The sequence below is a fragment of the Felis catus genome, chromosome C1 (assembly GCF_018350175.1).
Source record: "Felis catus isolate Fca126 chromosome C1, F.catus_Fca126_mat1.0, whole genome shotgun sequence".
NCBI lineage: Eukaryota > Metazoa > Chordata > Mammalia > Carnivora > Felidae > Felis > Felis catus.
This window is the reverse complement of record NC_058375.1, coordinates 68,082,016-68,154,104: the sequence shown is the minus strand read 5'-3', so window position 1 is coordinate 68,154,104 and position 72,089 is coordinate 68,082,016. Positions and strand designations below refer to the sequence as shown.

The window sequence follows — 72,089 nt, the reverse complement described above, 5'->3', positions numbered from 1 at the left end:
TGCTAACAACAGGTAATGCAAGTTAAAATTGAGGGGCTTAAAGAAGGTTTGAAGGGAACAGGATCAAAAGGTGAATACTTATGTGAAGCAGTCTTGGGACGAGGGACAGAGAACATGTATCCTTTGCTGATTTTCTTTGATGGGATTTCAAAGAATTTAGGACATATTCTTACAGAACGGTAGTTTCTATGCATCAATTACATATATACTTGGTTGTATAAACACAGAAAGAGTTTGCACTAATCTTGCCTGTTCATGCTTCCTATATAGGGGACTATGAACTTAAATGCCAACATTTGAATTGTTATATATATAAATATGTATATATGTGTGTGTGTATATATATATGTGTGTGTATATACATATGTGTGTGTGTATATATGTGTGTATATATGTATATATGTGTGTATATATATACACACACATATATATTCAGTATTCCTTTCTTCAAAATGTATAGGAAAATATAAATAAAATGTCACATCTTTTGCACCATCTTGTCATCAGAGGAAGAAAAATGGAGAAGACAGAAGGTTCCAGAAGTTTCTGTTACCATACCTGTATTATCTTTCTTTAGTAATTTTGCTTTCTTTATGTAACTCTAGAGATGTTTGCATAGCAACAAAAACTGGGACAATACTTCTATCCTTTGAAAAACAATGGGGAGCTGAAATGAAAATATAAGCAATCAGCAGGAACGTAAATGAGAGGCTGTATTCCAGAAGTGGAATTAGTTCAACTAAACCAATGTCTAACATAGTCAAGGAGTTAACAATGTTGTGGTATTTTAATTAGGGCTGGAATTTGGGTTTGGTTCAGATAAAAATCCTCAACTGCTTATCCCTGGCATACCAGGACTGCCCAAACATCTTGGTCTGCAAAATTAGGCTGGGAATAGCGCCCAAATAGGATTTCTGAAAAGATTTTTGGGATTTTCTTCTTTGACTAAGGCTTGAAATTCTGCAAGGATTGCAAGAATAGTCTTTTTTTTTAATGTTTTGGCTAGAATCTGGGAGTGAAATAACACAAGAAAAATGTTTATATGTACTTGCAATGCAAAGTTACCTATGTTGCTTATATATATAAACAATGTTTGAGTGGAATTGTTTTATTTATTTTTATTTCGCTCAAGACATCAACAATAGAGAAGCAGACTTAACTATCTGCTTCACTTTGATGACAGACTAAATGGATATCTATTTAAATAAAAATTCCAGCAAATCTAGAAATTGGCCATATATGGGAATTATAGCATTTGAAAATGCCCTGCAATATTGTTTTCTAGTGCTTTGCAGTGAAAAGGGGTGGATGAGATGTTATCTTTTCCAAATCTTTTGCACCTAGTAAAAAGTGGTCAGAGGAAGGAATTTTTAGACTCCTAAGTTAAATAAGTTGGAAATATATGGAAATTAGTTATATAAATTCCAAGAAAAATGACCAAAAAAAGGAAAGTGTATCTCATTCTTTTAAACAATTTTTCATGTTTATTTATTTATTTTGAGAGACAGAATGCATGCAAGTGGGGGAGGGGCAGAGAGAGAGGGAGAGAGAATCCTAAGCCGCTACATGCTGTCAGCACAGAGCTGGATGTGGGGCTCGAACTCATGAATTGTGAAATCATGACCTGAGCCATAATCGCTGACGCTTAACCGATTGAGCCACCCAGATGCCCCAAGTGTATTTCATTCTTTCAACAAAAATTCATTGAGCACTTTGATGTAGAGGTTACAGTGGATGTAAGAGACCCCATGGAGGTTGCAGTGTAATGGTCTAATAGGGGAGACAAAGAATAAACAACTAAATAACAGCAACTTATCTGTCTACATTTTTGTCTATTTCCCTACCTACCTATCTATCATGTATCATCATCATTTATTTAATTACAGGCTGCAATATGTTTTATGAAGGATGCAAATTAGGCACTATGCTATAAATAAGTGGAGGACTCTTTGGCTGCTATAGAGAAGGGCCTGGAGCAAGACATAGTGGAGGTGGAAAAACCCAGGAGGAAATCATTGTCATAGTGAGTCTGTACCATGAAGGTGGCTTTGACTAAGGTGGGAGTAAAGGAAATAGGAATGGACAGATCCCAAATGCAACCTAGAGGTGGAAAAATTAAAGGACTTGCTGATGGGGGATAAGGAAAATGGAAGACTTGAGAATGGCTTCCAAGTGTCTGGAGTTAGCAGTGGGTAGGTGGTCACGTCACTCACTGTCAGAAATGGCAAAGATTAGGGGAGGGGCTAGATTAGAAAGAAATCAATATTGAATATTTTTTATTTGCAAGATTTGTGATACCTCTAAGGAGAGAAGTAAATAATATAGTCTGTTGGATATATGAATCAGATGCTCAGAGGAAAGTCCTGGTCTAGGGATACAAATGAGGGAATATAATTACAATCAAGTATCTCTTCTGCTTAAACATCCTCAGGGTATTCCCATTGCTATATAGCATGCAATTCAATGTCTTTAAGATGTCATCGAAGCCCATCTACTATCTTACCTTTACAACCTTATAGGATTTGTGATACATGAAATTATTTTTTCCTGGATGCTAGTATGAGTTAAAATGTAAAGTGACAAGTGAAAAGTGAGGTGCTCAATTCTGCATGGGATCTTCCTTCAGAAAGATAGTGTCCTCTGTGTATTCACAGTTTATTTTTACCTCAGTAATAACACCTAATAGACTACATCACTATATGCCTATTTATAGTTCTGTCTACTCTACTAGAACATGCATTCATCAAGGAAAGAATAGTTTTTATGAATCTTGTTATAACCAAGGCCTAATATCCAGAGCCCAGAGTGCTTGACACATAGTACATGCTTAATAAATCTAACTGGTAATGCATATTAAACGGGGCAAATAAAAATTAAATTTGCCTGGAAGATTTTATAGACCCTCTGAGCTCAATTCTAGAGTATTATTGAGCCAGTGCAAGGAATCTCATGAGGACAAACCAAATGTTAATAAGTGACATTTTGATCTTCCATGAAATGTTAAATTGGGGTGTATAGTGGATTCTGTGCATGGTAGTGAAAGTTCTGAACTCCACTGACATGCTTGGTACTCAAGAAGGAAGCTGAATGGAGGGAAACTTGTAAGAAAAAGAAACCTGAGGTTCTTTTCCCCACCAACTTGGCTCTTACAGATGTCATTATCAGAACAAAGAGTGTATAGTTTTCTTTCCACTTCTAAACATGCCTGGTCTGCTTCTGGGATATTTCTTTCCTTCTTCAAGTCTATATTGGAGGTGAATTTTCGGCTGTTTTTTCTATAGCAGTATGTTGTGGAGTAAATTTTAGGATACACTATGGCTGACCTCCTCATTCCCTGGGGATGACTTTGTCTACTTATGAGTCCTTTTCCAGTTTTGCCCAGATCTTCTTCAAGAGAAATTTAAAAGGTCTGGGGCACCTGGGTGGCTCAATCAGTTAAGCATCTGACTCTTAATTTTGGCTCAGGTCATGATCTCACATGGGATTGAGCCCCATGTTGACTCCGTGCTGACAGCACAGAACCTGTTTGGGTTTCTCTCTCTCTCCCTCTCTCTCTCTCTCTCTCTCTCTGACCCTCCCCTGCTTGTGTTCTGCCTCAAAATAAATAAATATGCTTTAAAAAAAAAGGAATTTAAAAGATCTTTAGAATCATTCTGGTCTCTAGTTGGCAATAAGCTCAAGATCTTCTGGTATGTCTAGTTTTTAGGCCTAAACTATTCTGAGTGACACAACAAATCCCAGAAGACTTGGAAGTTTTAGAACTATTTTACAATTCAGAATGTGAGCATGACAATGTCTGAGAAAAACTGATGCATTGAAAGAAAAAAAAATGAAACATAAAGGGTAGCAACTTGAGCTTGTGTATTTTTTTTTAATTATTAATGTTTATTTATTTTAGACAGTGAGAGAGAGAGAGGCAGAGAGAGAGAGGGGGACAGACGATCTAAAGCAGGCTCTGTGGTGATAGCAGAGAGCTGGATGCAGGGCTTGAACCCACGGACTATGAGATCATGACCTGAACTGAAGCCGGACACTTAACCAACTGAGCCACCCAGGCACCTTGAGCTTGGGTTTTAAGAATGGTTTCCTATTATGTGATTAAAGACAGAAACTGTCTGGAATAAGGGACACAATTTCAAATGCCAGCAGGGGCCAGATAGGTAGAGTGAATGATCAGGCAGAAAATCAATAAGGAGGAATGCCTGAATGGCTCAGTTGGTTGAGCATCTGACTCTTGATTTCAGCTCAGGTCATATTCTCACAATCATGAGATTGAATCCTAAGTTAGGCTCCACACAGAGCTTGAAGCCTGCTTGAGACTCTCTCTCTCTCTCTGCCGCTGCTCATCTCTCCCTTTCTCTCTCTCTCAAAAATAATTAAATAAACATTTAAAAAAAATCAATAAGGAAACATAGACTTTAAATGACACATGAACTAGACTGACTTGATAGATACACACAGAGCATTCCATCCAAAAGCAGCAGAATACACATTCTCCTCAAGAGCACATGGAATTATCTAAGGTAGATCACACATTACGACACAAAATAAGTCTCAATAAATTTAAGAGGATTGAAATCATATCAATCATCTTCTCTAATCACAATGGTATGAAGTTAGAAATCAATTAAGAAGGCAACTGGAAAAAAACGCAAATATGTGGAGACTAAACCGCATGCTACGGGATACACGATGAGTCAATGAAGAAATCAAAAGGGAAATTTAAAAAAAAGTTACAAACAAATTAAAATGGAAATGCAACTTATCTAAAATCTACGGGATACTGCAAAAACAAAAGAGGAAAGTCTCAGATGAATACAATTAGAAATGAAAGGGAAGTTAAAACGAATACCACAGAAATACAAAGGATCATAAAGGACCACTACGAACAATTATATGTCAAAAAATTGGACAACGTACAAAAAATGGATAAATTTCTAGAAACATACCATCTTCCAATACTAAATTACGAAGAAATAGAAAATCTGAACAGATCATTTATGAGTAAGAAGTTTCAATATTCAAAAACCTCCAAAAAACAAAAGTACAGAAGCAAATGGCTTCTCTGGTGAACTCTACCAAACATTCAAAGGAGATTTAATAGCTAGCCTTCCCAAACTCCTACAAAACATTGAAGAGGAGAAAATGCTTCCCAACTTATTTTATAAGACCATCCTTACCCTGACACCAAAACCAGACAAGGACACCCCCAAAAAAGAAAATTATAGGCCAGTATCTCTGAGGAACATAGATACAAAAATACTCAACAAAAATAATAGCAAATGAAATTAAATGATACGTTAAAAGGATCATACACCATGATCAAGTGGAATGTATTCCAGAGATGCAAGGATGGTTCAGCATCACACATCAATGTACATGATATGCCACATTAATAAAATAAAGGATAAAAATCATAGAATCATCTCAATAGATGCAGAAAATGAATTTACTGAAAGTTCAACATCAATTTGTGATTAAAAAACTCTCAAAAAAGTGGGTCTAGAAGAATGTACCTCAATATAATAAAAACCATATATGACAAAACCACACGAGCATCATTACTGCATGATGAAAACCTGAAAGCTTTCCCTTTAAGATCACGAACAAGACAAAGATGCTCACTCTCACCACTTTTATCCAACATTGTATTAAAAAGTCCTAGCTGCAGCAATTAGGCAAGACAAAGAAATAAAAGTCATCCAAATTGAAAAGGAAGAAATATTTACAGATGACATGATATTACATATAGAAAACCTTGCAGACTTTGCCAAAAAACCGTTAGCATTAATAAATGAGTTTAGGAAAGTTACAGTATTCAAAATTAATACAAAGAAGTTGCTTGCATTTCTACACACTAATAACAAACTAAAGAAAGAAAAATTCAGAAAGCAGTCCCATTTACAATTACATAAAAAAGAATAAGATACCTAGGAGTAAAATTAACCAAGGAGTTGAAAGACCTATACACTGAAAATTATAAAACACTGATAAAAAATTTGAAGAAGACACAAATAAATGAACAAGCTTTCTATGTTCATGGATTGGAAGAACTAAATTATTAAAATGTCCATATTACCCAAAGCAATCTACAGATTCAACCCCTATCAAAATTCCAATGACATTTTTCACAGAACTAGAACAAAGAATTATAAAATTTGTACAGAACCACGAAAGAGCCCAAGTTGCCAGAGTAATCTTGAGAAAGAACAAACTGGAGTTATTAAACTCTCAGCCTTCAAACTGTACAACAAAGGTATAGTAATCAAAATAGTATGGTATTGGCATAAAAACAGACACATAGATGAATAGAACAGAATAGAGATCTCAGAAATAAACCCACACATATACAGGCAATTAATTTATGACCAAAAAAAGCCAAGAATATACAATGGGGAGAAGGACAGTTCTTCGATAAATGGTGTTGAGAAAACTGGACAGCCACAGGCAAAAGAATGAAACTGGACCTCTATCTTACACTATACATAAAAATTAACTCAGAATGGATTAAAGACTTGAATGTGGAACCTGAAACCATAAAGCTCCTAGAAGAAAGCATGGCAGTAAGCTCCCTGATATCAGTCTTGGCATTGAATTTTTGGATCTGACCAAAACCAAAGGCAACAAAAGCGAAAATCAACAAGAGGGACTGTGTCAAACTAGAAAGTTTCTGCGCAATTAAGGAAACCATCAACAAAATGAAAAGACAACCTACTTCATGGGAGAAAATATTTGCAAATCACACATCTAATAAGGAGTAAATATACAAATTATATAAAGAACTCAAACAATTCAACAGCAACAACAAACAAACAAACACTGTGATTAAGGAATGGGCGGGGGATCTAAATGGTCATTTTTCCAAAGAAAGCATACAGAGAGGCAACAGGCACATGAAAAGATGTTCAATAGCAGTAATTATCAGGGAAATGCAAATCAAAACCACAATGAAATATCACCTCACACCTGTTAGAATGGATATTAGCAAAAGGACCAGAAGTAACAAGTATTGGAGAGGATTTGGAGAAAAGGGAACCCTTATACACCGTTGGTGGAAATAAAAATTGGTACAACCACTATGGGAAACAATATGGAAGTTTCTCAAAAAATTGAAATAGAACTACCGTTTGGTTCATCAATTCCAGTTTTAGATATTTATCTAAAGAAAATGAAAATATTAATTCAAGAAGAGAAATGCACCCTTATGTTAATTGAAACATTATTTACAGTAGCCAAGATATTAAAACAACTTAAGTGTACATTGATGGATGAATAGGTAAAGAAGAATATAATATACAATGGAATACTATTCCGCCATAAAAAAGAAGAAAATCTTGCCATTTGTGACAACACAGATGGACCTTATGCTGAGTGAAATAAATCAGACAGAGAAAGACAAATACCATATGATTTCACTTATATGTGAAATATAAAAACCTAAACAAACAAAACAAAGCTCTGATACAGAGAACCGATTGGTAGTTTTCAGAGGAGTGGGAGTGGGAGAAATGAGGGAAGGGGATCAATTATATGGTGTTGGATGGTAACTAGACTTATTGTGGTGATCACTTTGTAGTGGATACAAATATTGAATTATTATGTTGTACACCTGAAACTAATATAAACTTGTATACCAATTTTACCTCAATAAAATAAAAAAAGAAGGAAAGTGAATGAGTGAAGCATGCCTAGACATCATCATATACCACATCATCATATACCACAAGGATCATCATATACCATAGCCAATTGGACAGTGCATGCCCTGCCCAATCTCACAACACACATAGTAATTAAAAAACACGAACAAAAAAACAAATGTGAGTGGCACCTGGGTGGCTCAGTCGGTTAACCGTCTGACTCTTGATTTTGGCTCAGGTCATGATCTCACAGTTCATGAGTTCGAGCACTGCATGGGTCTCTGTGCTGACTGCAGAGCCTGCTTGGGATTCTCTCTCTCCCTCTCTCTGACCCTCCCTCCCTTAAAAATAAATAAATAAACATTTAAAAAAGAAAAAAAAACACCAAGTGTGAGAGAGTCAACATGAAAAATATGTGTCAGATCATGCTACTCTTCTGTTTAGAACTCTCCTATTATCCTCTTCCTTCTCTCCCTGAGTAGAACGCAAGGCCCTTCCATTGCCTCTGTGAGACACTACTTCTCCTGTACCTACCTCTCTGACAACAAGTCTTACCACCCTCTGCTCTTTCCAGCTATTCCAGCCCCTCGGCCCCCTCACTGATCCTGGAACACAACCAGCATGCCCAGGTCTCAGGCCTTTGTTGCATCCTCTGCCTGCATTGACCTTCCCCCAAACTGAAAATGCAGTCCATCAATTTGGCAGTTCTCTATTCAAATGGTGCCTTGGTATAGATGATCATGTGATAGCATGATGCCTCTGTCACTGTCTAGCACTCTTATTCTGTCATATCTTTATAATATTTATCACAAGCAGACCTTTTAATATTTCTTAAAACATTCGATGTGAACATACAATGTCACTTCAGTAGGCTCTTTTCACATATATATATATATATATATATATGCATGTGTGTATATATATGTGTTTATGTATATGTATATATGTATGTATACATAATATATATATTTACCAGCATATCGTGGTTTAATCCTGATTAGACATCTCAATGTATGTGTGTATTGAAGGGGCTGGATTTAGTTGGGTTTGAAGTAGCATACAGTTTTATTATTTTTCTCAATTTCTCTTTCAATATACTCTGTTGAATTATTTTTTCCTGCCCCAATATGAACTTGCCAGTGTAGCAAAAGCCCTACACCTCAAAGAAATGCAAAATGAGCCATTAATCCTCAAAAAATATGCTATAGAGATGAGTGGAATCATGTAAAATATTGATGTGTATATTTGAGCGATTTTTGTATTTTTTATTTATATGAATGCAACATATACATTTAATAGTTATTTATTGTGGAGGAAGATCGATGGCAATATCTGCTAATATATTTGAAATTCCATTATAGTGAGGACATTACTCTAAGAGAAAAATACAGCGGAATGAGTTTAAGAAAATTGAGACAAGATTATCTGCAAATCTTCTCAACAATTTGTCTGTAATGACACAGGATTTGTGAACAATATCAAAGAGAATAAAGGAATCTTTACGTTTTTGCAATAAATAACCTTTTATTCCCTCCCCCTTATAAAACAAAGAGAAACACTTTTAGGGAGAATGATGGTGAAGCATTATGAAAGTAATGGAAAATGCTAAGGAACTATTTCTGTGTCTCATTATACAGCTTGAATTGCTATTCCAGTATCCTACATTTGCTTAAACAGTTAACTACTGCCAAACATAGCAGTAGTCGACTCTCTGGAAAAGAGACCGTGATTGTACTGTCTGCCTGTGGAACATGGAACACACCGATGCCGATGGGCTTGCAGACAGTATGGAGGCCTGGCCCAGACTGAGCCACATGGCTGGTGTTGGAGCGCTTGCGGAATCTTGCCTTTGAACAGTCGAAATGTGAATTAACCCAACTTGGCAGTGAAGTGAAAACTCCCATCTTCAAACGAAGTGGAGGATAGTAAAATCAAGGGAACCGAAATGCACAAACAGTGCAAGCTATAAAATAGTACAGGATTTTTGTTCTCCTTTGAATGTCGCTCCTACATTAAAAAGCAGGCTTCTTCAGAAAGTTCAGGCTATCTGAATTATCGAGGCCTTCTTCTTTTCCAGACATTGAGAAAAAAACAAAAACAAAAACAAAAACAAAAACAAAAACAAAAACAAAAACAAAACATTGGGTATAAATCCCCCAGTGACTCATCTGGGGGAAGAGTAACGGTTTAACCAGTTGGTAAAAAGTGGAGAAAGGGAGGGGTTCTGCTCTTCCTGCATTGAGATTTTCTTTCCAGGATCAAAACACTGTAACAGGCTAAAACTATTAGTGACCTGTTCATTTGGAACAGATTTAATATATCACAATATGAAAGTGATTCTAGAGGGAAGGAGAAGCACATGTATATTTAGATCATATACATTATTAATAATAAATAAACTTTTTTCTGGCTCAGTCTTGGGCTTTCCTTATAAATTGAAAAGTAGGAAATTGCTGAAAAAACACAAATTTCACATTTCCTCACAGTCACTAGGTGGTTATCTTTCATTTCAGGCAAACACACAATACTAAGGTCAAATCTCTGAAATCAACGTGAATTACCAAACATTGAAATGAATATCTGAAGAAATGAAGACAAACTATGACCTTTGCTTTAATTATCTCAATAGCTCTACCCAAAGTATTGTGTACTGTACATGAATCTAGAGACACAGTGGGGGACATGGGAACATGTCTCTGAGGACAGAGATCAATGAATATTTACATCTATGAGAACTGCAGCTCAGAAGCTATACAAAAAGAAGACCACTATCTCAAGGCTATATAGTAAGGTTATTTCTCCTTATGGTGTTTTTTTTTTTCTCTCTCTCTCTCTTTCCACCCCCACCCTACAGATTCCCAGTTCTATAGCTGAATAATCAAGAGAAGTCTAGTAGAATTAAGCTTTGGATCTGTCTTTATTTTACATCTACATGACGGGGGAATTTAATTAATGTCTCCAAATTTCAGAATTTTCATCAGTTATACAAGGATATAAACAGCACCTATCAACAGGTTTAATAGGGATGTGAGGTCAAGGTTTAGAACAGATAGTGGGTGACAAACATTCATCAGAGTGTCTGACATAGGGTAAGTATTCGACATTTGTTAGCCGTTGTTACTCTTCCTTTCCTGCCACTAATGTTTGTCCTATGGCAGTTTACCGAAATTTAGAGATTATGTAGTTTTTGAGCGTAATTCTTCAGAGCTAACTACCTCAGGGTCTTTGATGTCCCATTCCAAATTCCCAAAAGAGGAATTTGATTAGCTTGGACCACAAAGTCACCACCATGCTTATGAACTGCCTGCCTTTTCATGGATGTCCATCCCTGGCCGAATCAGCTGTGCCAGGGGGACATAAGAGAAAAACTGAAATCAAGTGGACTACCCTTCATATAGCAGGAGTTATTCATAAAGATGTATTCTCTAAGATGCATGTGCAGGTTGAGGAGGCATGACAGAAATTCCTGGTAAACCATGGTTCCCCATTTTGCTGATATAATATACACCTCATCACACTATTGGCATGTCACGTAGCTCGTTTAGGTCTCCAAATCTGATTGAAGAATTTTCTGAATTTTCAGGTTTCCACCACTGACCAAGGATATTGGACGATTTTCATCTCTTCCCTTCCCTCCGATGACATGAGGTAGAGTCTGCATCTGAACATGAGAAATAACTGGTTGTCTATGTAGCTGAATTGGTCAGTATTGTTTGTCACAGCGGGTCCTCACAATCAGTCCAGAAGTGCCACGGTCCTGCCGCAATCAGGATTGATTATTATGAAAGCCAGCTGTGGCTCATCTATTTCACTGCAGATGGCCACAGCCTTTGATTCCATTGAGAAAAGTAATTTGTCACCAAAAACTCAAATGCCGCCTTCACAGTATTTTACTTTCAAAGACATAGGGAGGATAAATGACCATATGGACCTGAATGTGGATTTGTCAGACCTGTGACTGAGTCTTTTTCTGTGCTGCATCTGATGAAATGGGGGCTGTTGGTTCCCACTTCTAAAGTCCCTTTGCATAAACAAATTACAGCGGGTTCAACTGGACATAATTTTTGGTTCTGTGGCTTGCACAGACATGACATGTCTGGGTTCACCGCTTAAAAAAATCCATGTAACTCCCTGTGAAAAGACAAATGTATCACTCTAGTCATAATAATATAATATAATAATATATGAAGCTTCTAACAAATGGCTTTATTGTTGTACTTATTGCTTCCCAATTTTGATAAGCATTTAAGTTTCCATACAAAATTACTTTATTCATTTCAGTAATAAAGAAAGAAATAGATGAAATAGAAGTTTGATTTAAAAGTCTCTGTTTTGCTCAAGATAAGCTGGTAAAAAGACATTTGTTGAAGTTACTAAGGACCAATTTTCAAAAGCTCACTGCTAATTTGAACCCTATCAAAAGAACACACATATGTGCACCCATTTTTCAGTATAAATCAGGAAATATGAATAATTGAAGTGCTTTGTGCTCTAAATTTTCATTAAATATAACTCGGATGTTGGTCCCAGGACTCAGTCTTGTGTCAGGTTTACTTTAGCAAAATAAATTAAAGAAAAAAATGGACCAGATAAAGCTTTCTATTAAAAAATCCACACAAACTGAATTAAAAAAAAAATGTTTAGGAAAAGTAATGGATTTGTAATGAATTTCTTAGATTCCTGTAAATGTATTCTTTTATTTTTTTTAAGGGTGTATTGTTTTGGTCATTCAAAGAGCTGATCTTCACGACCTAGATGAAATCAGATTGCTATCCAGTGTAATGAATTCCCTAAAGAATGGAAAGACACTTTTCCAGGGGAGAAATCAGGATATCTTGCTTAATAAATTACTGCTAAAACTTGGAAAAAATACAAAAAGAAAATAAATGGCTGTAGATCTTTGTGAAACAGGCCAAGTATACTTTCAGTATGTTATTCGATAATTTATAAAGCATGTTAAATCACATGTCATATGCTGGGTAAAATAATGTGTATTATGTTATTGTACTCATTCTAGATTTGCATTGAAAAGAACATATTATCAGCATGAATGTTGCAAATAAGCTAAAACGTAAGCCTTCAGGATAGCTTGAGGAATTTATGTAGTTAGACAGCCTTGGATTCTGAATCTTTCTTTAGCCATGTCCAGTCATCAGATATCTAAAGGTTTGCTATTGTTTTGTCCTTCACCTACAAAAAAAGATGCGATGATGTTTATCTGCAACTCTTATAGCGGATGGAAGAGTAGCAAAGATCAATAGGTTAATACTTATAAACCACAATTCAGGTGACAAAAAGTCTGCAGATGCATAAAATAAACATTATGCTAATGATAGACTATTGATCATAAAAAAATTACTCTGCTCCAGGGTAACACCTTTCTTTTTCTTTTGTTCTGTGGGTTGTACGTGTGTTAGTCTTAGATAGATAGTAAGTAATAGTTATAATTATCATTTAATAACCCCAAGACTGATGTGAAGGCCAGAGGTCTCAATATTCTTTCTACAAGGATTTTTTTTATTACCAAAGTTGTATACCTGAGACATGAATAAATTAAAACCTTTCACACTTTGTCAGATAAAGCAAAACATATACTAAGATGACAATAAACTCTGTTGTTCTAGCTTTTTGCTTAGGAATCTACTAAATAAAATCATTTTGAAAATAATTTATATTTTGTGTAGTGTTTTTAACTTTTTCAAAGAATTTCCTATTTTTGTATATTTATGTTCATTTGCTGCATATGAGAATGTGGATATGTAGGAAGGTCAGAAAGGAATTACAATTCTTCATTCCAGTTGATGATGATTTTTCTAGTGATCCAGACTCATAACTTCAGTTTAATCTCTATTTTTTCTCTTTGCTCACGACCTTGAGTCACTTGTCAGTCTTATATATTCCTATACCAAACTATCTCTTGCACTGTCATTGCCACCTGGCTTAGGTATCATATCTTTTCGTCTGTATCAGTGTCACAATCTTCAAATTGGTCCTCCCATCCCTGGCTTTACCCTTCTTAATGCATTCTTCACTTTGAAAATCTGCTTTGCTACTATCTCTGCTCATAACCTTCCATGATTCCCTACTGCACCTACACTAAATACAAATTCTGTACTCGGATTTCCCTTTTCAGTCCCAAATTCTGGTTAAAGAGACACACTTTGGGATCGGCTTGAATTGAGTTTAAATCTTGATTCTAACCCTTGCTCTTTGTATAACCTTGCAAATATTATTTAAGATCTTTGAGCCCATCAGAAGGTTCATGTGAGGTATAAATTACATAATTAATTAATTGATTGATTGATCAGACAAATACTTATGAAATGTCTGTTATGTGCCAGACATTGTTCTAACACTAGTGATAAAGCAGTGAACAAGAATTTCTAGGAAAATGGACAATAATCAAACAGTACACACACAACTTTTTTTAAAAATAAATTTTTATTTTAGATTATTTTAGATTTATAGAAAAATTATTAACTACAGAGAGCTTTTTTATACCTAACTTTCCCTATTACTGACATCTTACATATTAATATATTATAAACCTTAAATTCATAGTTTATTGAGATTTCTTTAGTTTTTACCTAGTGTCCCAGAATTCCATCCAAGATACCACATTATATTCAGGTGTCAGGTCTCCTTAGGGTCCTCTTGGCTGTGACATTTTTTCAGATGTTTCTTATTTCTGATGACCTTGACAGTTATTTTAATATTGGGTTGAGACAATTAATAGGAAGAACAATAGGCTGGATAAATGGTTACAGAGTAGAGTAAAGAGGGTTGTTATTTCAGATAGCATGTTTAGGCAAGCCACCTTTTTAGGAGATGACAGTTGAACAGAAACTAGACTGTATCAAGACATTAAGCAATAGAACTGTCTACAGGAAAAAAAAAATTCTAGACCCAGAAAATGCCAGTTACCCTGAAGTATAAATGATATTAAGTGGGTGAGAGAGAAAAAGTAGTTACTGAATTCATTGCGGCAGCATTGGGGATCGTGTGGAAAGGATCTTGGATTTATTCTGAGTGAAATGGAAAGACCTTGAAGCATTCTGAGCAGGGGGCTAACATAACTTGATACATATGATTTTATTTTTTGTTTTTATTTATTTATTTATTTTGAGAGAGAGAGCATGCGAGTGGGGAAGAGGGGCAGAGGGAGGGAGAGACTCTTAAGTAGGCTCCAAGGGACCATGACCTGAGGTGAAATCAAGAGTCAGACACTCAACTGACTGAGTTGTCCAGGCACCCTGACACATATGTTTTTAAAATAGCAAAAGTATATAAATAATTTTGCATCATGTTCATATGATAATATTTTTTGATTACTAGTCGTATACCAAAACTATAGGTCACATGGATTACTATTAGTCCAATCATCCTCCAAACTCCCCAATTGCTGGCCTGTATTCTTCCCTTTGCTAACCGTGTTTCTGTCTTATCTCTCTTTCAGAATCCTATCTGATCTCAAGATCTATCTCAAATATCACCACTTTCAGAAAACTATTTCCAATCCTTCCCTCTAGGATATGTTCTTTCTCATGTGTAATTACCCTGGGAAACATGATTGTGTAGAAATATCATAAGACTTAAAATTGGACAAGTTCTTGTTTGAATCCAGGATTGATCTACAGATTATTAGGTTAACTGAATTTGAACTCTTTTTATACAAAATAAAGATATTTCACTGTCTTATATGTTTGTGTCACCAACTAGATGCCAAGACTGGACCTTTACTACCCACCTGCTTGTACTCACCCACTTTTGTCCTACACTTTCCCTTGAGCTCTTCTTTCCAGCTTATCTCTTATCTCAGGCAAATGGAAAACAAAACTGCCCCTTGAGCAATAGGGACTGCCTTGACAAGACCTCCAGCTGCCTAGACCACCCAGACCAGTTTGAGCTTAACCCCTGACTAACCTCTAGAATGACTAATGATGACCTTTACTTCATTATACTACTAAAATCTCCAGCTGAGGAGGAGCTCAAGCCTCATTTGCATAGCACACAATGTATGTCTAGGCATGTTTCCTTAAGACTCACATGTGAACATATGCCCACTTCTGCATCTGATGACCAGGCTTTCTTATTTAAATATTCATCCTAACACTAAATAAAAAGATCCCATCCACCCTTGCTCAGGGAGATACAGCTTTGGCAGCCATTCCCTGTGATCTCCTTATATGCTCCAAATAAAGTTTTCTTTGTGCGACAACTCAACTTGGTTTAGTTTCTGACTCACCAAGGAACCAACTCATGTTGGTTTGGTTACAGTTGTCTTGTGAGGTAACACATTAGAAGTTTAATAAGCTCCAGTTATTCAGAGTAAATTTCTTAAACTTCTATTATGACATTTACCCAATCCCCTTTGATAATAGCTATTAATTTTTTTATCCTTATAATTTCATCTAGTGTCTGCTATGTCTAACTGCTTTGCCAATGCTATGGGTGAGAATGGGAAGTAAATATGTGTGTGTGTGTGTGTGTGTGTGTGTGTGTGTGTATAAGTATATTATCATAGAGTCCTTTCACTCAAAGGAACTTACTTCAGTGGGGGACCAGATATGGACACATATATTACACATGTATATACACATATATTACAAAGGAATGAATGGGAGGAGGATAAATGTGAAGAAATGGGTTGAAAGTAGAAGGAAGCAACCTCAAGATTCAAAAAATAGACCACTGGTATGAGGTTCTATGCTGCCATCAAAGGCATCCTAAGTCACCATCTCTTCCCTGCACAGTTTCTTGATTGTAGTAGGTGCTTGGTAAATGTTACTTGAAAGAGAAGCCTAATTTTACAGAGGAGAACACAGGCATGCCTGGGTATGCCCATGTTCACAGTGCCACCTAGAAAAGGTAGGGCTAAAGAGAGCTTTACTGATGCTCAGCCTGTGCTCTATATTCACAGTCATCTGGCAAAAAGGCAAGGGGCCACGTGTGATCACAAATGTGTTCATATTTTTAAGCAGAATCTTCATCAGACCTGTGGACCTTAAGCATTTCTTCATAAATAAAATGACATAAGAAGTGAAGATTGTATTTGGCTATGAGAAACCTAATACAAGGTCTGAATATAGTTTGATCTGCAGAAGTAAGCCAATTATTTTCCTAAATATCAATATGCAATGAAAAAAAAAAGACATTATAATTGGTATTTGGTAATGACCTGGCTTGACAACAACTGCAAATGCCCCCAAATTTATGGCCTAATTGGCATGAATATCAACCAATCAGTTGGCAGGCAGTCATTGAGTGAATCCCTGTGCTAGTATCCTGCTAATACCAGGTGCTTCCTTCTAAAGCACTTATATTACTTAAAATAATCGTTTAGACTTTTAACTTGCCCCAAATAAGGTATTCACAAAAAGATGGCCCATAACCTTATGGGTAAATGCCATGATGGTTTTTCTTTTTTTTTGTAGGGGGGGGGGAGAGAGAGAGAATGAGAGAGAGAGAGAGAGAGAGAGAGAGAGAGAGGGAAGAGAGAGAATTTTCAGCAGGCTCCACACTCAGTGTGAAGCCCAACTCTGGGCTCAATCCCACAACCCTGGGAATTATGACCTGAGCTGAAATCCGAAATCAAGAGTTAGACCCTCCACTTACTGAGCTGCCCAGGCTCCGTTCTTTATTGAGCCTGGCCTGTCACTACCTGAGTTAATCATAGGGGTGACGACTTATCACTTACAAAGTGCTTTTGTATGGATTTTTAAATGTGTTTCTTACAAGGGCGTGGGGGGAGGGGCTCAGTTGGTTAAGCGTCAGATTTGGGCTCAGGTCAGGATCTCACAGCTTGGCTAGAGTTTGTGAGTTCGAGCTGGGCTCTGTGCTGACAGCTCAGAGCTTGGAGCCTGCTTCAGATTCCGTGTCTCCCTCTCTCTCTGTTCATGTTTCAATGTATTCCTTACAATAGTCTGAGGTAGCTTTTTCTATTAATTTTATTTTATAAATTAGCCCAAGTGAGTTTTTAAAAGAGCTCATTTCACAAGTGGTTTACACAGGAGTTGAACCTAGATATTCTGATGCTAAAGTCCATCCTCTAGAATAATAATGAAAGAATACTAAAATAAAACAATACTAAAATGCAGTCCTTTGACTGTTGGTAGAGGGATGTGATCAAGTAGCACAGAAGACAAAGTTTTGCTTCAACAGTATTATTTTCCTTCCTACATCTCTGACTCATGGCGAAGTGCCCTTTATCTTATCTGTAACCTCAGAGACTCAAGGTCCTCATGCTTTCCAGATGACCAACCTCTCTGTAGTCTTTCACTCAGCTCTGCCCTGCAATCGAAATGCCTGAACTACTTTGATCTTTTCCTTTCCTCTTTAAAGCAGCTCCTTGGTGCTGTTGATCCTGGCATGGTCTTAGGAGGAAAGAAAGCTCAGGAACCCAATTCAGTAATGACTGTTAATTTCTATTCTTTACCAAGTGACTTTCACCCTGAAGGGAATTCTCTTTACTTATTAATTCATCCAACCTTTCACTTAATCAATAACTATTTATTTGGCAACTAGCAATGCAGTCAGTACTGTGCTAATTTCTGGAGATAAAATGGCGAACAAAGGAGACATAGATCTTGCCTTCGTGATTTTTTTTCTACCAGCAACTGCTTCTGTGACAAATTAAGTGTAATTGTAATTAATGCAATGATAGACATGTACAAGATGTTATGAACACTGATAACCTTTTTGAGTCTGGGAAGTTAGAGAAGGTTTCTTGAGGAAATGATTTGTAAGGTGAGATCTGAAGATGAATAGAAGTTTGCAAGATGAAACAAATATTGATTACACAATGAGAAAGTACAGAAATAGACTTAGTAAAGAACTCAAAGATAAATCAGACTCAAATTCTTCACCCAAGGAATTTTAAATATAAAAAGATTAGATTAGATTTATCTATAAATATAGTAGAAGATAGAAAGTGTCATAAGAAATATATAGCAAAGTTCAGTGAGAGTTCAGAAGAAAAATAAGGATATTTCCATCTTAGGAGAACAAAGATGGAATTTGATGGAGACTGTCAGAGGTAGTGTAGTGAATGCTGTGTTGTACCATCCAAACCTCTCATGATCAAGATGTTCGTTCCTCAAAATCCTGTGAGTATTATGTGCTAAGAGCTCATAGCCTTGTCCTTCTCCAATAATTGCTTTTGATTGAAAGGAACCCATCACTCCCAGGTTTATACCACCTCCCAGGATAAAGAGGAGTTCTCAACCAGGGACTGGTTACTGTGGCATTACAAAGATCTGGTCCCCTTACCTGGATTGAGATAATCTCTAAACCATCATTTCAGTTTCAGAGCTTCTAAGAGGATAATTATTTGCAATTATATCATATTTATAATTATATCACATTTCTACGTCCCCTTTCTGCCCAATTCTACTTACCTTTCTCCTTCTTTTTTTCATAAATATTTTTTTTCATTTTTTAAAAGTTTTATTTATTTTTGAGAGAGATACAGAGTGTGAGCAGGGGAGGAGCAGAGAGAGAGGGAGACACAGAATCCGAAGCAGGCTCCAGGCCCTGAACTGTCAGCACAGAACCCGATGCAGGGCTCGAACTCACAAACCGTGAGATCATGACCTGAGCTGAAGTCGGTCGCTCAACCAACTGAGCCACCCAGGCACCCCATCCTTTCTCTTCGTTTATAGGTGTTCTCAAAAACACTGCCCAATAAACCTCAGCACACAAATCTTAGAATCTCAGTGTCTGTTTCCCAGGCAACCCAACTTGAATCAGTTGGTTTGGGAAGTAGTCCTAGAAAGTAGACCATAAAATGGAATTTGGGAGCTGGACAGACTAGCTTAGCCATGAGGATTCCATCACCGGTGGGGATTGGAATATGGATAGCTCTTGACATGCTCTAGCAGGGCAATCGTTAATTCTTTCAACAATCTAACAGTGAATTGGATTTGGAACAAGATATTGATGGAAAGGAATGCAATAGTGGTGCAATATTTCAGGTGTTTTAGAGGCTTAAGGGAAATTGTAAGTATAAGTACCATGGCATTTGATGGCTGTTGCTTGGGGGAATCTATATATTGGAGTAAGCCAATGGAAGGCTAAGAATAATCACCAGTTAAGTGTAAAAATCAGAGGCCCTGCTTCAACAGCATAAAAAAGACTTATCTCCTGTTGTTGGAAGGCTGAATAAGCTGTGAGTCAGTCTAGGGCTTAATTATGAATAACAGATCTCCAGAAGAAGTTGAATTCTCCATATTAGCAAACTTGCTATGCCACGGTGAGAAATGGGTTAAGAACATCTAAGTTTCTCTTCTACAATTCTTGAGTCTTTAGATTCTCTCAATTCTTTGGGAGTACAAAAGTGGTTCACTGCTCCCAGTTAAAGGCAATTACTTAAACATGAATCAGAGATCTCTGCTTTGCAAGACAGTATGTATACCCTTTGGATCTAACCCTACCTTCCCTCTTGGTCACCAGAATGATAAATCAGGTCAAATCACAATAATAAATCCAGTAGATAAGTGCTGAGCCTGCTAATTAGCAAAAAGAACTATATGGTGACAACAAAGGACATGGAAAGATCCCCAAATATTAGACATTTTGAAAGCAAGATAAAATGTGATGCAAATAAGGTTGGAGTTGTAACCAGGATGTGGGGAGATGTCGACTTGCTGAAAGCAATGGAACTCATTAATAGATAATGTTATTTCTAGGTATGTGGGCAGCCATGAAGGGTGTTATCTATTTGTGCAATTTTTTTTTAAAAAGAATTGATAACTAGGAGGACAAGGGCAGCTTCCATAAATAAATCATATTTCTTGCTCTATTTCTATGACAGTCTGTTTTCAGATCTGGAATTATCAATGACTAAAAAAGAGGTCACAAGAAAAAAGACCCTGCAATACTATAACAAGTAAATGCAATAACTAATACCCTAGTTCTTTTAACTGAAGCATCTATGCCACACTGGGAAAAGAGGATTATCAGACATTTTGAGGACTGTTGGATACAAGGTCTCAGCTGATCTTGACATCCAGGGTACCTGTCAGAGTGGAATTTATGAGGTCCAAAAAGAGACATACTTGATGGTTGGCAAAACTCTCACATTGATTCCTTTACTCTATGAAATAAGAACTATTACAGGGAAGGCCAAGCAGAAGCTTCTCAAACTATTCCCTCAAAACCCTAATTAAGATAGTTGATCAAAAACAATACTGCATCTTGAAAAGAATGGCAGATATTTGTGCCACCATTAAAGTCTTCGGGGATATAGGATGATGGCCTTCACAATACCCTCCTTTTAATTCATCAGCCTAATTTCTAGGGAAACAGATGAAGCCTAGAAAATGAAAAAAGACTTCTGCAGATTCAACCAAATAGTGACACCAACTGAAACTGTTATGTCAAATGTGCTGTCTTTGACTGAAAGATTAACATGGCCTCAGGCATGTGGTTTATTACCACTGAATTAGATCATGTATTCTTTTCCATATCCATCAGGAGAGCGGACCAGAAGCAAGGTGAATTCTCATAAGGTGGACAAGAGTATTTATTTACTGTCTTGCTCCAAATCTTGTACTTTCTATGAAAATATATTCAGAAGGGATCTAGATTTATCTATGCCACTGATACATGCCACATGATAGCACATTGGACTACTGTATTGACGATACCGTGTTAATCAGATCAGCTGAGCAAGGAGTGGCAAGTACATTGAAGGCCTTAGTAAATATGTAAACTCTGAAAGATTGGAGGTAAATCCAACAAAGAGTCAGAGAACTACCTTAGTGAATGTTTTCAGGGACTAATGTATGCCAGGGCATCTCTTCGAAAATAAAGAGAAATGATTGCATCTCATACTCCCAACACTAGAAGTAAATATGGTATCTGCTAAGCTTCTTCAGGTTCTGGAGGCAGCATATTCACATGAAGGAACATCCAACCCAGTTACCGAGTGACATGGAAGGCTGCCACCTTTAAAGAATACACTCTGTGCAATCCAAGCTGCAATTCAAGCAGCCTTGCCACTTAGACTATACAATCTGTTCCATCCTCTGGTGTCTGCGGTGGGTAAAGTTCCAAAGAGAATCACAATACAGGCATGCAGTTATCTGTTGCATCATGCCATCTATAGCACAGTATTAAACACTATTCACATAAACAACTCCTATGGGCTGCTGAATTCTGTTAGATGTGGAGAATCTGACTATGAATCATCAAATGTTCATGGGTCCAGAGATGCCCATTGTGAGCTGGGTTCTGGCAGATCCACTGAGTCGTAAGTTTGGGCAGGCCAAACAGAAATCATCCTAAGATGGAAGTGGTTCATCCAGAATGAGGCATGAGGAGAGCCATGGGGTACAAGAGGCTTGAACAGGTTGCCCAGGACCCCATATCATCTATTATAGTTGCACTGTCACCTTTTCCTTACCTTACTTACACCTATGTCTACAAGAAGGGGTATCCATTATGACCAGGTGATGGAAGAGAAAAAAGGGCTTAGTATGTTTCACAGTTGGATTGACTTGGAATGCGATTACTAGTACACTAGATGTCCACTCAGGATGCTCCCAACAGAGTGTGTTAAGGGAAATTCTCCAATTAAGCACAGCTTTGGTCAGTTTACCTAGTTAAGCAGTGTACCTAGTTATGTGGAAGGGGAAGTGGCCCTGGCTAAGGATATATATGGACTTGGGGACAGTGTCAAATGGCTTAGATCACTGGGTAGGTGGCTTGAAAAGAGAAAGAAAGGAATATTCAAATAAGGAAGTCTAGTATGTGACTAGACCTATGTGCATGGGCACAAAATGTGGCAATCTTTGCATTACATGTTAATTTCTACCAAAGACCACCCACTATGGAAACGTTACTAAATAACTAAGTAGACTGCAGCACTCAGCCAGCTCACATCTGTCAGTCTTTTGTTACCAGCTACCCAAAAGCTGCCAAAACGGCTTATGAACAGAATAGCCATGGTAGAATGGGTGGTGCTCTAACATGGTGAGTACCTACTCACCAAGACTAATCTAACTACTATTGCTACTTAGAGTCTAACATGTTGACAACAAGTCAATAATGAGCCCCAGATATGGTACCATTTCTTCAGGGAACCGACCACCAACTTGATGGCAAGTTGATTTCACAGGATTACTTTTACTCCAGAAGAAGCTATGATTGATACGTCTAAAATCATAAGCTATTCCAAGTATGGGTTTCTATGTCCAGCTTGCAGAAGCTCAGCAAACACCACTACCTGAGAGTATATGATCCATGACCATAGAATCCTGCCTAACATTTTCTTGGATCAAAGAAGCTTCTTTAAAGCAATGGAGGTATGATAGTGGGCACATGGTCATGGGATACACTGGTCCTGTCACATTCTGCATCAACCAGTCATTGCCAGTTGAACAGTCTCTTGAAGGCACAACAGAGGTGCCAATTTGCTGATGATACTTGGTGTGGATAAGTACATCCCATAGGATGTAATATTCAATTAAATAAATGATCGTTAAAGGGTGCTTTAACACCAGTATGTGGAATACATAAGTCTGTAGAAATATCAAGAGGCAGAAATGTAAGTGGTCTTACTTCCCATTGTTCCCAGGGACCTATTTGGGGAGTTTGTGAGCCACACATCTATAACTTCAGGCTCTGTATGTCTAGAAATGCTAGTTCTTAGAATGGGAACAGTTACCTCAGGGGACATCTCATGAATTCCATTAAGTTTTTATGTGATGGCTCCTGCCCAGTCACATCAGATTCTTTTTGCCAAGAGAACACGGACAAGGGAGAACAAGAATGTTGTAGGTTAATTGATCCTTATAACCAGGAGGAGGTAGGGCTGCTATTGCACAATGGGAGCAAGGAAAAATAGATTAGGCACCCAGGGGACCCACTGGGGCATTTCTTGGAACTCCCCATATACAACTTAATGGTAAAAGGAAAAGGTGAATCAGCCCTGGTCTGAGAAATTTATTGTGACCAGGGAACCAGACTCTTCAGGGAGTTCACCCTACATGGTAACCTACTTAAACCAGCAGAGGTGCTGGACTAGATGTTGGGGAATCCACAGCAGATATTGGAGGAAGGACAATGAATATTAGATGCAATCTTGGGCTCTACTTTTTCCTACTAACCTGCATCTCCTGAGTTGCCCCAGGAAAAAAGACCAACCAGAATTCTAGAGTTTTTCCTAAGTAGTACGAACGGCTCCATGAAGCAAGTAGATCTGAGTGGCACAAGGAACAGGTCGCCTGAAGTGGGTGTGTTGTCTTGTGCACATCTGCTTTTAGGATCTACCTGATTACTGGCCACTGACTATTTACACGTAGCTCCATCCCACTCTCTTCCTCTCAGCTGAAGGAAGCTGCCTTGCTAAAGTCTATGTCCCATGTCCAGGGCTGCCTGCATCCAATGATTGGTGAATACAGTGTTACAAATGCCTGCCTGGTTCCTCTACCTAGATTGGGGACATGTCTGTAAAGTATCCCCAGAATCTTAGTTCTCAGTAAGATTTGCTGAGTCCCCTGTTGTAATATTATTCAACTTTAACTTCAACCTCTACCCAAACGGCCCTAATTTCCCTCGATCTTTTACAGTTACCGTTCCAGAGAGCACTTTCCAATCAGACCTCTATCTATACGTTTCAGAATCTCAAAGCCTGTTTCTGAGAGAATCTGTCCTATGACACTTGGGTAGGAGGAGAGACTATTTCCTTTGAAGGAAATAGCTTGTACAAATTCACAGAGGTGGAAAAGTGATAAGTATGAACCCTTAGTAATTTACTGTTGGAGTTTAGATGTATTGGGGAACATGCTTGGGAAGAGAGATTGAAGCCAGATCATAAAAGACTTTGAATGTCAGGATGGTTGTCTTGAATACCTAATTTAATTGGCAATCTGGAACATTCATGGCTCTCAGAGCAGGCAACTAAACTGCACTTTGTTGTGGTAATATTGCAAGGTATGTAAATTGCTTTATAATCCAGGAAGGGTTCACATTAAAGAACCATTGGAGGGATTATCTTCAGTTCCTGAGGGAGAAATCTTTTTCTTTTTCTTTCTTTTTTTTTTTTTTTTTTTTTTTTTGGCCATGGTTAGTGACAGTGGAAATGGTGAGGAGAGTTCCCAGGCAAGAGTTTCGAGGTAAACAGGGCTTGGGCTTTGATTTGATGTGAGGACAAGTGAGAGCTGGCAAAATGTGATATTTCTGGAAGTTTGAGAAAGATGTTTTGGGGCCTTTCAAACTCTTTAGAAGAACCAGGAAGTGCCATTTCGCTGGGTTTCTTTGGAGATAATATTGTAGAAATCTTCAAAGGGCGTGGGGAAGTTTTTTGTTCAGCAGTTCCCAACTAAAATCCTCCCAGCTGATTACAGAAATGTTTCCTAATCTCTGTGCCCATTTTCTCCCTAGGTCCAGCCTCCTCCATTCATTTTATGTCTTTGTTCTTTTGGGGATTAGCCGAGACAAACTGTGACTAGGCCACATAGCTGCTTCTCTGTACCACAAACTAGGACACTATTGTACAAGCCCCTTTTAAGAGCAAAGTTTTTTAATGACCCTAAGCCTTGACTTAATTATTCTTATTATAGTATTACTTAAATACGTTTAAACATAAAAATAGGTATAAACCCTGCATGCTTATCGGCTTTATATAACTATGCATAAGAAAAACCATTTTATAAGTTCAAGTCAATAAAAACTACAAAACCAATAAAATTTAAATTAAGATCATTAATTTAATGGAGAGATGAAGTTGTTTCGTGGAACTTAAATTGCTGCTCACAACCTAAATGACAATCAGGCTCTTCTGAGTTTGGAATGCCAGTGCTATCTTATCACTTATTCCGACTTCATTTGCTCACCATTTTCCATAGTCAAACTACAGAAAAATCTTTGTGAGGATTTCAAATGAAATTGGTTGGCCTTTTCTGGGCAATATTCTTCATTTATCTACGATGTGCAGTTCTCATTAGCCTTAGACAATTAAAGGGGTGCAACTTGATCCCGTGATACCCTGAACACAAATGTGTATTTGGAAGCCAAAAGCAAATTATAGTTTTCATCCAAATGATTCACAATATGATTACTGACAAATTTTTAGGTTACCATACCAAACATAGATCTAAATCTTGAGGAGATCAGGAATTCAGCCTATTAAAAAAAAAAAATGAAGTTTCTTGGTCCACCACTGGTCTGTGAGCTGCTACAAGCATTCTGAATTCTTTCTTTTGTTCTTTTGGGGCTATGACAAGCAATTCTATAGAATTTCATCTTAATGTATAGTTGAAGCCTAGTTACCAGTAAAATACTATGCAAATTCTTCAGGGTGACCATGATTTAGTGTTTATAGGCCAAAATTTGTATAATCCTAGATTTGCTGAAGTAATTTCTTTGCTAAGTAGTTTGGTTGCCACACCAGCTTGGAGATTCTGAGAAGCTCCTAGAGATGAGTGGCCTTCTATCATCCGCGGGAAGGCTGCTTGTATAAATGTTGTGAAGCCTGTCTTGTGTTGGTGATGATTTTCAATTACCATTCTTGGCTTTTCTGTGTAAGTTCCTTTGGGTTTAGGCTCATCATAATCTACCTTGTTGTGTATTTATTTAATTGTACTCTATAGTGGTAGCAAAGTATAATTTTACCACTAATTTTCTGTCCTCTAATCTTATAATAACTTGACTCTAAGGTATGTACTGTGAATCATCTATGAATCATCTATATCACTTAATCCTAACCTCCTCTTCCAAATTTAATTGTACAGTGAGCGATATTTCACTGCCATCATGGAGCCATATTTTCAATGAAAATAAAGAACAGGAAGATTAAGTGAGTTTCAGGGCCATTTGCCTTGTTGAAATGAGCGTAGGTCAAAACAGTTTGAGAGCTACTATTCTAATTAGCAGGACACCTCAAACTAGGTTATTTGTCTTTGTCTCTGGCTCTCCTCTAGCAGAATCACACTTAGTAACGTGTTCTGTAAGTTATCTTTGTGTAAACTTATTTTTCATAATTTGCTGCTTAAAATCCTTGATGATTGGATCATAATTTAAATAAGAAACAATGTGGAATGGACCCTTAGTGTAATTCTAGCCCTAATAGGTCAGATTTGGTATAAAACTTGTACATGCTGGATCAAATCCAGATGGCTTTATTACCAAATGAACCAGAAGGATCTCATTATAACACTTTTACATCGAACATGGTCCTCCCATAGAATGGATTTCAAAGATAGCATAGTGAGAATGTAGTGCAAATGAAAACGAGATGGATAGCTCTTTTGATGGATGAGAAATGTAGGTAGAACAGGGGATAGAAGAAATGTCTTGGGGAACACAGATGAAGATGATATAGGGAACCTGAATCTGGAGTTATTTTAAGCATTGGCCTTGGGGTATGAAAGGCAAAGGAAACAAAAAGCAAAGTCTATGAAATTTACTTGAACGTCAGACAAGTGCCTGGCTGAAAACATTTGAAACTGTTATACTCAAATCAGTTCAATATGTTCAGTATTATTATTATTTTTATAACTAATTTATTTATTTTTATACTGTTGAGCACTGTAATAAACCACACTTCTCCGAATTTTTTCTGGCACCTTTCTACAATAGAGCCTCACACATTTTCTGTTCTCTGGGTTATTTAAAGCATTCAGTTGTCTACTAATTTCCCTAGGTATCTTAAGTACAAAAATATGAATTTAAGACAATAAGGGAAAGGCCTACATTTTAATTAAAAGAAAGTTGCTGAGGCTTATGGGTAGCCCAAACAGAACTTTGCTATGTTGTATTTCATTTTGTATTTTCATTGCATTTCTTTATTATTTACATACAATTAAAGCTCCTTCCCATGAGATATAAAGGCTTGGGTAAACACAATCAATGGCAGCACTTTTGGAAGAAAGCTTCGTGGTTAGTTGGCGGTGGCGGGATTTGCAGAAGCTCTGGAATTTAAAAGATGGTTTTTATTGCTTAGCTCTTTCTACGAAGTGAAACAGATGACGTGGACAAGGACGCATGTAAATCCAACACTCTTCCTTGAAAAAACAGTTACCAAAATTACCAAGGTGGTCTGTCTATACAAACCTATTTCTGCATCTAATTTCTCAAATTCTCTTGAAGACACAACTGGGGGGTTTCTGTTTCTCAAGTTACTTATTTTTCTGTCGAAGTCTACATGTGCATAAAAATCTCAAAGTGAATATCTGGAGTTGCATTAAATAGTTTTTTGATTCCCTGGCATCTTGACCAAACCTCTGCTTCTTGATTTTTGCCTCTGCCTAAGAATATACATCTTAAATGATGTTTCCTTAAACTTGTAGTGTAAGGGTACTTATTTAGGCAAAAGCTTTCTAATAAATTCGGTGAATGAAACTCATACTCTGCTTTAATCTCTGCACTTTTCCAAAGCTGCATGGTAACAGCTACATCTGGAATATTGAAATTCCAGAAAACCAGGATGAATGATGCACAGATTTCTTAGAACTAGGGGTTCTCTGGTTTCAGAACAGTTCTGTCTTCTCCCAGTTTGTATAATCCCCACGTACTCCTTCATCCATGCAAAACTGTTCCCACACACTTTTTGCCTCTGGGGTCTTTTCTGTTTATGCCCTGTCAACCACCTCTTCCATAGCTTGCCAAATATGTCCTCCCATTGGTCTCTTTTTCCACAAGGAGCTATTTTGTTCTTTCTGTGGCTGCACAGATTGAAGGAAAGGAGACAATATTGAACAAGGATATACTTACGTATTTCCTCCTAAAAATTAGAAAACTTTTATCTCCCCCGTACTTAAATTTCTTCACATTGTACATAGTAATAAAGTCATATACAACTGCATTATCTTTGTGTGTGTAAACAACTTTCTTGAACTCATCCAGGCCTTTACAAAGGACTATGTCAGAGAACCTGAGTGGCTGGGTCGGTGAAGTGTTTGACTTCGGCTCAGGTCGTGATCTTGTGGTGTCAGCTGTGCTGACAGCTCAGAGCCTGGAGCCTGCTTGGGATTCTTTATCTCCCTCTCTCTGCCCCTCCCCTACTTACGCTCGGTCTGTCTGTCTCTCTGTCTAAAAAATAAATAAACATTAAAAAAATTTTTTAAGGACTTATGTCTATATAATGCCCAAACATCCTGCTGAAAAATTCAGTCAAATCATTCAGTTGTTTGGTTGATAAGACACCATATATTTGAATATGTTTAATCAGAATATATCCAGCAACTATTTCTTAATGTCTGGATGAATGGGTATTGTTTAAATCATGATATATGTGTGTGTGTGTGTGTATACATATATATATATTTTTTTTCAGTTAACTATTCTGGTTTCAGTAGTCACAATTTGCTATTAATACCTAGAGAGAGAAATTTATTTGCTGTGACCACATTGCTAATATATATTTTTTTAAATATATTTTTTTAATGTTCATTTATTTTCGAGACAGAGAGAGACAAAGCATGAACAGGGGAGGGTCAGGGAGAGGGAGACACAGAATCTGAAACAGGCTCCAGGCTCTGAGCTGTCAGCACAGAGCCCGAGGCGGGGCTCGAACCCATGAATGGCAAAATCATGACCTGAGCCAAAGTCGGCCGCCTAACTGACTGAGTCACCCAGGCGCCCCGCTGATATTTTTTAATAATCAGACCCATTCTAAGAAAAAAAAAATTCATTTCAGTTAATCACACAGATTCTTTTTCACACAGATTTATTTTTATTCTAAAAGTCACATAAGAAGTCTTTACATATATATTTATATATGTACTTATGTCTTTATGTATACAAAATAATAGAGACATTCATAAAACTTTTAACAAATGAAGCATTATTTTATTTTATCACGCAGTAATGTATAAAAGTAGCAACTGCAAAATTCATTTTTTTATTCCCTTATAAAATGTGCAAAATAGGGGTTCCTGGGTGGCTGAGTCGGCTAAGCGTCTGATTCGGCTCAGGTCATGATCTCGTGGTCCGTGAGTTTGAGCCCCGAGTAGGGCTCTGAGCTGACAGCTCGGAGCCTGGAGCCTACTTCGGATTCTGTGTGTCTCTGTCTCTCCCTGCCCCTCCCCTGCACGCTCTCTCTCTCTCTCTCTCTCAAAAATAAATAAACATTTAAAAAAATAATAAATAAAATGTGCAAAATAAAGGATTTAGACAAGAAGGGGGAGACCATAAAAAAGTTACTTAGTCTTATATTGGTGTGAATATAAGTATTCTTTATCAAGAAACGTTACTGTTTATTACATCATTGGTATCAACACACTATTTTCAGTAAATGAATATTTATTTCTTTGTTTAATCAATCTTTAAATTTCCTTCTTTCCTTTTTTAATTTCTTAAGTATTCACACAGTTCTTATCTTTAGTAGGCATTTTACACTTAATTTACCTGGAAATATTTCCATATTGCAGTGTGGATTTGGTTTTCTTATTTGGATTTCATTGTTTCTAAAATTTTCTGAACTTGGGTCTACACACACACACACACACACACACACACACATACACTATTATATGGAATAAAACCAATGATGAAATCAGCCAATTCTTTGAGGTATTAACCAGATTTTTCTGACATAATAATGGAATTTCTTGGTCAGAATAAATTAAATAATTTATTGATTTGTTTTCCTTTAATGTAATTTAACAAGTGTTTATTAAGCATCCATTTTATACTTGAAATTAAATGCATACATAATAGCTATTTGGGTTAGCTACAAGTTTCAGTGCAGTCAAAGTAAATATATTGATTTAAAAATACAGAAATCACATTTATACTTTTTGTTTTTGTAATCTGGTTGTACTTCTCCACTCAACCTTACCCCTATACTGTCTAAAATAAACTATTATGCAAGTTCTTATTTGTTGAAAATTTAAAATTTAAAAATAATAATTAGTTAGTAGTTCTGTGGATAACACAAACAAACATCTTAAAATTGTGACTTCACTAAGCAATTTGGAAATTTATTTAATAATAATAATTCCTCTGTCCTGTTAATAATTCTTCTCTCATTTCTATCCAAGTCCCATATTATGTGCATATCATAATATTTGATAGTCACTTTATTAATTTATACTAAATTATTGTAATGACTTCCATGTGAATTTATATTGTCTATTTCTTTACAGAAGCAGCAAAATTTATTATCAGAAATATAATTTCTGTAACTGTGTATAGTTATTGTGATAAAATTGTCTGTAACTGTGACAAACCTTTGAAAGTAAAGTTTAAAACTGGAATCTAGAATAGCAATGATTGATTCACAGAACATTTATTCAAGGCCTAAATTTAGCTCTCTCTTTGGTGCCGAATGTCAAAATATTTATATATAGTGTGCATACACACACATTAACAAACACATAAACATTCATATACGAGTACTTGAAACTTTTGGTCATTTTCATTATGTAAGCAGTAACAGAACCAAAACGGAAAAACACTTTTCTAAAATTACATAGAAATAATTTCCTCAAATAATATTTTTAGAAGAATAAAATAATGATGAAAAAGTTACTGTGGCAAATAATTTTGGAAAGTTTCCTCTGTAGCAAAAATAATAAGATACACATCTCTTAATAAAATGAGAACGAGACAAATAGTTTGAAATATCTACCCAAAGCGAATGGCTTAAATGAGCACATATTGGTTAATAAAAATGAAATGAAGAATTCAAACACAAAAAATCACTACTACTGCTGAAGAAGGACATTATGTGATCTTCTATCTTTAGGACTTCAGTCAGCAGGAGCTTGAAAGTGGCTTCCCACTGTCAGTGCTAAAGAGATTAGTGATGTAATTGTCATTGAATCTGATGTCCTTCTAAAAAAAGACCTGAATTTGAAATGCAAATAAGAATTTATTGAATCTTTCATGACACAGTAGAAGAAATAAAGAACTCAGTTTATGATGAGTAGAAAAGATTGACAACTAGATAAGAGCTATGTTTTCAGCAAAGTTACAAAACAAAAGAAACAATGACATCAGACATTTTGGTGGTTTCATTTTAATCTGCAGATTTTATACTAACATGAAGACAATTAAAATATTTAAAAAATCATCTTCTAGGCATCTAATCGTTGAAACAACTACCTTCCTTTCACCCAAGCCATTTAATGGGCTCAAATGAAATCCGTATGTAAATCTTAAATACTTGAAATCCCCATTGTTGGTAACAAGCATTGCATGTATTAGACACTATGCCCAATAGTTGTAACCCTGAACTGTGTCAGTAATAGTGCACATATCTGTTTTGGCTTCAGGGAATTGAAGGAGCCTGATAGACATATCCAAGAATCTCTATTTATATTCTGTAATGCAACAAAAGACGTATAAACTGTTGTGGAAATTCTTCATTATAGAGGGAAACTGTATAATCTTGGGCTTTGTTGGACTCAATCCAAAGAATTTTAGTGTATAAGAATGTGTTTTGTAGTCCAAAGGCTGATATGGAGTTGCCATTAAAGGAATATGAGTTATTGTGAAAAAAGAAAAACAAAAAACAAAAAACAAAAAAAAAACCCACAAAAAACAAAAAAACAAAAAACAAAAACAAGAAACAAGCTAGATCTCTGTTAATACAATGTGGTTCTCTAACTTGACCAGGAAAAATTACCGATGTCATAAACGGTGGCTAGTTAATTCTTTGAATCCTGATGGTATTAATTGTGACATGGTTACAGAGCATGTGTTATATGTCAAATTTAGGCACAAGAAACATAGCAAGTGTTCCCTTCTTAAATCAGTTTGCACTTCTTTTGTGAACGTAAGAAGTGTTTAGAGAGTAACACATAGCTTAAACTGTGATTTGGGAGAGAGGGTCAACATGAGTTCTGAGAAGAGAGAGATCATTGGACCAGTGCTTGGCTGAGGCATGAAGAAAATATTTAATTTACAAAGACAAGGCAGGAAGAGGAGATCATGTCAGGCACGGAGCGTAACATGCTAAAAGTGAAAAGCTTAAATAACAATATTAGGTTGAATGATAATATTAGTAATAGCAAAAAACATTTACTGATTGCTTGTGGGAGTCTCTGTTCTAAGCACTTTCATCTGCTACTTTACTTCATCGTCACTCTTTTTGCTTATAAACAAAGAAACAAGATTCACAGACAAGTGTGTGACTTCCAAAGGGAGGAGCTGAGGTCAAGATGCAGGTCATCTCAGCAGCCGGTTTAATTGGTTGAAATGACCAGATGTAAAACTTGTTTATTGTGGGAAAGAATCAACTTAGTGCTGACCTGGTATAGACATGTTAGTTGGTGTTATTAACTAATGTCAGATATGACATATTTTATTTTAAAATCAGGTTATTGCATTTGTCTATCTTCAATCATAGGAAACTCCAATTCCAATATTTGTGAAGAAGTTACTGGTCATATAGCTAAAAGTGAATGGTAAGTACATAGCAAAAGAGAAGCATTATTATGTAGTAACTTTTAGTTTGTCTATTTACTGAGTTTCTTTACCACCCCAAAGCAAGTTAAGTTGTTCAAGTCAGAAAAAAAAAACCTTAAAAGAACCTTTAAAAAAACCTTTAAAAACCCTTAAAAAAACCCTTAAAAAAAGTTTGAAATGACCAGTTGTTCAAATAGAAAAATGGAAAAAAAAATCTTAATTTCTGGACAGTCTAAATGTGGAAAAACCATTAAACACTAAAACATGAGGCAAACTTACAAATTCTCTTCCTAAATTAAAATCAAAATTAATATTACAAAGTCATTACACTATAGAGCTGGATATAAATGTAATTAATTGATGTTAGAAATATCATACAATTTAATAGAACTATTTTGCTAATAGATTTTCAATTGAGACTCCTGACTATAAAATAAGTCACTTTGATGGACTTTTCTGGAGAATCCTAATAGACACAGTTAATATACATTATTTATGCTCAGCAGTGTTTTTTATTAGACACATGTGCCCAAAGGCTTAGGCAATGGGCAAAGATTTTTTTTTAAATAAATTGAAAGAATAAATAAATTAAATGAAATTAAAGCCACATGTCACATTTTTTTGGGGGGGGGGTAATATTCATGTGACTGTTGGCTACTCCATATGTTAAGCTTGAGTCTGGTTTCAGGTAATCTTATGATTAAAGGCCTATTCCCTAAATAGTCTAGGGCAGTTTCTAGTGACATGCAGAGAAAGCAATGGATCTAGACTCAAGTTCAGCACATCCTCAAGAATCTTAAACACAATTCATGCAGTCTTTGATATAACTGTGAGGCATCTGGGCAATTTAAAGAGACACATTCTCCTAACTAGGTAACTTTGAAGAGGTGTTCAATACAATATTGGATAGTTTAGATCATCAGACGTGGACTTACTTGAACTTCTTCACAACCCAATACCTGAAAAAAAAAAAAAGACCAACTAGAATTCTCATCTTTCTCAAGAGATTGTCTGAAAAAGGGATCAGGAGAAACAATGAACTTCTCTACCTTTCTCTTGATCATTAAAACTAGGAAAGAATGGAGAAAGGAGATGTCTGGAATGCAACGTGAGATTTGTTTAAAAAATCTGCTATTATGGATTTACTTCTAATCATTCCTTGACTATATGATTATGTATTATGACAATGTCATAATACCAACTTTTTGATGGGATGTCAGAAACATTTTACAAGTCTGTGGCTCCCTGAAAACTCAAATGCTTTTATAACTCCATAAAGTTACTATAATAGGCTTTATTATTTCTTTTAAATGACTGTCAGAGGGACCTGCCATTACCTTGACACTTATATTTGAGAAACTCTTGCTCAAGTTCTTATACACCTTCATGGCAACGCTCAGAGTCTAGGCTCTTTTGTGGCTTCCTCTTTCTGCTTCTCATTATGTCTAACCAGCAGAATGTTTTGTCTCTTTTGATCAGTAAGGTTAGAAGTGAACCAGATTCTGAATATTTTTTACCCTGTTTTCAGTTCTGTTTAAGAAATATTTACTGAAGCAGTGGACCCATAAAAATGAAGTTGATTTTGAGATTTTATTGATGTAATGGAAGAGGAAGTATTGCCCATTGTTACTATACCCAAAACATTCCAGAAGTACAAGCAGAGAACTATGTCTCTATCATCAGAATTTAATATGAAATCATGTTCTTCTTCTGAAGAAGAAAATTTCTTCTGAAGAAGAAATACAGAAAATTTGTCATAGGTTTTATCTGCAATAAAAGCTATGTCAATGGTGCCACATAATACATTTGTAAAGGTTAGAGATATTTTAACCCTCATCTGTGACCAGAATAATAATTGTAAGTAACCCACTGAAACACCCATAGCTGATTGTTAAGAGTGTAAAAATTTTCTGCACATATTAATGAAAACAGCATAGAAATCCACACGCAGTGGGGTCATTTCAAATAATGTCCTTGAAATGATACATTTATTACATAAATAAAAAATACATAATTACTAATTTTATCAATCTTATGTCCTTGTCATGGATTTGTGTTATTAAAGTCCAGAGAGATTATGCTGTTGTGTTGGTTCAAATTCCCACAAAGGCCTGTGAAAACATAACAGCCACATTACTTTAATGACTTTACTTTTTGAAATGTGTCTTGTTACAAACCCTGAATAATGAACAGAATATTCTCAGAAATACAAGTTTTGCTTATCTGGATTTCAATTTCAAAAATTTATATGATTGTCTATTTTAACTTCTGCTAATTAGGAAAAGAAATATAGGAGTAAATATTTGTACATGGATCAACTTACTCCTTAGAAAATTAAAGTTGCTGACATTTGCTTCTGTGAAATTGTAATATCTCTTGTTTTCTTCCTATTTATATTTCCTAGTGTGACTTTCCAAACAGAATTTACTTTCTCTTTTAATTGCACATTATATTTTTATATTAAAAGCTGAATTTCAGATGTCACAACTTCTTTATCATCAGTTGAACAATTGCTAAGCAGCCACAGGACTGTATTTACGTCCCTACAGCCGAAATTGAGTTACAACATAACCACAATTCAGAACTAGCTAGAAAAATAAAATGCATTCTTTTATTTTACTTTTTCACTGAATGTACACAAGAAACAGAAGTTTTAATTTAGAAAAATCCAAGTAAACCTCATTTTCTTCTCCTTCTTCTTCTCCTTCTTCTTCTTTTTAAACTCAGACAGTGGATTTATCTAAGCAACTGAGTTCCTTTCTTAAGACTCACACTGACTTCTGGTCAGTTTATTCTGAAGTGCAGAATGTATTTTGAATACAAGATGATTTGATTTAGTTGGTTTAATCCACAGTTTCAACTTTTGCCTTTTCTTTTAAAATAAGTTCCATAAAAGCATCCACAGAAGCCTTGTTTTGATTACCCTTTATCCTTCAGCCTTAGATCAGTATCAGTTTTTCCCCTTGCTCACAATCCATTATAGAAAATACTGTAGATTTCTACAGCATGACCAAAACTCACATTATGTTTGCAATTTTCCGTAAGATTTGTATAGTATAAAGTAAAAATGTTTGCTTTAAGAGACATCTGCTATAAATAAAATGACAGTGTAAATTTTCAAGAGAGCTGCACGATTGTTGTAAAGGTTCAAAACATGAGCCTTCTAGAGTGGGTTCCAGCACTTAGCGATTTTCCAGAGGGTCAACAGTGTTCACCTCGATGTTCTTGAACCCTCACCCACCTCCTGGTCTCCCAGCCTCCCTCCCAGCTCCCAAAATTGCAATGAAATTAGCCTGTAATGCTTTCAACGCCCTTGCAGATCAGCTTTTGTTCTCAGGGAAACATGGGAATGGCATTAAAATATGCTTCCCACTCTTACAAAATATTTCCTTGAAATACCTTAAAAACTCAAACCAGTTACTTCAGATTCTGATAGTATCTTTATTGAACAGAATCAGCCAGCTTGAAAGGGTCAGCCATTCTGGTCAGTGACATACATTGTCTAAGAAGTTTCTAGAACTACTCATTAAAGCTCTGCCTCAGGAGAAATTTGTTAGGGAGAACGGAGACAAACTGGCATTACTTTTTCCCAATTTTCCTCTTAGTTGTCTTTAAAAACAAATAAGAGTTCTCATAATATGCTTTTGGAACGACAGAATCTTTTGTTTCCTAAACTGAAGCTTTCTGTAGTGGCTGTGGTCAGAAACTGAGTTGAGAGAAATCACTGAGTAACAATGATAATCACCAGTCAAAAATACACTGTAGTTCAGAAGAAGACAGAGCCACCTTACTGAACATGGTCATTGAAGAATATTTTTTAAACATTTAAAAACTCCTTAATGTTGCCACTTATATATTTTAGTATAGAAGGTGAAGTCAGAGCCTCAAATAGAACTTTAAAATTCAAAACATAAAATTCTATAGAATGGCAAATATGTTATATTCAAGGTTTGACCTTCATAAAGGCTTCAGGGGTTGATGGAGACATGCGTAAATTAAGGCTTATTATTTTTCCGATAAAAAGAAAGGAAGTAGCAACTTGAGTAAATATTTCACCTGGTGTGAAAATACTTTTTGGTATTTATAGGAATATATTTTAAATTGCTTTTTCATTATGTTACCCCAAAGGCAAAATTATTTTATTGGAAAATTGATTTGCTATCAAATAAAATAAAGATAAGAGTTTAAAAGGTCCAAACTAGTCAAATGATAGAAATTTTGCTCACAAACGTTACCGAATGTGTTACAATAGTTTCGTGCGTGCACGCGTGTGTGTGCGTATTTTCAAAGCTTTCCATATTTATTATTCTAAAAATTACTTTTTGTAGCAATGGGGGAAATGTTAGGCTGCCACTTCTCAGACAGCAAGCGCCTAATGCACACAGAAATTACATAAATTGTTATGACTATCAAAACCACTTGCCAAAATTTTTTTACAAAATACTTCCCCCTCTTATAAATGGTTTAATTTTCCCCTATCTCTTTGAGTCCTTTATCTTCTTCAATGTCCTACCCTGCAATATGTGTGAAATTTTATCAAAAGCTTTCTGATATTACCATAAATTACTGTGTAAGCAGAGCTATTGCTTATCTGTCAAGGGGGCTTTTTTTCTCTTTCTTTAGCAATTTTCTCCATTTCTATACGTGTGAAAGGTTTTCCTTGCTATTTCTCACCAAGGACTGTACCTTAACGTCTTTGACTTTTGGTAAGGAGATCCAGGAGAAAGTTGTTCTTAGAATAACCTTGTGACACCACAAAGGGGCAAGGAAAGCATTTTCTTTCATATGTTCTTTCTTTAACAAGTATTTAGGGAAACTAATTTCTAGATGACAGGACATATTCCTATGTTAAATACAGAGACTGTATTTCTTTATATTTAATGTATTTTTCTACCATTTTAGTTCATTTGGGTTGTATATTTTGCATGCAATGACTATTTACCATTTTTCCAATTATTTATTTTAGAATCTCTTACAATACGTTTCATTAGTACAACATGGTAAATGTTAATCTTTTGATAGGAATTATTTTACTGGTTCTATTGTACCTGGTTAGTCATAATTTTTGACAACTATGCAATTATCTTTTCTATTGTGAGCTTCTTTAAAAATATTCAAGGTTAATTGGATGGATATTATACTTTGGAAAGAAGTTATGATGATATCCTATTATAAACTGTGTAATCTGGAAAGAGGCTGAATATCAGGGTTGTTTTATTACTGCCACAGGCAGAGATGGAGTGAAATTTCTATTTTGGGCAGTGCAGGGAAAAGGTCACTTTGAAGATCCAGACTTTGAGAACGATTGTCATGATAACAGGATATCTAGAAACTGCTTTAAAGAAGAATAACATAAAGCCCTCAGCGATGTGCCTGCAGGGCCCATCAGCCAACTGGAATTCTGTTTCACACTCAATGACTCATCCTGCCATATTTTTAATTTTACATAAATGTCCCCTCAGGTATATTAAAAAAATCCTTTACAAAAATTAGATAACCCATCCTTCCCTCTACAGCAGACACATGTTAGGTCCACTGATGAATTAAAAAGCAAACTAGAAAAGATTTATCTCTGAATCTGTTTGTATTGAGATCTATGCAGTAATATAGAAAATGTTCACATTTATCATCAAAAGACTGTGTGCGTCAACAGTGATCAAATTGTTTTCAAAAGCAACAGCAGAGATAATAAGCAATGACAACAAACCATCAGACTTCCTTCCTGAATGGCAATGTCCTTCTCAGCACAGCTACTACGTACGGATGCCTTCATTCTCTGACCACAAGGAACAGACCATCTCTGCACATGTGGTGGAAATATACCTCAGTGTCCATGTCTGACTCCACCCTTCCTTTACCACTATATTTCTCTTGTATATTTAGTGCCTTTGGTGAGAGTAAAATCGGGAGTGCTGCTTCTGGAGATGATCCATTCTGGATTCCACACGTATGGCTCCCAAGAACTAGCCACATGAGCTTGGACAAGAGTCCAAGTTAATCTACTTGTCTATTACCAAATTGAGAACTAAAAGTATTGACTAAAAATAAAGTTATTTCTTTTTTTTTAAATGTTTATTTATTTTTCTGAGAGAGAGACAGAGCGTGAGCAGGGAAGGGGCAGAGAGAGAGAGGGAGACACTGAATCTGAAACAGGCTCCAGGCTCTGAGCTGTCAGCACAGAACCCTAACACGGGGCTCAAACTCGGAATGGTGAGATCATGACCTGAGCCAAAGTTGGACACTTAACCCACTGTGCCACCCAGGAGCCCCAAAATAAAGGTATTTATTTAACTTTATAAACTTTTTTTTTTTTTAGCAAGTTTAGGTTTACCAAAAAATTGTGCAGGACATACAGAAAGTTCCCATGTACTTGCTACTCCCAATCCCCTCTTAATAACATCTTGCATTAGTGTGGTACATTTGTTATGACTGACAAGCCAATATTGGCACATTATTAACTGAAGCCCATAATTCACATAAGGATTCATTCTTTGGGTTAATACCATTTTATGGATTGTTACAAATATCTAATGCCAAGTATTCACCAATACAATATGGTACAGAATAGTTTCATTGCCCTAAAATTTTCCTGTGCTCTACCCTTTCATCCTCACCTCCCTCCACAAAAGCCCTGGCAACTATTGGTATTTTTATTTTCTCCATAGTTTTACCTTTTCCAGAATGTTACATAGTTGGAATCATATAGTATGTAGCCTTTTCAGACTTGCTTATTTCACTTAGCAACATATATTTAAGATTTTTTTTCCATGACTTTTTGTGACCTGACAACGCATGTATTTCTATCACTAATATTCCATCACGTTGATGTGCTATAGTTTGTTTATTCATTCACTTATTGAACAACATCTTGGTTGTTTTAGTGATTATGAGTAAAGCCACTATAAACAGTCTTGTGTAGGTTTTGTGCGGACATGTTTTCAACTGCCTTGGATAAAAGCACCATTGCTGGATCAGACAGTAAGAGTATGTTTAGCCTTGTAAGAAAATGCCAAACTGTCTTCCAAAGTGGCGGTGCCATTTTGCATTCCCACTAGCTATGAATGAGTGATATTTTGCTTCACATCCTTGCCATCCTTATGTTATGTCAGTGTTTTGGATTTTATCCATTAAGTATATAGGTAATGAATCTTATTGTTTAATATATATATATATATATATATATATATATATATATATATATTTAACAAATATTTATTAGCTATTTTGTACCAGCCCCTGTTCTAAGGACTGGGGTTATAAGAGTGAATAAAACAGACAAAAAAGCTCCCCATGGAGTCTCTATTCTAGTCGGTAGAGGATGGAAACAAAGAAATTAGTGGTAAATGTATATGGAGGTTGGTGATAAGTTCTAGCATGGAAGGAACTTGAGGGCAGAAAAAAATATTGGGGTGGGGACTGCCATTTGTAAACTGTGTGGTCAGAAAAGGTGTCCGTGAGAGGATGACATTTTAGCAAAGCACTGAAGGAAGAAAAAATAAGTCGTCATGCAAACATCTGGAGGAAGTGTTCTGGGCAGAGAGAATACCAAGTAGCAAGACCCAGGGGAAGGAGGATGCCAGGAAAGTTTAGAAGGAGCACAGAAGCCAGCCTGAGCAAGGAGATGATATCAGGGAGGTCCTGGGGGCTGCCTTACATAGGATCTGGTAGGACATGATAGGGTTTTTCATGTTACTCTAAGAGAGGTAGAAAGTCATCAAAGCAGCAAAGTTTTGAGCAGGAAAGCAATATGGTATGGCTTATTCTTTAAAGCATCTTTGGGCAGCTATACTGAAAATAGGTTGTAGGAGTCAAGGGCAGTAGCCGATAGACAAGGTGGTGAAGCTCTCACAAATATCCACATAAGAGACAGTGCTGCTGGAGTCAAATTTGAAGAGAGTGATTATAAAATGCTTGTAACATTCCCTGTCACATGGTATTATAGTTAGTGTTACCTTCTTTATTAATTTCCATCACGAATATAAAAATATAAAATATCCATATTTCCTACACCATGTTTCCAATTATTAGGACATATTCTGATGTTAATTATTCAACTGTTTTCAGTAAAATTATTTATAACAGTGCTTATAGTTCTTTAAAAAAATCCAAACTCTTTTACTTAGAAAAGTTGAAAAAGTTCTTATTGGATTAGAGTTGCATGATATTGCTAGGATATGTCTTTTAAATATTTTTCACCTATTAGAATATATTTAGCTCATTTGAGATATAATTCAGTTCCAATCTGCAATCCTTCTATCTACCAAGTCAAAGTGTCATATGAAATAAAGACAGAGGCTTGTTAAAGTTTTTGGTTCCTAAACATCGGGTTTTTTTCTTCCCCAGGAACAGCAAAATTAAGGGATGGAGTGTGGCTACAATAGTTGTCATTCAAAATTATGAATAGGGGTCCTTGGTTGGAGATTCAAATCTCTTAGAGTGGTCTGGGGTGGGTAGATTGTGAGGAGATAGCTTTTTTTTTTTTTTTTTTTTTTTTAAATAAATGATTAAATCAGGAAACCTAATTGTCCAGCTAGCTGGGGATGAGGGAAATTGAAATCAGACCTCCTGTCTTCCTGGTTTCATGCTAGATTCGAATATGGTCACTGGGTCTCTGGAGCCTAGGAAAATCAAGTGTATTACAAATGAGTAAGAATTCTAGAGAAACTCTCCAGTAATTTGCTACCTGAATGTGGCATTAGGCAGTTATCTAAATCAATCCCAACAATGACCTAAGTGAAGGTGTAAATATAGCCATCATTCACTTAAGAAATATTTGCTGAGGGGCACCTGGGTAGCTCAGTTGGTTGAGCACCCGACCTCGACTCAGGTCATGATCTCACGGTTCATGAGTTCGAGTCCTGCATCGGGCTCTCTGCTGTCAGCACAGATCCACCTTCACATCCTCTGTCCTCCTCTCTCCAAAAAAAAAACATAAAAAAATATTCACTGGACATGTCCTGTATCCAAGAAACTCTTTTAGGAACTAGGGCTACAGAGATAAATTAAAAAGTCCCTGCCTCATAGAATTTACATTGTAGTTGGGGGAGACAGCTGATAAACTTTAAAGGAATTGAATATACAATATAATGTTACGTAGTGACAAGGGCTAGGCAGAAAAACGTGATGTGGGGTAAAGGAATGAAGTGTGATAGAATGTGCATTTGCGATAGGCTGTTTAGGAAAGAGATCTCTGAGGAAGTGTCATAAGAATGAGACACAAATGCAGCGAAGATGTACGCTGCAGTCCTGGGGAAAGCATTCCAGGCAGAGAAAAGTCCAAGTGTAAAGGCTCGAGGTGGGAGCATTTCTGGTGTGTTCTAGAACAGCAAGGAGGCCATTTGACCCCCTCGAATGAGGGAGTGGGGAGAGCAAGGGTAGGAGATGAGGCTGTTGGGGAAGGATGTGGGTTTCTGTGTCATGGGTCACTGAGACCATCAAAGTGTTATGATCTGATTTTCATTTTGGAAAGATCGCTCTATGGGGCAGAGAGAATAAGGAAGCACAGAAATAGAAGGTCAAGGAGGCTCTGGGTGGCTCAGTCAGTTAAGCGTCTGACTTCCACTCAGGTCATGATCTCATGGTTTGTGAGTTCCAGCCCCTCATCGTGTTCTATGCTGACAGCTCAGAGCCTGGAGCCTGCTTCAGATGCTGTGTCTCCCTCTCTCTCTGCCCCTCCTCTGCTTGTGCTCTGCCTCTCTCTCTCTCTCAAAAATAAATAAATATGAAAAAAAAATAGAAGGTCAAGGGGTCTGGGTGGTTCAGTTAAGCCTCCAACGCTTGATTTTGGATCAGGTCATGATCTCATGGTTTGTGAGACTGAGCCCTGAGTGGGGCTGTGTTGAGAGCGTGGGGGCCTGCTTGGGGTTCTCTCTCTCCCTCTCTCTCTACCTGTCCTCTGCTCAAGCTTGCTCTCGCTCTCTCTTTCTCTTTCAAAATAAGTAAAACTTAAAAACAAAAAAAGAAAAATAGGAGGTCTAATCAGGCAGCTGTTGAAAGCACCCAGGGGAGACCAGGGCTTAGATAATGTGGTAGTGAATAAATCTGAGATACATCTATAGGTAGAGGTGACAGCATTTGCTTATATGAGAGAAAGAAAGAAGAGAGATTTGGTGCATGAATATCTGTAGTAAATGGTGATATTTCACCAAATGAAGAATGCAAAGTTGGGAGAAAACAGTTGCAGTGCAATGGGACATTTTTCAAAATTGGAAGATATGTTATCTTCTGGTGCTCCCCATAAAGCCCACAGTGCTTTTGAAACATAAAAAGCAATGTCTATTGTTTTTTTAAAAAAATAGTATAACTTGAGATGAAAAGGAGGTGGGCTGTTCAACTTTACTTCCTTGAGATAAGCATAAATATAGTCTATTGCAATGATTCTTGAAGAATGTTCTGTGGCCCGTTAGTCAGCTTTAAGGGACTTCCCAAAATGCCTGGAACTGATCAAAATGTACAGGTGGTCATTCTCGTCAGTAATGAAAAATAAAGCTTCATTCCATAGACCTATCTTACCTTTACTTATAAGAAATTTTTGTTTTGTTTTACTAGTAACCTATGATACTAATACTTGGTATTTATATACCCGAAATACCAAGTTGCTAGAGTGTCCTGAAGACGTATTTAGTTTTTTACTCATAAGGGTTGGCAATGCTTGACAATATTCCCTCCATTTAAGGGGAAGATAATTTGTTGTAAGTGAACCAGAGATGTTTAGATTTGGCCAGGATTTTAAGATTTGTAAAAGAGTGGTGCCTGGGTGGCTCAGTCAGTTAAGTGTCCAAGTGTTTGAATTTGGCTCAGGTCATGATCTCACAGATGATGAGTTTGAGCCCCACACTGAGCTGTGAGCTCAGAGCCTGCTTCGGATCCTCTCTCCCTCTCTCTCTGCTCCTCCTCCTGCTCATTCTCTCTCTCTGTCTCTCTCTCTCAAAAATAAATAAACATTAAAAAAAATAAATGTAAAATCTGCAAAAGAGTGAAAGAGCCTCAGAGTCAATAGTTGTCAACATGCCATGGAGTGTTTTCCTTATGGGGGGATTCACATATGGGGGAAACATCACTCTTTGAAGGGGAAAATTGGGCAGCTATTGAATAAGTTAGTATCCTACTTTAATAAGTTTCAAAGGTGCTCAAGGTATTATAGAATTCAGTTAAAAAAAAAGAGCTTTCAGGGTTTTGAGTTTGGGAGAAATTATTATATCAGGAACCAAGGTGAGGCCTTCTAAGGAGGCTAGTTATAAATTCGATTCAAAAATCATAAGCTGGAAGTTGTTGGTGAAACTTGGCCCAGGGACTAGGAGGTTAGGCTCTGAGGGTAAGCTTAAAGACATTTAGCCACCAGTGTAAAAAAGCCATTTTCTTTCTTTAAGAATTTCGTTTAGCATAAGGAAACATTAAAAAGGGACCTGGGTGGCTCAGTCAGTTAAGCATCCGAATTGCAGTCCATGAGTTCGAGCCCCATGATGGGCTCTGTGCTGATAGCTTGGAGTTCAGAGCCTAGAGCCTGCTTCAAATTCTGTGTCTCCCTCTCTCTCTGCCCCTCCCTTGCTTGCACCCTGTCTCTCTCTCAAAAATAAATAAACATTAAAAAAAAGAAAGAAAAGAAAACATGAAAGAGATTTAAGAAAGTTTGTTCCCACAGCTGTAATAAATGTAGTCACAATTGTGGAAAATGAGTCCCAGCAACACCTAAAATGGTTGGTTTCGTGATGCTCCCAGAACCTGTCTTATCCGGGGAAGGTTTAGAAAATGGCTGGGATCCTGACAATGCTGCTCATATGAGGGAGGAAAGAGCACTGCTACAACCCTGACAGTATATTCCTGAACTTCTGCCTGAGTCCTGATCCCCCTGATTCCTAGTCTAGGGATGCAGCAAGTCCAGAAGGACACTGGGAGGACACTTATGAAGCAATTGAGTTTATATAGTTCCTTTTTTCTTGCTTTAACCATAGTTCAGTTCCCATGACTTTTTCATGCAAAGTGTTTTCATTATTCTCCACAGTAATGTTTTTGTATACCTCTTGTTTCCTGTGATTTCTTTCTTGAAGAGACAGCCTAACAGATGGTCTAAAAGTACTTACCTTACTAGGGTACTTTCCTAGGGGCAGCTACCCCAAAAGTAAACTTTTAATAAAAGGCAAAATTTCACCCCTAATTCATGAGATCGTGAAGTCCTAAAAATGTGAAGGGTCTCATGACAGTGAAGTCCCTAATTGAAAGAGGGGAGAAATGCCACCATGTTTTATTACCACTGGGAATCCCGGTATACCACCACCGAGAGTGAAGTGAAGGGCCCCAGGGCAGGCTGTCCCCAAACGTACCATAATGGCATATCGACTACTTTGAATTAAAGCTTGGGAAGCAACCAGTCCAAGGAGACTCCAAGCCTCCCCTGTCCACCCTGAAAGCAGGAAACAAATCTTCCATGTGAAAAATACCCTGTCTGGCCTAAAAAGTAAAAAGACATCCTTATTACCAGAGACAGAGACTTCAGAGTCAAGAAAGCTGTAAAAATCAACTGTTACCTTTTTTTTTACTAATCTACGACTTCAGCCCAAATTCCGCTTACAATTTCTCATTGACTAAAGTTTCCTCATCAGGAGGATGAAGACCATAATGGAATCAACCAAATAGGGTAGATTACATGACTCAATATGTGGAAAACACTTAGGAAAGCGCCCAATGTCTCAACTTCGTAAATAGTATGAAAGCATTAGCTTTAGTAGAATTCTTTAATATAGTATAGTTCTTTAAGACTAGAGCTTATGTTCTACTGGGTCAGTTATGACCTGAAAATTACTAAATTGCTTCTCTCTGAGGTAAGACTTCTGTAAAATATGAAGATAATAGGACCCAAGCTGTAGGCTTAGTATGATAGTCCTGTGTGAGTGTGTGGGGGGTGGGGTTGGGGTGGGGGGGAGGAAGGGGCTTAAATCCAAATAGGTTCTTGTCACTGTTTTCATCACTGTTATTTCATTGCAATCTCAAAGCATGCTACTTAGTTTTTTTTTTTTCTTTTCTTTTAGGGATATAAAAAGAGTGACTATTTTAATTCTCAGTACCATTTAAGGAATTCACACATTTGTTTACTCTGGAAAGCATGCAATTGTGTTTACTAAAACATATGGATGTTTACTATAAATGCTTCATTCCTAAGATCTGCTTTCACATGTGCACATCAGGCATAATGATAATATTTGAACCCTGGTAAAGTATTGCATGCTATATAAATGTGGATAATGTGCTTCGCAGGATCATTTTCATCCTCATGTTAATTATTTGAGCAAAATGCAAATATTTAATTGAATGTAAAAATTGATCCTATACATATTTATTTGCTCTATCTATTCTCAGAGTAAATTCAGTATGATTACTATGAGCATAATTTCAACTGACTTCTATGAAGAAGATTTCACAGTCACCTGAAGTAACAGCCTGCAGCCCTTATTATGGAAAGCCCCCAAAAGGAGCTTGCAGAATCTTGGGAGGATTTCTTAAATCTTATAAAAAAAAAATAGGAAGAAAGTAAAAGAAGATTTCTCCTTAAAAAGAAATCTGAAAATGCAGCATGAGAAACCAAAGAGTTCTTAATCTATTGACATATCAAACTTACTACCCAGATTTCTCTCTCATTGTTCACTTTACATTATTATGTGTCTCATTTTTACAGTACTTGAAAATTGCTGCATATTCTTAAGTCACAAAAACAGATGAAAATTGAGATGTAAATTTTTGTACTTTAAAAGTAGTTACAAAATTATTTCTTTAAAGTGATCCCACACTGACAGGGGATAAAATCGATGCATTAAGAGAAGCTAGAATAAAATACAGTGTGGTTCACCACTGGAAAATATAAGCAAGTTTACTTGACTTTATTTCTATCAAAATGAATCTTGAAAACCACTGATTATACGTCTCCTGTTTTCAACGTATTGTTTAGAGGATAGAGGAAAGGACAGAAGTACTGATGAAGAATAAATGGACCGAGACGGGTTTGTGAATCCCAGATCTTGCTGTTAGTATGTTCATAAACAATATGTGAATGTTACAGTCCAACAATTTTTTGCCCTCTTTAGAATACTGTAAGCCAAAATACTTTACATAAAATGCATGGTTTTTTTTCTTGCCTTGTTTTTCTGCTTTGTTACCTTCAAGTTATACCGTTCTTTATATTATAGCAACTCAGAGTTTGCACCACTAAATGTGACTCCATAAAGGGCCTCTGATACTGTACTTTGTTATATTTATGTTTTTAAAATATAAAAACAATATACCCTTGAGGATAAACAAAAACTCAGAATTGCACAATTTCAACTCATTTGCAATGTGGCTCGTTCAACATTACATATAGTGCGCTTACATCACTCATAAAATAGAGTATTTCCAACTCTTATACTGCTTCTAGAATCTCAAAAGTTTTAGGACTTTCATTTCCTGACATCTTAATAAAACATGTAGCCTTAATGGCTACCTAACTGAACCTGGGATTTTCATGTAATTTAAAAAATTCTGGACAAAGACAAGTGAACGAATTGACTTGAGAAGTGACTTAACATGTGAGACTCTCATTGCTTTTTTTTTTTGAAGAGTGCTCCATGAAAACATACTTATCTGTAAAAATAATCAGAAATGATTCTTTTTCTTTTTTTTTTAACATTTATTTATTTTCGAGAGAGAGACAGAGACAGAGTACATACAGGGGAGGGGCAGACAGAGGAGACACAGAATCCCAAGCAGGCTCCAGGCTCTGAACTGTCAGCACAGAGCCCAACACAGGGCTCAAACTCACAAACCACAAGATCATGACCAAAGTCTAATGCCCAACCAACTGAGCCACCCAGGAGGCCCAGAAATGATTCTATAATATTATTTATGAACTTTCTTATAATAATCTTTATTTGCAATTCCCCCCCCCAAATCTCTTTTTAAATCTTTATTCTTGGGTCCTATTTTGGACCCCCTTCAGGGGGTGGTGGTTATTCCTGCATCCAGCATCAAAGTATACGCACACCCTCACAGACAAACATGCACAGTCACAGACAAACAAAACAAACTGGGAAACGTGACAAGAGTAGTATAAGTGACTGTACATGTGGAAAATGTCTGAAAGATAAAGGAAACTAGAAAAAGAATGACTCACACAGCTGTGACAGACCTTCCCATAGTTTCCATGGACTCTCCTATCTATCCGTATTCAGCGTTAGCTGAAAATCATCATTTCATAAAATCTCAAAATCCAAATTATTCTGTTTCTCATATGTGAATCTCCAGTCTTCACTCTCTTGTTTCTACATTCAGAACATGAGTTCCATTTGTGGTGCTACCTAACTTTCTGTGTAGCTTGAGGAAAGCCACTTAACCTCTCTGAACTATACTGCTTCTTAATATGAAAATTTGGACTAAAATATCGGACACTGTCTATTCAGAGGATTGCTGTGAAGATCAACATGAAGATTACATCAACTATAAACATGTATACATAGTTTAGATAAGCAGTGTTAACCTAGACACATATTAGATCCAAATAATTTTAATTCGTAGTAGTAATCTGTGGCTTTTCAGCCGCAGATTTAATGTATTTATTCTGCAAACCTTTGTTGAACATTCCCATTCTGAGCATTGAGCACCCAGCCAAGGTGTCCATAAGGGAGTGTTTCAGGTGCGACGTCTGGAAAGAATAGGTTTTGGGGTCGTACTTTCTATAGATGCCCTTGCTGTTGAATTGCCTGGAGCCTAATCAATGGCTGTAACATGTGGCTGTTCAAGGGACGCTGGCTCCAGGTGCCTGGTGGCGGGAGGGATGAAATCCAGGTTCCTCTCTGCTCCTTAGGAAGTATGCCCTAGAGAAAGAGGAACCTTCTTACACTATTGGTGGGAATGCAAACTGGTGTGGCCACTCTGGAGAAGAGTATGAAGGTTCTCAAAAAGCTAAAAATAGAACTCTCCTACAATCCAGCAATTACACTACTAAGTATTTATCCAAAGGATACAAAAATACTAATTTGAAAGGGTGCATACACCCTGATGTTTACGGCAGCATTATCAACAATAGCCAAACTATGGAACAAGCCCAAATGTCCACCAACTGACAAATGGGGTAAAGAAGATGTGGTTTATCTGATGGAACACTACTCAGCCATAAAAAGAAAGAAATCTTGTCATTTACGATGATGTGGATGGAGCTAGAGAATATTATGCTAAGCAAAATAGGTCAGTCAGAGAAAGACAAATACTATGTGATTTCACTCACATGTGGAATTTAAGAAACAAATGAATATAGGGTGGGGGGTGGTAAAGAGAGGCAAACTGAGAAACAGACTCTCAACTATAGAGAACAAACTGAAGGTTGCTGGAGAGGAGGTGGGTGGGGGAAATGGGCTAAACAGGTAATGGGGATTAAGGAGGGCACTTGTTGGGATGAGCACCGAGTGTTGTATGTAAGTGATGAATCACTACATAGACACCAGAAACTAATATTGCACTGTATGTTAACTAGCTGGAATTTAAATAAAAACTTGGAGATAAATAAATAAGTCGAAAGAAAGAAAGAAAGAAAGAAAGAAAGAAAGAAAGAAAGAAAGAAAGAAAGAAAGAAAAAAGAAAGAAAAGAAAGAAAGAAAGAAAAAGAAAGAAAGAAAGAAAGAAAAGAAGAAAATATCCCCTAGAGAGGGAGCTGCTGAGTCTGGCTGGAGTTGGGGGCTCTTTTTTCCAGTCTTCAAAAGCCAAAGAATGGGCTAAGTCTGCGACTCTCTCCCTTTGGGATCACCACTCATCTCTTCAGGCTGAATAGAACATCATTCTTGGCCGACTAAGAAATGCCAGGGTTGGGGTGCCTGGGTGGCTCAGTCGGTTGAGCGTCCGACTTCGACTCAGGTCATGATCTCACAGTTCATGAGTCTGAGTCCCACATCAGGCTCTGTGCTGACAGCTCAGAGCCTGGGGCCTGCTTCAGATTCTCCGTCTCCCTCTCTCTCTGCCCCTTCCCCACATGCGCTCTGTCTCTCTCTGCCTCTCGAAAAATAAAGAAAATTAATTTTAAAAAATAAAAAAAAAAAAGAAATGCCAGGGTCCTCAAGACATATTTTAGATAGTTTTCCTCTAGGTCCTCACCATTTCTCAGTCTATCCTACAGGACCTGTGCCTGATCGTGTTGTTGTAACACCCCCACAAATTCCACCCCTTCTTAGAACTGCAACAGGGACAAAACTCTATCAACAAGACAGAACGTAGTGCCGGTAGAAGATGATCCAACATGTTGTTCATCTTTTTGTGGACAATGCCCTTAAGCCCTCAGGGTCAAAAGATTACACCCATTTCATAAACTTTTCTCTCGCCATTATTACAGTTTCTCTGTATGCTATTTGGGTTGAAATTCTGTGCCATTTCTGCAAACATCAACATAATTAGTGTTCTGAAAGTATGCTATTGATATGGTTTGGAAAGTTTTAAATCTTGGACCGTACACAGAGAAAAGTTAAAGTTTTCAATATAAATGTCCAATTAATCTACAAAGCGATCTTTAAATATTCTCATATATTCTGTCCTCAAAAATCCTTATTTTCCATTCATGTAAAATCATGTCATAATCCAAGAATATAGAATTATTAAAGCATATAAATTCTAAAACCTGTGGCTTGTTCCTGGAAATAATTACATTGATTGAGGCGCTGTGAATTTGAAGTAGAATGTTTTTGTGAGTTGCTGCAGGAGAAAACTCTTAAGCTTCATAAATCTAAATTGAGTGACTGAGAAAAAAGAAAAGGTCTATAAAGCTATGAATACCTATTCTAGTAAAGGATGCAAAAAATTTCAATAAAGAAATAATTGGTAATCTTGAATTCAGTGACAGAAAATTATAAATCTGTCTCTTTTATGAAGTCTCTTGTGTGAAATATGGATGAGTTGAGGTTATAAAAAAACATGTTTACCAGCAGGAGCCTAAATCAACAGCTTTGAACATGATAGTTCAGAAAGTAGCAGGGAGCCACTGTTCCTGACATGGGCAACATTGACATTTATTTAATTTTTTACTTTCCCCCAGTAGCCATTTCTTCTCCTGCCCTGTCTCTGCCTACCTTTGTCCTTGGTTAAAATAAACCATCGCAGCATTAAATCTGTCTCCCACAGTTAATTACTGCAGTTATGTGCGAAAGCATTTAGTTGCAAAACCTTCTCGATGGGTTTTAAAGACACAGTTTAATATTAGTTTGTATGGTGGTTGCTGTACATCTTCAAACCATAGAGACCATGTCAAGTGCTCCAAGGAATAATGAAATATTAATTTTGAGACAAAAAATTAAGTGGCTTGAAGAAGAAGCTGTTGTCTATCCCACGAATGGCTTTTAAGACATTGATATCTATGCTTTGAACATATCTATTCTTAGCCGTTCAAACCGCATGTAATGAGCCCTAAGTAACTGTCTGCCTTCAGTTATGTAGCACAGATTGAAACCACCAATCCCTTCTTTCTGTCAGAGCACAGCTATGAAGAAAAGGCACCCTTTTCTTATCTACAGTCTTGTAGTTTTTGACAACATTATGCCAATATAGAAGACCTGTTACTGTCTTGTAAACACTGGAGGAAAAAAAAGTACCCCTAATGCTTAAATAAATACTAACGTCCAAGTATTTTGTGGTATGTATACATGTGGATTTGGTAATGCTTTTCCATACTTATTTCATTAAATACTTTACTTGTGAAAAGAAAACCCCCAAAGCCAAATGGAAAAGTTTTCCTTGTTCATTCATACAATAAATGACCATAGAGCATCTTTTGTGTATTAGGGTTGATACATAAGGTTGATCTTCTTTATCCAAAATGTTAAAAATGATGAAGATAAAAATGGGTAGAAGTAAGTGATTGTTATAAGAAATGACTTAAATACCACTGGCACCCAATGGATAAGAAAGTAGTATTGGGAAGTAAAAAAAAATAACAACAATTTATTTTGGGCTTTTTTTACCATTGGCCTTCAATTAAACAAAAATTAACATTTATTTATTTTTGAAAGCCAAAGAGAGACAGAGAGTGAGCAAGGGAAGGGGAGAGACAGAGAGGGAGAGGGACACAGATTCGAAGCAGGCTCCAGGCTCTGAGCTATCAGCACAAAGCCTTATGCGGGGCTCGAACCCATGAACCGTGAGATCATGACATGAGCCAAAGTCAGTTGCTTAACTGACTGAGCCACCCAGGTGCCCCTGTTGGCCTTGAAATTGAAAGCTCCATCAGAAATGTTATAATAGAATAATGACGGCTTCAGCTTTTCTAATGTGCGGCCAATTTTCCTCCAAGGCAGGAATATTATGAGTGCTTAATTAACTCTTAAATAACAATTATTTGTAAATGGTTTGTGGGACTAGGGTAAGATGGGAAAGTGTACAGAGGCAAGACCACTGGAAGCAATCACAATGAGGACTAGCTGAAGATTTAGGACAATCCTTGATGAAGATGCTCGTGGATAAGCTTACTAGATCCATGAACCAGCAAGCACTTAGAAAAGCCTCAAAGCAACAAGATAAGACAATTGTGGAGAGACTCCATTTAAAGAGGAAAGCCTTAAAGGAATCTCTTTTCCCATCAATAATTTTATAAAATATACATGGCCTACATGGAGTATATGCACACATTATGTTGAGGGACATGATGTCATGAGAATATCTTTTCTGTTAATGTTCCCAGAACTCTTTGATAGAATCAATGCTCATAGTCTTGATTCACTCAAATATATATCTGTCTCCGATATAATGAAAGCTTATGGAACCCAAGTTTTTAAGGCTATCCTATTTAATATTCAAGACCTGGATGAACAAACAAGATAGATGGTATTCTGCAGATTCATTAGCAAGCTCTTGCAACACACTGTATTTAATGTTCCGAATCGGTATCCGTACTGGAATTGCTGTTAGATCCCCCAAACAAAAAAGCATGTTTATAGTCTCATGATAGTCTGAAAACACCCAGGCTATCCAAGAATGTATTACCTCTAATACCATCTCTTTCACATGCTTCATTCCACTCTTACGTATGCTCTTTATTTTGTTGCTGTCATATATTGAGATCTGTATATGGCTTAAAAACTGGTTTATTTTTTCCTAAGATGATACAATTTCATTTTAATTTCTCTGTGCAGGTTCCATTTAATAGTCCCACTTGGAAGCAGATTGACAAAGCAGGATTGAGCGTTGACCGATTACATCTGGATTTTGTCCACCCACAGGTAGAAGCAATTGCCGATAGCAGAAGGAGGAGAAGGCTCAACATGGCTGTATTGCATCCACAATCCACATGGCTGTATTGCAGCCACATCTCTGGCCAGGCACTCAGTTTCTATCTAAAAACCAACTAGTGTGTTTCCTGGCACCTTTTCCAAGTTGTTGCTTTTAGCATCCTCTCTGTATCATGCACTGAACACAGTATACCCTCAGTAACTCATTTAATGTCACAAATTTAGCAGCACTCAAAGAATTATTCATCTCTTGGAATAATGCACCTCAGCAAGGCTTGAAACTGAGCTAAAATGGGATTTTTTTAACCCAGATTATCAGTGGATGTAATACCCAAGAGTTGTCTCTTTTCACTAACAAATAGAAAAGTAAATTGCAAGAAATGTACCACTCTAGTGTATAATGTTGATAGTGGGGGAGGCTGTGAGTGGGTAGGGGGAAGGGGGCTATGGGAACTCTGTGTACTTTCTGCTCAGTTTTGCTCTTAACCTAAAACTACTTTAAAAAATAAAGTCTACTTAAAATGGAGGGGGGATTAATAATCCATTTATATAAACAGAGATGATATATTTGCGTTTTTAAAGAGATATTTGGTTTTGTGATTCAGGTCGATTTTATATTTGCCATGGTTTACTCTGTAAGGTGCACTTATTAGTGAATTTAAAAGTCTTAAGACAACTTTTTTCATCGTTGTTTGCCGAATGCAACTTTCTCTGAAGTTGTAATCACCATGCAGAAAATTGTAAGCACCTTATACATTATTTTTCAGCCGGAACAACAGCATGAATAACTTTAATTGGTAAGATTTTGAATTATAAAACTGGCAGTGTAGGGGCACTATGTGGCTCAGTCAGTTAAGTGTCCGACTCTTGATTTCGGCTCAGGTCATGATCTCACAATTTGTGAGTTCAAGCCCTGCGTGGGGGCTCTGTGCTGACAGTGCGGAACCTGTTTGGGATTCTCTCTCTCCCTCTCTCTGCACCTCCCCTGCTTGTGCTCTTTCTCTCAAAGTAATTAAATAAACATTTGAAAATATTGGGGCACCTTGGTGGCTCAGTCGGTTAAGAGTCTGACTTTGGCTCAAGTCATGATCTCCCGGTTCATGGGTTCAAGCCCCATGTCAGGCTCTGCACTGACAACTCAGAACCTGGAGCCTGCTTGGGATTCTTTGTCTCTCTCTCTCTCTGCCCTTCCCCTACTCATGCTCTCTCTCTCTCAGTCTCTCAAAAATAAATAAAATGGTGAAAAAAATTTAAATAAATAAAAATGGCAAAGTAGAAATATAAAATTCTGCCTTTGATATTTTTTATGCGCATAGTATAATATGGATGAGAAATGACTTGAAGAGAAAAGTGTATGAGGAAGGAGAGCACTGGAATAAGTGAGAGATCAACCTTATCGAAAAACAAACTCGACATTGAAGACTGTCGGTTTTCTCTTTCTTGCATGTTCATTGATCTATGCCTGTGTTTTATTCACTATTTTGTTAATAAATCCATAATCTTCCTTCAGTCATATCATGATCTAGAAGACACTAAATTTAAATCAGAAATGATATGCAGTGTTAGAACCTTAGACTGTACATAATGTCAAAAGTATATTTGATAAAACGCAAACCAAAGAATTGAACTCACTCGTCAGAAAAAAAATGAGCATGGATATACTTAAGTCACACTCAAAAAATAAACACCTTAGAAGGAGTAAGAACTTATACAGACAATCTTTCTAATCTTCATTCCACATACATATTGCATTCAACCACTCAGGATTTAGAAACCAGAAAACGGAATTCACAGTGTGAGACTTGGTGTTCAGAATGTTGAACAAAGAACTTGACACTGTTCCTTGCTTCACAAACGGAATTTTCAGAATCCCAGACAGCCAAAGTCTCCTATTCTATGTAGAATGATATGCTTGGATCTGAGAGAAGAAATTCAACAGCCCTGACTCTGTCTTGATGCTATACAGTCCTACGTGGCAAATGGATTTGTTTTCCAAAGAGGGAAAAAAAAAAGAGTTTTGTTTTCCTACACTATAGACTTCTTTTAAATCTACTTAAAATATGAAGGTTTGTTTGCTTGTTTGTTTGTTTGATTTTGGTATCAGGTTTGTTTTTGTAGGGGAAAGTGATTCAATCACTCAGAGACTCTAGGTCAGCATGGGGTATTCTTAAGTGCTGGAAGGTGATAACTTGCCTCTTGTGCAGTTCCAGATTCACAGAGAAAATTAAATTCTCTCACACTAGAGCAAAGGTATTAGCTCTACACAACTAAAGTGTAGGGCAGTTTCTCTCTTCTCCCTGGCTCCTTTTCAAATAGGTTAGCAGTAAAGGTTGTGTACATGAAAAAAGAACAGATGACAGCAAATTCAGACTGCACTGGACTCTTCAGTGGATTGGAGCGACTGCCTGATTTCCTTCATATTTACAATACTAAAGGAATCTGAGAAATAATTCAGATGGTCTAAAAAACAGTCTTCGACAGATTTAAGACTGGCTGCCTGTCACTGAAGAAGAGAAGAAAGCTTGGGATGTTTATATACACACAGATGGAAACAGATGACCCTAGTCAGAGATAGCACATGAAACCACAAAGAAACAGAAAAAGAGGGATAAAGTGGGAATCGATACGGAACAGGGCAAAAAAGAAAAGTTTGAATTTAAATCTAAGCTGCTAAATACTGGATGAGCAGGTTCATTGTTCTCTTGGAAAAGAAATCGCTACTTCAGCATCAAGAAAGCCCCTTCAGGCTTTGACTATTTTCACACTACCCAATTAAACCAAACCAATGCATACTAATGAAAGTAAACATGAAGGCGGGTGGGGGGAAGGCGAGGTGGGGGCAATGAGGGTTGGGGGGTGGGTAGAGAGGAGAGGAGGATCAAGCCTCTAGGTTACCAATGACTCATTTCTTTTTTGAAGAGTTTAGGATTTAAAGTTTCTGAACAGCATTCTCAAACCACTAAAGGATTCAGTTTTATTTATTTTTTTTTCTAATTTTACTAACAGTATCAGTAGTCCTAGCAGAAGTCTCGGAGTGGGAGTTTAAATAGGAACTAAGATAGAAGGTCAGAGGGAAAAAACACCAACGGACGTAAATCAAGACCAACACAAACATGCTATCTTAATCAACCAAGGTGAGCTTGTCTGCATGATTCCAACTTCTCTATGACAGTCAGGTTCTCACTGCAGCTGCTTTTCTCAACTGCTTGTGGCATTAACTTTTACAACTTTAATTTTCCAGTCAGATGCCAAGCATACCTGAGCTCCCTTATGATGGGCACGATTAGCCATGCTCCTTAGCCATAGCAACCATGGCGTCTTTCCCGCAATGAGAAATGAAACTTTAAAAAGTTATTCTGATTTACAACTACACAAATTCTCGCAACGTGGTAATAAAGAGGCTGCATGATGAAACCTGACAGGATGTTAAGCTTCCTGCACAAGTGTGGACAGCTGAAGAGGCAAGAAATAATACAGTCGTCACCGGGCTGTTTCACCTCAACACGGAGCAAACAAAAAGAGCGTTGTTAATCAGTTCAACTCTTCGCCTGGGTAATCCTAAACCAGTAATTGATAAATGGGAAAACCATACGGCCTCAGCTCTGTGATTCATAAAGCACATGAATATTCATACCATCTCCTTTGGTCAAGAGGCATTCTACATGCTCCTGGGCAGGCTTGGAAAGAGGAATACAAATAGTTTCTTGCTCAGCAGTAAAATACTGCTTCCCTTTTAAGGCCTATTTTCTCCTATTAAAAGTGAAGTTTAGCAATACTCGGAGGACAGTAAACACAGTGAATGTAGGTAAATGACAAATGGTTCCACAGGAAATGCTGTACTTTAGCTTTTTCATACAGCTACGTTTGGAAAAATATTAAATCTTTAAAGAAAATGGAATACGCACACTGCCGGAGAAAGCAGCAGTACCACATTTTCACCCTGGAAATACTTCATCTCTGCGTTGTAAGAATAACTTATTTTTCAATAAAATCTTAACACCGGAATTTCTGATATGCTGGAGACAAATAGTTTAGCTTGTGGATGGAATTAAAATAATTTCAGCATGATGTTGATATAAAATATACTGAAGCTCATTCTTAACAAAATCAGCTTAAAAAGTACTTAAAAGGAAAGTTTATGGTATTTGTACCAATTAATTTCACTTTTAGAAAAGTTTGTCTAAATTATAACGAAATAAACTCAACATACATCTTAACAAAATTGTGGGTACTATGACGTATACATTAAAATGCTATGAATACAAATACACTTTAAGCACATCTGTAGTTAGAGAACTTAGGGGAAACCATTCATATAAAATGAGGAATTTGTTCACCGTTTGATCTTTTATAGAAATTGATTTTCATATGTGACTTTTCCCCAACTCAGAGCACCTGTTGCTAGATCTCATCTTTGGCATAAAAATCATCCATTATCCCAGACCCCAAAGATAAAAGAAAAGGAAGAAACAAAAATAAATGAAAAGAGCAGTAGATTTATCTATGCAAAAATATCAAAATATTCAATCCAAGAATATTTTACAACATTATTTAGAATACTAGCTAATTGCTGACCAAACACAGCCATCCACAAAATAAACATTAATGAAATTGGATATGATATGCCCACATGACTGAACTTCAGGCGACAATTAAAAGTCATAGCTTTAAGAATAGTTAATAAGCGCAAGTTTTCATGTTATATATTTATAGAAAAACTCGGTTAAAATTGCTTATGCAGCATGATCCTGATGCGTGTGTGTGTGTGTGTGTGTGTGTGTGTGTGTGTGTGTGTGTGTGTAAATGACTAATCTACATGTTTGGAAAGATTTTTGAGTTCCCAGACTCTTCCCTGTAGTTTCTTCCAATACATTAATTTTGTCTAACTACTCCATTCAAATCCCTTTCTCTGAATTTCTGTTTGAGAGTTTCATTTACAAATTTCTTTTCTTTAATATGTTAGTTTTGTCTCCTCAACTAATTCATATGCGATTTGAAGATAGGGAAACATCATAAGCATACATAATATAAAATACTTATACATAAATATATAAAATATCCAACAAGATACTGCACATAATAGAGTGTCAACATACTCTATTTGTGGTTGCTCTTTGACTTTTCTATTGTGTGGATCCTAATGAAATTTAAAAGGTAATTCCTCTGGCACAACACATGGGAAGAAAGAACCTTTCCAACATCAGTGACATTATTTTTCTTTTCACTCTCCATCAAAGGGAAACAGAATTTTAAAGCGGTTCAGTGATCCAGTTTCTGTTTCACTGATAACTTTTTTCTACAAATTTTATTTTACATATAAAATAGAAATAACCTCCCCTAATAGATAGCACAAGCTTTTGCACAAAATAGAAAAATTCAGAGGAACGGAAAGTCTCATAGCAATAACTACTGTTAGTAGTTTGATGTATGATTTTAGACTGTATTTAATTATATCTAAAGCTTCCCCCACTCAACATTTTATTATGAAAGTTTTTAAACATCCAGAAAAGTAGAAAGTATTGTAAACACCCATATACCCACTACTTGGATTCTGCAAGTGAATTTTACTGTCGTATCTTAAGCTTTTAATGTGTAAAAAATATTATGTGTTTTATTTCTTTTTTTAAAAATTTTTTTTCAACGTTTTTATTTATTTTTGGGACAGAGAGAGACAGAGCATGAATGGGGGAGGGGAAGAGAGAGAGGGAGACACAGAATCGGAAGCAGGCTCCAGGCTCCGAGCCATCAGCCCAGAGCCCGATGCGGGGCTCGAACTCATGGACCGCGAGATCGTGACCTGGCTGAAGTCGGACGCTTAACCGACTGCGCCACCCAGGCGCCCCATGTGTTTTATTTCTTAACCAGTAAATGCTTTTTATTTTACAGATATGTATGTAATGCAAAGGATATGTATGTAATTACAGAAAAGTATGTAATGCAAAGGAATCCCCCCACAAGAAGAAAAGTGTCATTTGTATGTTTTCCTGGTTCTCTGAAGACTTCAGCCTTGTAGTGAATGGAACCTAAAGAAAGCTTGACAGAAAATGAAATGTGTATCCTGTCTACTTAATGAAACCTCCAACCCAAACCAAAGGAACAGAAAACTTTATATGTGCTCTTAAATAAAATAGGTATTAGTGGATTGCCTTACTCAGTGCTTGCATTTCCATAAATGTTGCCTATATCTACTGCTATCCCCTAGGTGCAGCCCTCTCAGGATGGTTTATAAGTATGTGATACATCCAATTCTATCCCAGTCAGGACCAGAAAGCAGTTACAGTTTTCTGCAATTGTTCATTTATGCATTTGCTGTCATAGGACTGTCTACAAGTTGGGTAACAAATCTTTAAACAAACTCCAGGACAAACATTCTAGAATTGTAGAATGAAAACTGGGTAGCTCTTAATTTAGCAATGATAGAGAGTTAAATAGAGTGGGCAGAGAAATGGCAAATTAAAAGAAAAAGTCTTTGTGTTTTTAGCACAACGTAGTGCGTTGAGCCTACAGTAGCCGTCCCCTCAGTTTTCTATCTACAAAATGTACTTCATATGACACTTCTCGGGGCACCTGAGTGGCTCAGTCGGTTAAGCGTCCGACTTCGGCTCAGGTCATGAACTCACGGTTCGTGAGTTCGAGCCTTGCATCGGGCTCTGGGCTGACAGCTCAGAGCCTGGAGCCCGCCTCAGATTCTGTGTCTCCCTCTGTCTGCCCCTCCGCTGCTTGCACTCTGTCTCTCGCATTGTCTCAAAAATAAATAAACATTAAAATTTTTTTTAAAAATATGATAATTCTCACAAACATATTTTCAGGTCAAAATGAGATAACATTTAAAGCCTGTAATATAGTGACTGTCATATAATAAATAATCAATACATATTAGTATTGGCATCCTAGTGTCATTCTCATTTCTCAGATAGTAACAATTTTGCTGTAATTATACTATATTATTAATAACTAACTAGCCATATAGGTTATACTATATATATATAAATGTATGTATATAAATATATATAAATATATATAAATGTATGTAAATGTAAACTATATATATATATAAATGTATGTTAAAATCATTTCATCAAAATATATAAGTATTCCTTCCAGTTAAACTACAATATATTTCAAGAGCTCTAAACTATGTTTACTAGTAGAGTATATACTGGGATTCAATGTCAAAAATTTGTGTTGCTCTTGAGGAAGAGAGAGAGGGAGGGAGACTCACATATAAACATATTATCCCTTCATTCAGCAAGGAAAGTGGTTCATATTCTGTCTACTAAGGCATTACATGTGGCAGGTTTATGAACAGGGTAAGATGCCTCAGAGGTGAGGGTTTATCACACATCATGAGAGTTGTATTCTACCTTTCAGAGTTAGCAGGACCTAGTAAATTTAGAATCTTTAGAAGAAAATACATATATATATGTATTTATATATGTATTTATATATATACATATATACATATATATACACATATATACATATATATACATATATACATATATGTATATACATGTATATACATATATATGTATATATACATATATACATATATATGTGTATTTATACATGTATATGTATATACATGTGTGTATATATATATATATATATATATATAGTATGCTTACTTATGAATATGAGTTTTAGTCCAATTTGACATTTTGGTCCAATATCTCAGAGAATCACAGCACTTTTTCCTCTTTAACAATCTCTCTCAATGATTGTTTTATGTGACTTAAATTTTTTTTTTGTTTTAATCCTTTAATTTTTGTTACATTTGAAATTTGCTTATTCTTTCTTATTTAATTGGTTTAGGAGTGAACATAACCCCCTGGAGTTTGAGAAAATTACAAGGACTCTCCCAGCAATGCTTATGAACCCATTGAGACTATGCTTAACTTTTACTGACGAGGATTTAAATAAGTTTGGAAAGAGATTTAGGTACATAACAGAGAGAAAGCTCTAATACTGAACTTTCAGACATTTACTTACTAAAATTATAACAGACATTATTAACTGGCATTTAATGTGAATAGCTCTGGGCGGATCCAGACTCAACCTATTTTTGTCCGTCAACACTTTGCTGACAGATTTAATGGACACCTTTGTAAATTATTTTAACTGGTATTAACAATACTGATCCTTAAGCCTCCTCAAACCTTATCCCACAGATTGACTCCTAATGGATTAACTGAATTCAACAGACAAGAGCTGCCAAAGCATTAGCATTTCTTTACATTTCAGTTTTGGCTTTATGCTAAGATGTCAATGTTTACTTTAAAACTAAATCCAGTCTCTGAAAAATATTTATACTTTTTGTGCCAATAACATTGTCTCACCCTATGGCACAGGTAATTATAACTAATGGAAATCGGCAGTGATAAACTTGCTTTATAATCATCTCAGAGGCGCTAGCCATATACGGAACACATGCTTTTTCAATCCATTATTAAAAACATCTGATACATCTGTGAGAACTGGAGTTTCTCTTTTTCCCTCTCTAGTGTTCTGAATACTGGGAACAGTTACAACTACAACATTTTAAGAGGCTGTTTTTTTTTTCTTCTTCACACACACACACAAAACCATGAAAGAAGCTTTTACAGGAAGTAACAAATACTCCTAAATGACATTTCATTAAAAATGTGTTCCCTTGGAAAGCGGACAGAACTAAAAGCCATGCTTTTACTTGGCAGAAAAAAAGTAGTGCAGCAGGCAATGTGTGAAGCTAAGGAGCATCAAAATCTACTTTGCCATGGATGTGAGCAGCATTCTGACCTAGAAAATAAAAAGGCAAAGGAATTTTACATGTGCTTTGATATGTGTTAGAGTAAAAATTCAATAGAATTCCCATCTCAAGAAGAGAACAAACAGAAAATGCAGACAATTGTATAAACTGTGTTAGTACAAAGCTACCAGATATATTCTTGGTTTCTTTTTTTAAAACTCTACATTCTGACCATAAAACTAAGTTTTTTGCTTTGTTTTTTGTTTTTTGTTTTTTGTTTGTTTTAAAGAAAAAGTGGTCTGGTTTTGCATTTACATTAAATATGTCAATTCTCGACTCTGGATAGATCAAGGATATTATGTAATTCTTTTCCTTGTGTACTTTCTTCTTCTCTCTTTTTTTTCTATATTGGATTTTGTTGACACTTCCAAATGTTAACTGTTTCTGTGATTAATTGGAAAATAATAACTTTAAAATTGTAAGCACAGTGGCCAAAATAATTACTATTTTGGGTCACTCTTGCTTAAGACATCTGCTTTTGACTATTACCCGAAGGACAAATGATTAGTCGGAGTCGTTTCCTTCTCTTCTAGATAGAAGCATGCCCACGTCATCCTTCCTCTGGCCCCCTCCTAAATCCTTAAAAGGAAGATTAAAATTGTCATTGAAAAATCTTCTGTCTGTGACAAGCTTTAACATACTCCGTAAACGAGTTCGCAAAGCTGAGTTAAAACTCTACTGGGAATGGCATTGCCAAGTTGTTTTTCAAGGTTACTTTCTCTTCATTAAAAAAACTTTGTAAAATAATAATGAAGAAGAAACGGCTTCCCATTAAGGAAAGAATAAGATTACTTGTCGGTTTTACTTCTCCCCTACTCAAACTTTCTCTTGGTTTGAGGGTAATGCCAGCTCATGTTCTGTAAGAATTCTTTGCTTCACATTCACTGTAAACAGAAAAGAGCCATAATTACACCACATTTGATCCATATCAAAGCAACTGATCCATGTATCGATTTACATAAAGTAAAGCACATAAAACATTTTTGCTTTTCACCCTTACTTCACCACTTTCTAAGGAAAGTTTCCTTTTGCATACTTCATTTGAATACAAAACCCTCCCGTTGAAATTTGTGATGTTAAACAAACCATACCAGTCATTCAACTTTTTAATTAAGGATTCAGTGTTCCATCCCTTTTCAGACATTAAAATTCAGGTGCAGGCATTAATCTTTCTAAACGAATTCACCTGTGGCTAATACTGATGTATTTTCTATGAGGCTTGTCATGGGCTGCGTGCGGCATGCATAACCACTCTACAGTTAATTACACAAGGGATTATCGTTAGTGTCATAAAGATAAAGCCTTGCTAGCAGCATTATAGAGAAGGTCTTTTTCTTTCTTTCTCCTCCCTTCCTTTGGAGCAATGCCCTATTTCATTTTGTTAACATTCACAAAAGTATTTAAGAATAATATGTTGTGTTTACCCCCATGGCTGACTGTAGACACAAGTCAGGAAGTCAGTAGATAGGCATGAAGGGATACCTATTTTAGAGTTCTGCTATCACAAACTAATTTGCAAGATATTGCCCAAACCCAAAGAAATAAGATAAACGAAATGTAACTTTCAGTTTTAGGCATCTTGATTAAATCTAGGAAATAGATTTTTTTTTCTGAATTTGTGAATTGAATGATAGCTCATATATCTGCATTTAGAAAACCAACATGAAAAGATTTGTCAGCTTTACTAAAAATCCCCTTATATATGTAACGAGTAGAAGTTGCTCAAAAGTTTGAAAAACAAAACAAAACTAGGTAGCTTTTAGAGGCTACCTATTAACAACAATAAAAACAAAAAATACTGCAAAACAGAAACAAAAGATAAAAACTAGTACAGCAAGTTAGATAAATGTATTTTATTTCAATGACTTAGACCAAGCATATATAATAACTTGATACACCCACACTTTGGTAGAAATAAAATCAAAATGATTCTTTTTTTTGTAGGCACATGTCGAAATTTAAATATGTATACTCTAGTTGTAATTGTGAATTTTCTTTGAACTTGTTATCTATGGTATAGTTGTACATTCCCAGAAAATAGGGAAAAATATGTAGATATAAATATGGGTGATATTAAATGAAAATACAGGAAGTACATCGGCTTCGGCTTAAAATAGTTTAAAATTAGCTTAATTGAAATTAGCTTAATCAACAAGAAATCAAAGTTTTTAAGGAGTCTAAAATGCAATCCAGTACATAAAAATAAGGGGAAAAATAAGAAAGAGAAATTTTAAAAATAGTAAGTTATCATCAAATGGATTAAAAATGTGAGGTTTTTTTTTCAATTTGTTTAATGTAGATTAACAGATTTTAATTTTAATAAAATATGAAAAAATAATTTTTAGCGTATCTTTTTGTTATACCTTTGTATTTAGAAATAAGAACTAGTTACTCCTGTCAGATATTTAGGTATTTTCAAAAGGTAGGCAATTGTTTGAATATTTTTCCTATTTTCATCTATGGCCAGCAGCAAATAGGTATAGCCACATTGTTTCTCTAGTTTGAGATAATGAAATGAAACATTTACTTTTTACCCGTTTGGCAGATGATCAGTTTGGCATTGGTTTTTCACCAAATAAATAGATCCACTCATATTGAGCAGATACAGACTGATAGCCAAAATTAAAAAGATAACTTACGAAATGTAAATTATGTTCCACCTATTCACCACGAAGTTTCCAGTTTCTCCAAATTAAAAATATAAAGTGGAACATGTGACCATCTTGGTTTTTCAGGCTGATACCTACCCACCTGAAAACTACGATCAAACTTTGCTCTTTCGTTGTTTTGGCTCTAAACATATGTTTCTGTAAAAAATAAAGTAGCTCGTTAGATTGACGCATGTAATTTGATTTAAATGGCTTGTAACAGTATTGGAGTAATGTTGTAGACACGGAGCCTGTCAGTAGACAGTCTCTTACTAATACCACTCCCTTTGTCTTGAATGATCTAAAATGGAACCAAATTTGTCAGAGGCCATGTATGTCTCATCCAAGAGTATGGTCACTGAAGTCTTCAGTGCAGCTCTCTCCCCCACACAGACATACTTGTGAACAAGCACGCTGGAGGATATGACTATGGTTCTATAGTCATATAGATATGGTGATAATTTCACTGGATCCTTTTCTATGAATCCCTTATGTTTCCTAATGTTTTACATTCATGTATTCTGAAGAATATCTGATGTGTTCATTCTTTAATGCCATAACATGCTAACACAATTAATAATATAAGCACCTATGAATATATGAAAACTTTGTTGAGGAAGAACTAAATTATTCTTACCCACCCAACTTTTTAAAAATCTTTCAAACTTAAAAATTATGGAACATATCTTTAAAAAGATTTCTGTCCAAGCTATAGAAGTATATTCCTAAAGTCCTGATATGACTTTTAAAATCATTCCTGGCATGGAAGTCATTTACACCTTTGGAATATTACTTTATACCAGTTGATTTTATCAATTTTTTCAGAAATGTTTTACTCGAAGCAATCTTTATAAAAGAGAAGGTTTTGCTTTTCATCTTCAGACTTTAATATAAAAGTTATTAAATTCATGGCAAACCTTAAATTTGAATTAATCTAACCTGGAAAGTGGAGTATATGAAGATAAACATATTTGGATAGGAAAATTTTCAAATTTTGTGGTATTTACTGTTTTCTTACCCCAAAGAGATCCTACTGATTGTAGCCATACCTTTAAAACACTGGTTTTATTTTTGCTTTAACTTAGATTATCTCAAGTTTTACAAACTTGGGGCTCAGTCTGTTGGGCATCTGACTGTTAATCTCAGCTAAGGTCATTAGCTCATGGTTTGTGAGACTGAGCTTCACTTCAGGCTGCACTGATAGCATGGAGGCTGCTTAGGATTCTCTCTCTCTCTCTCTCTCTCTCTCTCTCTCTCTCTCTCTCTCTGTCCCTCCCCTGCTCATGCTCTCTCTCTCTCTCTCTCTCTCAAAATAAATAAATAAACTTAAAAAAATAAAGTTATACAAACTTTATAATACCTTGCTTTATTTTAAAACTTCTTTTGAATTTTTAATACTTCTCACCCCCACCTGCCTGTTTAAAACTGCATTCTTATGATCCTTTATATGTACATTCTTCCCCTCTCTCAAAACTGTTAAGAATGTAATGATGTAACAATATACTGACAAGCAAGTTAGAATATAAAGCTGACAAACCTTTAATTTTAATGCATTAGTCTATATAAGATATATTGTAGCTCAACTAGTGTGAATGTTTTTAGGGATGCATATGTAGGTTTCTGAAGTTCTTAGATAAAGCAAAGTTAATAATTAAATTAATCAAGCTTAAATATACACTTAATCTTTTTAAGTGTGTTTTAATAGTTGGAGCTTAAAAGAATGTGTTATGTGTTAAATGCGATAGTAAATTTTATATGTAGTGAATATATTTTGGCAACTTTTAAAACTACATTTATGGTTTCTGTTAATTGGACAGATGATTGGGGGAAAAAAACCTAAATCCATGTACAATTAATATAACTTCTTACCAAACATCTGGGTCAGTAGACATCATACTGATCTATAATATCGCAAACCACCATAAAGCTTTGAATATCTTCCTATGCATTAGAGAGCCGATTGGCTCTCTTATGATTTGTTTAGCAATATTGACAAATATCTGTATCTTTATATATATATGTCTATATCAAATGTCTATATCTATAAGGACAAAGTTAACATTTTTAAAAATATTAGTTTGCAATATGTATTCAGTTTTGATTTGTCTTTATTGCCTACAATTTAATCCTAAATGCCAGTAACATTAAATATTATACATATAACATTAAATATATATACATATATATGTATGTATGTATGTATGTATATGCCAGATATAAAGATGTGTTGTACAATTTGAAAAGAGAAAAAGTATAATGAGGTAAAATCAGTGTAAATAATACTTGAAGATACTCCTATAAATTCTGATTTCAAAATTTAGAAAGTAAAATATTGATTTAAGATATTTTCCTTTTTTAGTGGAAAATATCTTATTTTTCAGTGTTTTATATTAAATGAGCAATAGATAACACTCTGCTAGAAGATAAATTTTGTAAATACACAATTTTCCATGTAAATATCCCTTAATACCTTAACTAAAGAAGTAGAAAAGCCTCTCATTTAAAAAATCTGTTCCATTCATTGGGTTAAAATCAATAATTGAAATACTAAGCACAAATTCTAGTAATTTATTCTCAAGCATTATTTTAAAATGATTTTCAGGCTATGACCTTTTTTTCTTTCCCTCCTTCCCTCCCTCCCTTCCTTCCTTCCTTCCTTCCTTCCTTCCTTCCTTCCTTCCTTCCTTCCTTCCTTTCTTCCTTCCTTCCTTCTTTTCTTCCTTCCTTTTCTTAATTCCAGAGCCTGGCTAAATGTCTTGTTTCAATGGGCTGCCAGTTATTAAATTCGAAAACATTTAATATGAATTCAAGCTCATACTGTGAAAACAATATCCTGGAAGACAAAGATGAAATTCAGCATTGTGAGCTGAGATCACCATTGACCTCACAGCATTTTTCTTTATTATCAATATTTCTAATCTTCCAATTCAGGATTTTGAATTTCCTTGTTTATCAGTATCTCTACTCAAACTGAAAAGATATTTCTTAGCCTAACTTTTGTACCGATAGAAGGAAAAGAACATTCCATCTACCTTTCACACTGGTTACACAACGTAGACATATGCTACACCCCTAATAGTCCCATACCATGACTTCGGTTTTATGGCAGACAGCTTGCAAACCTACTGACAGGATACAGTATAAACACACCAGGCTTTATGGAATTAGTCGATGCACTTGCAAGGTTAATGTAGCATCTGTGATGCAAATCTGTGACCATTCTAATAGCTCTATTGGTAGACCGATGCCATTTCTCAGATCTGCTCTTGAGTTCCATTAAGCAGTTTCCCAGTCACCATTAACTTCAAGTATCATTTACGCAGTAAATATATGATTCTATGGAAAGGAATACCAGAAGTGCAACCCATTTACACACCACAGGATACTGTTGAATTACAGAAGCACCAACCACATTTAGAATATTCTGGACTGACAGCACATTCTGAAGCGTCACTTTGCATTTCTGGACACATGTTCAATTTCTGCTCATGAGTAAGCTGGTCACTGGGCTGATACATTTGCTATGAAAGGCTTCATTTTTCTCATTTAGAGGTTCAGCAACATGTCTTGCTGAGGATATTTACAAGATGTCATATTCTCACAAGCATCGGATAGACTCTGGAGTCAGGAGCAAATTTCACACAGGACAGGCTTTCTTTTTTATCCGAGAGCACTGGGGCTGAGAGCCCAGCAGGATTCATCTAGTCCACAAAAGCTCTTCACCCTGCACACAGTGTGTGCTTAGCCAGAACACCCACACTTTGTGCTTTCTTACCAAATGACATTTTCTGGCTGCTCACTTCATATTTGTCACTTGTATACAACGTGTAATGTCTAAAGAAAGCATGATCAGCTTGGGCATCACTAATCTCATTACTGTAATAGCTCTGAAAACATGTGACAAAAAGTAACCGGTAAGCCACTGCACATACACATGCCATGCTCAGCATGCCCCTCATTGAAACATGCAATTCACCGGCTGCTAAGAAAGGCAGCAGTCAGCAGTGCCAATTTGACTCCTCACTCCCTGCGGCAAATGAAGAATAACTACTCAGACCTAAATGAAAGGAGTGCTGACAGGCCTATCTACCTTAAAGGGCTGTCAAGTACAAGGGTGCAGCATAAAACCCACTAACCTTTCAAATCTGATTGAACATTTCTCTTTTTGGAGACAGGAGCGAGGGAGCTCTGTCTGTCCATTTGAAGTTTTCTTATTGTCATTTAGTCTCCCTTTCATTAGAATATGACTCCTTAGACTTCAACTTGAGGTCTATTGAGACCAGATTACATCATTACCGTTATGTGGTATGTTACACACTAATCATAACCATTACCACTTACAAGTCTGCAGCTTCATTCAATTAGCTGCCTGACATGGATTTTGCAGTTAATTCATGGTGAAGGTCAGCAGTGGTCAGAGTGACAGGTGCATTCTGCTACCTTTTTGAATGCCAATTATCAGTCTTGGATAATTAGAGTGACTCATAGACAAGTTAATCAGATCAAAACCTAAGGTAAGAGGCTTATGGAACTGTCCAATACTATTAAAAATCATAAAGGATAATCTATGAATTTAAATAAATATTTAACTCTTAATTTACTTAAAATCTATATATTTATGCTTATCTCCTTTATTCTCACTACCAAAGAAAATGTTTATATACCATGGACATAGGGGTATATGTGGTGTTTTAATAGATATATGTTTGATTTCCATTAATAGGAAATATAATAAATCATACGATTTCAAAAATGTCATCAAAATAATTTTAAATATTTTCTGTATAATGTTTGTGGGTGAAATCACATTTATAGTTTAAGGACTCCCCCACCCCCTTCCAAAGCTGTTTTTCTTGAAAAATTGCAATCTTTCTTTCCGATAGTTAGAATTCTACATCATATGGAACTCCTTTGTGCTGTGGTTATCAAAAAACTTGGAGCTTATTACGGCATTCATTTAAGGTATTCACATTAGCCACATACTTAGCATATGGTTCACTTTCATGATCCATGGACTTCGATTATTTTAGATATCTTTTAGGTAAGTGATCTCAATACATATATTTCATAATGTATTATATATTAATAGTCTAATACATTATATATTATATATTGAATAATTAAATATTTTACATTTAATATTTATATGTACTTTTGATACAGTTTACTTCTTGTCCTAAATATATGTATGTTTACATTTGAGCATACATATACACAGACACATGCACACATATAGGCATATACACTTAAATCATTGTAAGGGGATAAAAAATATAAATCAGTCACCAATTAAAAGCTAGTTAGTCACCAAAAATTGTTTTGAATATCAGTTATATCAATGGTATATTTCCTAGGCTCTTCCTAGTGCGAATGTAAGGATCTGAATCCATGTAGTGTTTAGTGAAGGTACCCTGTGCCAGACACTGGGCTGGCCAGGCAGTAAGCATAAGTAGTAAATTAGATAGACGTGGTCCTACTCACCATTGAAGTTAGAGTCCAGGGTAATACAGACATATACCTCATCAGTTCCAACATAGTGATAAAAACCATGATATGAAGAATGGCAGAATGATAACTGTTTATCTAGTTGACAGCTACATGAGGGTTCATTATACCATTCCTGCCTCTTTGATATTTTTGAAAGAAATTAAATCCATTCTTTAAAGGTCAGTGTCCTTTTGTGGAGGAAATTCCTTATCATCTTAGATGGAGTGTAGTGGAATCAGCCAAGAGAAGGCGTGTGAGGGGATCAGCGGGGTTGGCTAAGTCTGTACTGTCTCATTCACAGAAGATGGTATTCTCAACCATTGGAAGTGAGGAGACACATCATACCTTCTGGGCAATGAGCAGAATGTAGTTCAAGATGAAGTCATGAGAGATGAGCCTAACAAGGAAAACAAAATCCAAATCACTAAGCATTTCCAAATCATGTTTTTTAGATTTTATTCTGAAAATAATTTATTGTCTAAGACCGAAGTTTCTAAAGCCCTATATAGGTAGCAATGTATTTTAAGAATAACGTCACTTTTTCAAGGAGTTAAATCAATACCTTGGGATATTTTTTTTCTATGTGAAATACAATCAGAGGCTTTCAAAACATGATACAAGAATACAATGAGTTGATACTTTATAAGAAGGCTGGACAAAGAGTTTAAACTGGTTTCCTTAAATGCATACTTTTAAAGCCAACATTTTAATCTTTAATTTAGTGGAGACAGTCATAGTATGACATAAAAAGAGTCACATCTCAGAAAGGTGTCTTGAGGCAGAATGAATGCCGATTGAGGTAGTCAGTTTGTCCCATATGTGAAAGGCCATGTAAATGGTGTGGAAGTTGTCTATGTTGGAACACTCTTCTGTAAAGACAACGGTAGCCAGAGACAATGAACTATTCAATAGGACTTATTTGCTTGAGTCTATACTAAACGTAAACTAAAAGAGTCATGAAAAACAGGACAAAAGAAGTGTTAACTTATTAAGTGACTAACAGTTTGTGGAGTCCTTCAACTTTTCAGAATTTTTTTTATTGTTGTTTACACCAGTCATTGCTGCATTTTATTGATTCTCACATTTCCCTTCATTTGTAGTAACATTCTACCATCTCAAATCTCTTAAAATGGTTAATCTAGACAATGGTAATGAAAATCCAATGGCGTCTGTTAAAAGCACTAACTTTACAATTGTAACTTTATAGCCTCATTCCCAAAAGTTATGAAAAGTGTCCAGACATTTAGAAAAGTAAATTTGCATGCAACGCCTTTTTTCTTTCTCTAAGATTTTTACTATTAGCACAGAATACTTCAGAAAATAACATTACAACTTGTAGAAAGTAATGCTATACCTGGAAAAATATTGATTTTTAAATTTGTAAGGACGGTGAGAGAGAAAAAAAAGACAAATCTCATGTCTGGATTAAGTCAAAGACTCAACATGAAAAGTTGGTAATCAGTTCTGACTTTCCTGTCCTTTGCAATAAGAAAATGACATCCTATTCAATAATGGGACAGAGACAAGTATAGATATTTACATTCATAAATACCAGATGATTGCAGAAATGTGACTCTAAAAGGATCACCCTGATTTAGTTTTTCCTCTGAAAATTAATGCTCTTTATTTACATTGATTGTAGATCTCCTTCATCTGAAAATATAAATTACCCATCATGTCAAGGACAATATATCACTGCTGTAGTTTGGTGGGTCATTTAAAATAAATTGTTAAAGAACCTTTAGCGTTTTATTTCTCTGGGAAGAAGTAGCATGAATTTAATAATCATAACATTGTGCCAATTATCATTATGTTCAGTTTTGAATGTATTGTGTTATTTTACTAAATACTTAAAAGTTCAATAAAGTGTCTTTATCAAAACATTTAAAACATGATAAAGTATCTGGATAAAAGATAGTATGCTCTAAGACACTCTGAGAAAGAA

General features: G+C 36.1%; 3 long non-coding RNA genes across 3 annotated transcripts in view; 2 read left to right on the top strand and 1 right to left on the bottom strand.

Annotated features, from left to right (window-relative positions):
- Positions 1-13,401, top strand: part of LOC109502413 — a 23,384-nt gene extending 9,983 nt beyond the window's left edge. Inside the window, exons 2-3 of the long non-coding RNA XR_002160986.2 lie at positions 11,224-11,288; positions 12,351-13,401. This is a non-coding gene — a long non-coding RNA (uncharacterized LOC109502413). The remainder of the gene's footprint in view (positions 1-11,223; positions 11,289-12,350) is intronic.
- Positions 13,402-25,823: 12,422 nt separating this feature from the next.
- LOC123379668 lies at positions 25,824-59,361 on the top strand. Its single transcript, XR_006584426.1, has 4 exons — positions 25,824-26,164; positions 32,938-32,995; positions 53,126-53,212; positions 59,108-59,361. It is a non-coding gene; the product is annotated as an uncharacterized LOC123379668 (long non-coding RNA).
- A 2,676-nt stretch (positions 59,362-62,037) lies between these two features.
- Positions 62,038-66,118, bottom strand: LOC123379367. Its single transcript, XR_006583754.1, has 3 exons — positions 66,018-66,118; positions 64,649-64,816; positions 62,038-62,893 (listed from the first exon to the last, which is right to left on the bottom strand). It is a non-coding gene; the product is annotated as an uncharacterized LOC123379367 (long non-coding RNA).
- Positions 66,119-72,089: the final 5,971 nt, after the last annotated feature.